Raw genomic sequence first — 72,089 nt, forward strand, 5'->3', positions numbered from 1 at the left:
CTGGCTATTTTGGAGCTTCAGTTCTTTAGGGGCAGGATCCTTAAACTCCCATCTCTCAAAGCTCAGGATCCTGTCCTCAGGCACCACCTCACAGTAAACTATACCTCTGGTCTTATAGCTAAGTCTGGTCATTTATCTTTTGTTTCCAAGAGCTTCCAAAATGTTGGTCCTTGATACTCTCATTGCCAGCATCTTAAAGTCGCTGGACACCAGCTGCCTGACATACCCATTTATGTCAGCCTCCTGCGCTCTCGGCTGGATCAACATCCTGGGTCTCTGGCTCCACTTCAACCTTGGCTGGGCTTCCTACGCCTCTAAGCCCTTCCCCTCAAACTGCTATCCAACTCTCAAACCTATGAACTAAGCCACCATAGGGCACTTGAGGACAAGTGATTGGATGTAATACAGGAGGAGACAAGGTTTGAAGGGACTCATAGGCCAGCTAAGGAGTCTGAACTTTATTTTGAGCACAATGAAGAATCGTTGATTTTCTTCTCTGTTGAGAGAAGTTCAAAGGTAAGATTGACAGCCACCCTGAGGGTACATTTTAAGGGAACAACAGTAGAGGTGTCTTCTGCAGGAAAGCAGGACAGACAACCCAAGTCTCGGCTGGGGGTGATGGCTAATGGGATAGCAAGAGGGAAGCCAGTGGGATCACCTTCTCCCTATATCTACTCTGGGCCTATCTAATCCATTCTCTAATTATAGCCAGAGCTATTTCCATAGGTAGGTAAGTAGGTAGGTAGGTAGGTAGATGATAGATGGAGATTTCTGTCATCCCTCAACCACCCTCCAAATAAAGGAGTTGGAACCTTGGGAATGATAAGATCCTTCAGAGAAGCAATAGATTGAGAAAAAAGGAGGGCTGGGGCAGACTCCTGAAGAACAATAATAAGAAATGTGGGGAAATAAAGAAACTTATGATTCCTGATAGTAAGCAAGCAAAGCAGTATGAGCCCCCTATGTTAAAGTCCCTTGTAGATCCCTTGGCCAAAACTAGCACCCCAACTGACTACAGCCCCCTTCCTGTGCAAATGAAGTGTCTTAGTAAAGAAAAGAAATTTCCTTGGAGGTACTCAAGTGGGAGACCGGCCCCTTGAGTCACATGAAATGTGTGGAAAAACAGAAATGAATCACCCTCCTCTGTGGACAAATGCTGGTCTTAACAGAATGATTCTGCCCAGTTCTGAGGAGAGGAGTCTGTTAATAGGAACATAGCCTACTCTTTCCTGACAGTTCACTGCAGGAGTTTACAGGTCTCTCTAGTCCAAGTGATAGACTTCTGAACTCATCACCATGAATTCCATCCCTTAGCAAATGTCAGCAAAGGTTAAAACAACAAGCTCTCAGTTTCAGATTCTTAAATATACAGGTTCTAAAATGGAAGCACACACATCTGTCTGTACAGGGCACATTATTAAGATGTTTACAGCTTTATTTCAAATATGATTCTCCCACTCTCCCACTCTCCTGGTGATATCACTCTTCTTGACATTTCAAGTGACTTAACAAAGGTGCTGTCTCCTTTAAAGATGAGGTGGGCACATGATCTATTTCTGTTAGAAGGACAACATAGAAATTCATCAGAATCTGTGGAAACCCACAGGAATGATACTCAGTCACTGTTCACTGAAATATAAACAGAAGGCATTTCTGTGGGTTCTCCCATGAGCTGGGGCTCCTTCTTTCACAGGACTCTGTCTGTGGAGTCTCCCATCCACCTTGGCTGGTGTCCAGATAGAAACTCCTCTGGGAGGAAGGGCAGGTGTTTGTGACTCTCCAGGCTGGGGAAAGTGCTTGTTTGGTCCCCACTGTTGGTGGAACCGTGGGCAGAAGAGGGTCCCCTCTACCTCTTCCATCAGAGAGGACAGCTATAAGGCAAGTCCATTCACTGCACTAGCTAATGAAGGCACTCTCCCAGCAGTTGTTGGATTGTTAAGTGGTCCTTCAGCATTAAATCCAAAATTGCACATATAACGTGTCCTCAACTGTGTTAATAAGAATCCAACACTCAGAAATTAATGGTAGTTATCTAAATAATGGTGTTATAGATGACTTTTAAAACCCTCTTTTCTAAAGTTTAAAATTCTTTCTCTAGATTTTCTTGTGATTTCTAACTTTCTTTAATGAGATTATCACCAATTTTATAATAAAAAACTTTTTGAGTATGTGCTACCTGTCACAATATCAGTTTTCTACAGGATTGGCTAAGCCGACACTTAGCCTCTGCCTGAAAAATCCAGGTGGGCTCGAGGACCATCCCGCTCTGATCAAGTTTGCCATCAGGGAAGTCTTCCTGTAATACACATTTCGCATGGTCCTACCCACCTCTTTTGGTAAAACAACGATTGGGTCCTACCCTCCTTCTGCCATTGTTACCAAAAATTAGCTGCTCAGTCAAGGGACAGGTACATAACCAAAGCTGCCTGATGAGACTGTCTTCTGGGAATCCGCTCTTCCAACAGTGACTGAGGATGGTTGGAGCTGGCTTATGCTGACAGTGGACCCTGAAGAGACTATACCTTCGTTACTGCCCTATTCAATCATTTCCAGTTGGTTTTTCAACTTTCCTCCATGTCTGAACACTCTATATATTTCCAATACATTCTTGCTTCTTTTCAGTTATCCAATCAGTTTCAGTTATTTGTAAGTAAAAAACACAACTGATATGACAGTTTGTGCCACTGGCCAAGCCCTCCAGAGTTTGTGGGTCAGCTGTTGCTCCAGCAGACATTGGCCTGCTCTAGTCCAGTCCTCCCTCTTACTGCAGAACTTGCTGATCAGGGCACATTCCTGAAGGCCCTGTGGCTACTGAACAACCATAGTGATTCCAGCTAGAGAAAGTATCTGGAAATACAGAGGAAGCAGCTCTGAACCTGGGGCAAGAGAGGCTTCACTGGGGTCAGAATCTCAGAAGTTCAGCTTTGGAAAACCAGGGAACCCCGACCAGCTTAATACTCAGTATGGAATCTCTGTTCAAGCACCCTTGGGCAGATGAGACTGGAAGCACCAGGAGCTTGTACATGGGACAGGGCGCCCCCTTATTCATTTAGGGTGACCAGCACTCCTACAACCCACGATATTGGTTCATATAATTTTATCTCCCTCCCTCTCCCCTCTGCCCAGGCCCACAAAATCTTTAACAAATATCTTCCTGCTAAATAAGATGAGGGATAAGGAGCAGCAGGAGGAGGGTAAATTGCTCTCGCAGCTTCATTCAACAGGAGTGAACTTGGGGTCCACATCACTGCAGTTAGAGCATTTGCTCTCGGATGACTAGGTCTGAAAAAGAATCTCAGGAGGTATTTTCCTCTTTCTTTCAGCAAATGTAATCATTTAGGGGTTACTGGGAGGGAATTATGGGACTGTTATATCCAAGTAAACACGAGAGTTAAATTTCCTCATTCAGGTCTGGTATGCCTGGGACTGAAGGCTGTCCCGGGACATGGGACTTAGCGCAGAAACTGGGGCAGGAGATGTGGGCTGGAAAGGAAGGTGGGCGTACAGAGTGCAGGGAGTCCATCCAGACTCGGCCAGGTTTAAATGATGGAGCTGACTTCAGTGATGCATCCTCTGTGTTCATCCTCTATAAAGTTGCATGTGTAATGAGTGCTGTGCCAGGATAATCCTCACAACTGCCCCAATTTAAAAATAAGGAAACTGAGGCACGGAGTGTTCACCAGCAGGTGGCAGAGCTGGGGGTCCCTCCTCATCCCCCACTAGTCAGCCTCCAGCCTCCTTGTCTTCAAAGATAAGATCAGTGACCCTTGAAAGAAAATCTCTTTACACTCACCTTAAAGATGAAAGAAAAATTAGATTTGAACATTAGGACTTTGGGATTTCCTGCTTCTTTCATTATACTCACAACTGGAGCATGATTTGCTGTTCAAATGGAGGAGCAGCGGGCTTTTCTGCTGGGCAGAACCCCAGGGCCCCCCCTGCAGTCAACTCATGATGGGTGGGGGGCTGCCTAGAGCTTCTGCAGTGGTTGAAGCCCCATCTCTCCTCTCAGCAGTGGACGTTTTCCTCTCTCCCAGAGGAACACTTCTTACCAAGAATTATTTTCCTCATATAGCGTGGTTGGTTTATTTCTTAGAGAAGCAAGAACTGTCTTTGTTAATTCACACCAAAGAAGATGCCTTCAGAACAAATCATTCCCACAGGGGCGATGCCAAGCACTTCTATCAGGTCCTCTGCACAGAGAGGATTCTCTAGCTGCAGCTGGGTTTGCATTTAGTCAGAGAATGTGAAATATGAAAACCTTTTTACCTAATCCAATTCTGTCTGACTCAACTTCCCAGGGAAAGCCCCAGGAGCCGAGACAGATCTATATCCTTGACTCCTTCTCAACGCCCTGCAGGTCCAGCAGAGAGGGTGAGTCAGGCAGGACCCTCAATGCCAGGAGCTGGAGAGAAGCCCAGGCCAAGGGTCCCTGTGAACTGTGGGGTAGAGAGAGAACAGAAAGAGGAAGGGGAAGAAGGCGGCTTCGTCTTCTTACTCTCAAACTTCTGGTCTCAAGACCATTGTGCACTCTTAATTGTTGGGGACCCCAAAGATCTCTTGGTTACATGGGTTTATCTCTCAATATTTATACTAGAAATTAAAGCTAAGAAATTTACAAAATGTTATTTAAAATAATAGTAGCAAACCCATTATATGCAAACTTAAGTAACTTTTTTATGGGAGTTATGTCTTCCAAAAAAAGAAAACGGTGGCAATGTTTTACGTTTTTGCAAATCTTTCTAATGTGTTACCTCAGACTGGAAAGCTGAACTCTCTGCCTTCAGCTGGTTTTTCATGTTATCTTCCAGTGCAATGCTACCTTCTTTTGTGATGTTTGCTTTAAGTATAAAAGGAAATCTAGCCTCACAGACATGTGAGGCTTACGCCCCTGAGGGTGATGGGGATCTCTTGTTGAGAATCACTGCTTTAACTCCTGGTTCTGGCAGTTACATGGTACGAGAACACCTCAAAACCTCGATAACTAAAAACTAAATTGTCCTAAAACACTAAATTCACCACAAAGCTCTCACACCACAGAGCTTTGTTGTAGAACTTTTAGGGAATCTGCCTACCCACTGCTCCCCTGCACTAAGAAATGAGCCCTACTCCCACCCAACAGGGAGAAGACTTGGGGGGCTCTGGCAGAAATCCTTCTAAGACATGAGTCACCTGAGAATTTGAATTCAAAAATAGAAGCTGCTGGTGTGAGGCAACCCCTTAGCTGTGGAGGCCTTGTTTCTTTTTTTTTTTTTTTTTTTTAGATTTATTTATTTTTATTTATACAAGCACTGGGTACAGTCAGAAGCACAGGAGGGTGAGAGAATTCACCAGAGTCAGAGCGGGGAGCAGAACAGGCAGACTGACGAAGTACACTGCTGAGGGGAGCAGCGGGCGGCAGGAGAGGTCTGGCGCCAAGGCCTTGGTTCTTCATGACTTTTAGGACCTGATTCGAGTCTCTCAAACAAGATGTCTTCTAACACATTGCTAGTTTATTATCCCAGTCGTTTGTTCTGTAAGCTGACATCCAAATGTCACTGGCAACTGTGGCTCTCAAAAGAATAGGAAGAGGAAGAGTTCAAAATGCCATTGTGAACACTGTGTGTGTGTGTGTGTGTGTGTGTGTGTGTGAGTATGTAAAAGAAAGAAAGGAGTTTATTCATGATAAGTGAAATTTTTAAAATGTATACGACAAGGTCATGACTTGAGCCAAGTTTTGACCCCTTTAGGGATTTATTTGGGTCTAGCTCCTCTTAGGGTCCATTTGCTTCTCAAGAATGTGCTCCCCTAAAGGAAGAGGGAGTATAAAGCACAGATTGGAGAGCTGGGCTCTGCGGGCAGTGTGTGGTATGATGCCTGATTTTATCCTCAGCCTTCCACTCTGCCCATCCGCCTCTGTACAGATTCATTTTACAGTCTTAAGGACAAAACAAAATGGCCAGGTGTATGTCAGCGAACATGGAACAAACTCAGAGTTCTTTTGGTTAGGTATGCTGTGTGCTGAGGGATTCAAAGCAGCTGTGCTGGTCACACATCCCCACCAACATTCCAGGTGTGGTCACGAGTTTGCGCCTGAACCTCACAGCCAGGCCCGGGAGTGGGTGCTGCTCGCTGGTGCTGGCGCTGTTTACACAGGAGGAATTTGCAGCCCAGAGGAGCAAAGTCACTTCTCCATGGCTGCCCAGAAGCAGAGGAGCAAGGTCCCTGCAACCCCATAGTGTGCCCAGGGCTGTGCCCTGCCTGAGCCCTCCTAACACATCTTATAGGGGAGAAATTGTATCCTCGGCAGCTGACCCAAGAATTTCCCTTAGGAAGAGAACTCTCTTTTTTCAAAAAACGGAGGAGAGGGGAAGAACAGGAGTCAGGGATATCAAACAGCTACTTCCTGTGCCTCCACACCCAACAAAGGAGCCTCAGGCTCCAGGAGGTGAGTGGGAAGGGGGAGGAGAAGAAAGGCAAACCCAGCCCGTGGAAAATTCCTCAGTGGCGGGAAGGCTCTCTTATTTCACGTACATTGAGTGGAAAACTAACATACCCACAGGAAAGCGACAGATCATAAGCAAACAGCTTTGTGAATTTTCACATAGTGATCATTCCCATGTCACCAGCACCTACGTCAAGAAAAACAATATTCGGAGCACCGGATCATGCCTGCCTCCTGGCAGGAGCCTCCCCTCCTACTTCTAGAGCCAAAATCTTGCTGTGCCTGGTTTTGAACTTTATGTATGTGGAAATATACAAACATCTACTCTCTCGTGTCCCATTTCTCTCGGTCAACATCGTTTCGAGTCCCATCTGTGAGGTTGCCTGTAGTTGTATTTCGTCCCTTTTTGTCACAGAATGGCATCCCATTATATAAATATTCCACACTATGCGCTCTGTGTGGATGAACTTTTGTGAATGGACATTTTAGCATTTTCCATTTGGATGCTGTTAGGACTGGAGCTGTGTGATCATTCTCATCCATGTCTTGGAATGGAATTGCTGGGTCATAGGGGGGCATGTATTCAACTCTACTAGACATGGATACAGGTTTCCCCCACTGTTTGAAAGTTGAAGGTTCCTATTTGGTATGATTTGATAGGTTATTTTTGGGGTCTGGGAATGCTAAAAAATTTTCCGTATAAATTAACGGTGATAGTGTAACAGGGTGGTCCCCAGGAAAGGGGCAGGTTCCAGGTTCACTGCCACACCCAAGGGAGGGTAGAGCTGAGCAGGGAGAGAAGCTGCTGCAGAGGAGACTGAGGAAGGAAGGAAGCAGGATGGAGCCAGAAGGAGACCTGGAGGAGGCGCATGGAGCAGAGAGACATGTGAAGAAACTGCGCTTGCCTTTTGGTCGTGGACTGGGTGACACAGATGTGGGTGAGAGACCCGTGGGAAGGTGACATGGTGGTTTTTGTCTTGATTTTGATTTCGCTCTTTTCCTTCCAGACTTGTCTGGTTGTTTCTGATCCTTTTCTGTGGGTCCCCACTGGAAGATCCTTTAGACTTGTGGCAGGCTTTGGGGCCTTGCTCTGGGCCAATCCTGCTTGGGTGGACTTTTAACCCACGAGGGGACGGGTAACTTTGGGTGCCTGATTTAAAAACTATATTCTTTGTCTTTCCTGTATTGTTTCCTAATTGTATTAAAGTTCCTTCCCATTAAAGTCTCATATTTTTTGTGTTGATGTGGCGGATGGCAGAACCTATTTAGAGCAGACAGGTTTGGGGGGAGTCTGTGGTGCCCCTCTCCCTGCCCTGTAACAATAGCATTCCTATTCCCTAAAAATTAATCTACCAAGTCATACCAAATAGGAACATTCTACTTTTGGGTAGTGGGGGACTCCTGTAAAGTTTCCCAAAGTGTGTATACCCATATAAAATCAGCAGTGGGCTATTTTTAAGACTAAGGAATGTCCAATCTCTTTTTGAATCTGCACTGCTAGGATACAATCTTCCATGTCTTCCTAAATCTTCAATAATGTCTGGCATATCTCTCAGATCACTTAGATGACAGGAGTTTTCTTTGACAAAAATCAAAGAATGAGCTGCAGTTCACGGCAAGATCAAGTGGGCGTGGAACAGAAAATACCACTTGGGAGACAGCAAGGGAACCCGAAGCTGAACTAACCTCAGGTCCCCAGCTCAGGCCCTGAGGTGACTGGAAAGCCAGGCCTCTTTGGAGAGTGCCATAGTGCTTTGGGCAGCACAGAGGGCAACAGTTCTAAGTCTCCAGGCCCAGAAGGACCCCAGCTGACTTTTGAATACCACAATAAAAGGGGGGCACAGTCTCCTCATTTTGCATAAAGCAGGGGATGGTTTTGGGACATGGAAGCCTCCAGACAACAGAACAAATCTCTGTCACCTCCTGCCCTTCAGCACATTAGTGGCTTCTGTCGTGCCTGGAGCTGACCTGCAGGAGGCCCCTGTGTTCAGCCGGAGGCATCCTGGTGCAGTGCTGTTCCCCACAAGCTGCTACAGGCAGCATCAGTGCTGGAAGCCCCAGAAGATGGCAGCCTTGGCAAAGATGTCAGCGTCCTCCAGACAGAAAAAGACCAGAAAGCCATAGGAGACTTCTAGACTGGAGGGGACCTTCGGGGTGGGCTGGGGCAGGAGACAGGCAGAGTGGTACTGGAGGGAGCTGCTGTGAGCTTCTAGGGTCACTCTCTCTGAGCTTCCAGAAATAACTGGGGAAGACCCAGTGGAAGGTTGGGGATACTCAGCCATGGGTGGATGCCACCCAAATCAATATGGTTTGTTACTGTTTGTTACGGCTCCCCTGGGGTGCCTCTGGGTCACTAGGAAACTAGGGTACAGTCAGAATATTACTAATGACTGAGTTTGTGTTTCTCTTTTAATATCATTTACTCCTAGTTTTGCAAGTAAATGTTTACCTCTTACATGAATAAAACCATAGTGTTTTCCTGACATTTCTCAGAGTTCTATCTGCAAACCCCAGCCTAGTCTATGGAAAGCTCACCAGTGAACATGGAAGTAGGGGATGGGGAGCCTAAGCTGAGGAAAGGGGTCCAGAGACCCTAAATGTCTCCCATAGAACCTTCCCACACCCTCAAGTACAATGGCAGGACCCCTGTGGTCTTGGACAAGGTCTTTTTTTTTTTTTTTTAATTGAGGTACCATAGGTTCCCAATACTCTGTTTCAGAAGCACAGCTTGACAGTTCAATAAATGTATACACCACAAGATGCCTGACCCCCAAAGGTCCAGTTGCTGTCCACCACCATCCAGTCCAGCCCCGCTACCTGTCCCTGCCACCTTTCCAGTTAGACATGGTCTCTCATCCAGCCCTTCTACCCGCTCTTCAGTCACGTCTTCCCACCCCCACCACCCACATCCGTCCCCCCTCTCCTGCCAACTTCCAGGATGGCCTCTCTCTAGGTTCTTAGTGTCTAATGACTCACCTTCAGTGACCTTCACCTCTGCACGCACCGGTGGTCCTTTCACATCCACCATCTCCTGGAACTGCTTCACCTCTCAAATCTTCACTTTGCAAACTATTCTCTGACCCCAGGTTCCTACTCTCCAGCTTCCTCATGCTCTTAATAACACATTATTTTAGAAATAATGTTATTTTAGAAATTTATGGAGGATGTTAGTCTCTCAACCATTCCCCAGCTCCCCCTCCTTCTCCTAGCTTGTGAGGGATTCCTTCTCCTCACCACCCACCAAGCCAGACTGGGAGCAGGTTTTGGCAGGACAGGTTCCTGCCACTGAATGCAGGTGGCAGGACACATCCGGCTCCCCCCAACTCAGTGCCTTTGCAAAGCTGCTTGCTTTGCAGCCCCTGAGCTCACCCACTCTTTATCTTAGTGAACCCTAATCATGTCCAGATCTCAGCTCAAATACCACATCCCTGGGGTTGGCCCACTCTGTCCTGTGACATGCTTCACCTAGAGCTCACGGTTGCCATGGTTTGTTTACAACTTACCTCTGGCCGGGGACTGGACCTGCTGCGCACATGCCTACTTCCACAACACCTAACACAGTGGACACCAGGATGTCACAAAATGGACACCAGGATGGATTAGATGATGGGGTGGATGGATAACAGGCAGCTGATAAGAAGCCCCACAGGGTGAGGCAGAGCCCGGGGAGGTAGGGGGATCCTTCACGTTCAGAAAGATATCTCATTCTCCCAGCCCTCTGGCCAGAGGCAATGCAAGGGTCGCCTGAGATAGAGGCACCTGCTCCTGCCCCTTCCTGGCTAGCTCCTTGGCCTTTTGCTGTTGGCTGCTGCGTCTAATCTAGAGCTGTCAAAACTCTGCCACAGAATGAGACCAGCTTCTCCCCCATGCCTCAATATGAAGACATATCCCTTTGGAGTTTCTAAGAGCTCTCGTGAAGCCCCTGCCTTCCAGGAGCCCCTCCTCCATTCTGTTGCCCCAGCCCCTCCCAGCAGGACTTCCCTGCTCTCCCCACCCACTCCACTTCTCTATTCCTGCTGACATGTCAGCTGTTACTTGGTCCAGATAGGGACAGTCAATTGTTTGAAAAATGTATGATAATGATGCGAAACATTGATCTCATGCATGTATAGGTCACATGGGCTAGCCCCCATCCCACCCCTCACAGAACACTCTTATCAGCCCTAAGACTATTTTTATTTTAAGTAATAGAAAACCAAGTGAAAACTGGATTAGACAATAAAAGGAATTTTTTTTAACTTTGATCAAATTTTATTGATTTACCATTTGTTTGCAAAACTAATTTCAGGGGCACAGCTTCATACCTCAACCCGTGCACATGCTCCACTCACCATCCACTGAAGCTCCTGTGCCACTATCCCATCACATTATCCCACGAGCTCCTCCTCACCCTCCTCAGGTAATGCCGTAGTTTTCAATCTAAGAGTTCCTTTTGTTGTATTTTGTCGGTTTGCTTTGGTTATCTGTATTCCACAAACGATTAAATCATCCAGTAGTTACTTTTCATTTTCTGACTTATTTCATTTAGCACATTCACATGAATGTCCACCCATATTGTCCCAAAGGACACTATTTCATCTTTTAAAGTAGCTAAATAGTATTCCAGTGAGCACACAGACCATAATTTCTTTATCCAGTTATGTGCTGATGGGCATTTAAGTTGATCCCATGTCTTGGCTTTTGTGAATAATGCTGCTATGGACAAGGGGGTTCATAAATCTTTTCATATTGGTGTTTCTATATTCTTTTAAATACCTAGGAGTAATATTCCTAGATGGTGTGTTATTTCCAACTTTATTTTTTTAAAAAATCTTAGAGGCTGGTACTAAATTGCATTCCCGCCAATGCCTTTTCTCCACACCCTTGTCAACACTTGTTTGCATCTTTTTGACATGGGCCATTCTGACAGTTGTGAGGTGATATCTCATGTGGCTTTGATTTGCATTTCACTTAGAATTGATGTCAAGCATTTTTTCACGTGCCTGTGGGCCATCTCTATGTCTGTTATTGTGTTGCTGTCAATGCCTTGCTTTCTATGTAGCTGCATCTGTGTTGGGTGTGCAAATATTAATGACAGTTATATCTTCCTGACAGATTGTCCCCTTTGATCCTTATATAGTGCCCATCTTTGTTACTTGTTACCTAAAATGAATTTATTAATATGCATAGTTAACATACATAATCTGCATGTGTGCACCTAAGGCTGCAGGCATGGTTTGATCTAGCTCCATTCTTGACCAATTCACTTTCTGTCCTTTTCGGAGTATTGGCTTCATGTTCAGGCTTGCTTAACCTCATGCTCACAGATGGCTAAAAGTTATAACCAAGGTTATATGTTTCTTGAGTAACACCTGGAAGAGTAGCACCTGCAATTATCAGCAAGAGTCTTCAGCTTCATTCTGATTACATCAACTGTTATTACATGCCAATTCCTAATTGCTGAAAGGTTATTATTATTATTATGCTCAGTAGATCCTGACTAAATATATATATTGAAAATTTCAAAGTGTGTTTCCCCATAGTTCCATCTTTGAGAACAAGGTTGATGTTTTCTGTCTCTCTTATTCTCACTTATTTTCACAAAGTTGTGCATGATGCAGGATCTAGCACCAAGGCTTTCCAGGGCTCTCTGAGAGAAAACAACTATTTCCTAACAGAAACTGCCAGATTGGAGTTTCCTTTGTTCTATGGAATAATGACAACTTCCCATGTTCCATCATGCTGGATTTAGGGGGTGGGGGCAGGGAGCATGTGTGTTGAAGTATCTACACCTATACTATCATGGAAATAAAATGTGTCCTCCTTAAGTACTTATCGCATCATGTTATATACTAAATTATATCCCCATAAAACTCATAAATTGAAGTCCTAGCCCCCAACATGACTGTATTTAGACAGTGGACCTTTAAAGAGGTAATTAATGCAAAGCGAGGCTATATGAGTGGGCCATAATTCAGAATGACGGTTGTCCTTATAAGAAGTGGAAGAGAAACCAAAGATGTGTGCACACAGAAAAAAATGCCATATGAGGACTCAGAAGAGAGCCTTCTGCAAGTCAAGGATAGAGAATTCAACCTTGCCAACATCTTGACATTGAACTTCTAGTTTCCAGAAATGTAAGAAAATACATTTCCGTTTCAGTCACCAATCTATGGTAATCTATGGTATTTTGTTATGACAGCTAGAGCAGGCTAATACACAAGCTATGATCCAATCTCTCAATAGGACGACTAGCCAGCAGTGGCATGATAGTAGATCTGTAACAACCAGTTCTCCAAGGACAAACAATCTGTAGGATTTGCCAATTACTGTGGTGTAAAGACACCTATAGCTGCTGATTTCAAACTAGCAGTGTGATATTACCGAATATCAAGTTGAGAAGAGATGTACATCATTGGTTTCCACCAGCCAGAGCCAATTTGTCCCAGCACACCATTGTCAGCCATTCCCAGGTATTAGTGTATGTATAGTAGCTCACTGTATGGCAGGATCACACTTGCACATTTTTTAATAAAATGGTATTTTACTTGGCTTTTCTTTGCTCCCATCCCAAATACACACATACACACAAGGGTACCCACAGACTCTGGGTTCTCAGAACAGAAAATGACTTGAAAATAAGGTGGTCGATGACTTCTGCTGTCCTTCTGTTCTTTACCTTTCGCGCCTAAGATACTCTATGCATTCACAGGATGTAGGAACAGAGTAGAGTTGTACACAGTTGGCTGGCTTTTGTTTCAGAGCCAACCAGCTCTCCCCATGAGACAAGAGGGGAAAGGTATTTCCTGTCAAACTTGAGGTGTGCATTTTCATTTCTTAATTGTTTCTTCACTCTTGCAAATGAACTAATTCCCAGAAACCTCTGCTTTCTTTCTCATTATTTACTCAACACATTTTTAAACTACTTGGGAAAATATGTGCTAATTTTTGTTTTAAACAGATTTTTTTTTAACAGTTTGGTGAAGAATTTCATTTCTTTTTTTTTTTTTAAAGATTTATTTTTTCATACAAGAACTGGGGTATGGCCAGAGGTGCAGGAGGTGAGAGGATTCACCAGAGACAAGAGAGGGGAACAGAACAGCCAGATAGACTGAAGTACACTGCTGAGGGGAGCAGCGGGTGAGACAGGAGAGGTCTGCTGCACCATCTGGGTTGCTTCCTGGATGGTCGGGTATCGAACTCCCGCTGCAGAGGCTGAGGAGCCTTTGCAGCGCTGCGCTTAACCCCCTGCACTACCAGGGAGGCCCCTATGTGCTAATTTTATATCCATCATGGGCTTCACATCTCTCCCCAGAGCAGTTTTTGAAAGCATTTGAAATTCATAACTGAGCATCAGGGTTCCTTAGACAGAAATTTGAATGATTAATTGCATATTTTCTATTCCACTCCAATTCAGGTTGTGCAGAGAATGCTACACCAAGCCCTCCCCCCTCTGCCTTTGGCTCTAGTTGATGTGGAAGAATCTGCTTGTCCAGCTCCAGGGCTACAGGTAACCACTCCATTTCCTTTATTGTAAACTCTGTCTTCATTGATTTTTAGCAAAATTTTGAAAACAATCATCACAACACCTCATCCCCTACCTGAAATTTTGTTCTTATTTCCTTACTCTGTCTCCACTTCCTTAGGAAACTGGGCTCTGCCTTAGGCAGGCGGCTGGCTTTTTGTTCTGGGAGTGTCCACTTGGGCTCTGAGCATCAGCTCCTGGCACCAGCCCTCTGGTCTCCACCAACCTGGCAAGAAGCCCCACTGACACCTCAGTGCGCTCTCAGCACAGCTACTCTGCCTGTCCCCATCCCCTGGGGTTCCAGTGTGGCCACATTTTGGTGATGTTATTGCAGATCCTGTTAGATTTTTCCAGAAAGCTCTCCTTTGAATTTGGGGACTATTGGAGCCAGTGGAAAGAGCTGATTGTATCTCTTCCAAATTCACGCTTATCATGTAGCTTGAAATCACCACAGAGGGATAAATACTCCAGGGAAATCAGCAAGCATGACAAATCAAAGTGTATCTCCCTCCCTCCCTCCCTCCTGCCCCCTCACCCCCTGCCCTTCATTCCTTCTCCCAGCACCCGCTGAAGCACACCAATGGAAATAGCCCTTAAAAAAAAAAAAAAAATCCCTCGCAGGAGCCAGCAGCCTGTGCAATTAGAATCTTTTCCATCCCACCCTCCCATTTTCTGGAAGCTCCCAGTGCTAGGGAGCAAAACAAATGTGAATTACACAATTTCTTTTGAAGGGATGTCTTTCTTTCTTTCCAGTCCTTCCCCTTATTAGGACAGCTGGTAGCATCGAAAGGCTGCGGCGGGATCACTCGTTCCCCTGCCATCTGAGGTGTCCTTTCTTTTCTTGACATCGATTTCTCTGTGGGCTTATTTCTAATAACCTCCTGATCCAACAAGCAGTACTGTCTGTTCACAGTGGTTCCAGAACCCCTCAGAAGATGGCAAACAATTACAGGTTTCAGGGCCCAGCCTCCAAGACATTGCATCGGTGCCTCTGGACAGGGCCCAGGAATCTTTATTTTTAATAAGCTCCCCAGGTGGCCCTAGTATAAGCAGCACAGGCCCAGCCCCTGGGTTGGGCTGACATTTGGAAACCACTACAAAAACACCTGCATATATGCTGGGCCCCTCCTGAGCAGCTGCTGAGAGTTGCCAGCCTGCCGGGTGAAGCTGCAGGACTCACTCAGCCTGTTCTGTTTTCCAGGTTGACAGGCAACCTCTGAGGCCCTCTACTCTGTCATCCTTCAGCCTACACGACACAGGGAGTCTCGATGACTTTCCTGATTACCCAGGGACACAAAGAGTGTCTCTGACGTGCAAAAGGGGGTGAACTGATTAAGTGCCTCATGAAAAGCTTAATTGCACATCATTTTCTAATTTGTCATCTTCACATGAAGCACAGAGGCAGCCAGGTGAGCTCAGCTGTGCCCAATCAAAGGTCAGGCTCATCATTCCTGGAGTGACTCATGGTTACACCCCAATCCTGCTCTGATGATGAGTGGGTGTCCCCCCTTTCAGTGGCTCCCAAACTTTAGGATGCAAATGAATCATCCGGGCGCTCATTAAAAAAAAAAACCTATTCCTGAGCTCCTGCCCAGTTTCCTATTTCAGAAGGTTCAGGGTGGGTTCAAGAATCCTTTTTGACAGGGTCCCCAGGTGAATTTAGGAATTTAGTTAGGGTAGCTTATTTTACTTAAACTAAAAAGCTCATGAATGTTTGGTCTGGAGGATATTCTCTTCCCTTAAAGAATTCCTCTAGAGTAACAATGAATCAGCTGTTTCTTTAGCTCTTAAAAAAAAATACTGAGGTTCAAAATCAGACTATGCATTTCAGCAAAGGAAGGTGAGTAATTGGGGGGGGCAGCCGCACTTCCACTCAGAAAACTGGTAGATGGTGAGTGACAAGGGAGCCCCCAGCAGGTGAGCTGTTCCCTCAAAGGAGGGGAGGTGGGGACAAAAAGCCCCTCCAAAACATCTGGATGGCATGTTCCCCCATCAGGGTTAATTCAAGTGGATTCTTTTTGTGAGGGTAATCACCAAATTAAATATTTTAATTACTGAAATTATAAATGCATCTCTTCTGAGAAAAGAGCATCATCTTTGGAACACAGCATCCACTCCCCAGAGGGTAAAGCTGCTTTGCGTGCTGGGAAGGGGGTGTCTGGAGGAGTCCATTTTAATTTCATTATAAAACCGGCTTGAGAAATAAAAGCATAGATTGACACGTATTCCCAGCCAGCTGTGACTTAATGAGCACAATTCAAAGCTTGGAACCTGCTAGCCACATCCATATTAATATGTCTGTGGAAAAAAACAACAACAGAGAAAGTGACAAACTGCTATTCCTAGTATTTGAAATGAATTTTAAATTACTGTTAAAATGGCTAACGCTGGTGAGCATCACTTTGAGGGAGCCCCAGCTGTCCGCCTCCCTGCCTGTCAATACCGCCCCTTGCAGCAGAGGCCTCAGGACTCAGGAAGGGGGAAATGTCTTCACACAGACAAGCAAGCCCTGGGTCCCCGGGACAGGTCAATGGGCCTAGCAGCAGAGTTGCGGCTGCCTGGCTCCTGGTTCTGAGCCAGTTCACCCCCCACCCCCACCCAGGCGCCATGCAGTCCCCCTGTCACCAAGGCTTTTATCTTGAATTTTTTGTTGCATAACCATCCCAGTCATTATGACCGTAAGAGTCTTTGTGATTCTGCTTTCCCCAATTCTGAGCACACAAAAGTAATAAAAATGTCTTATTCGAACATTTTAAGATCCTAAAAATAAAAGGTGCTGGGTAAGCCTGCGGTGTTAATAAGTACAGGCAAGAGGGTGAGTGTGGGTGGGGGAGACAAAGGAAATGCAGCAAGAAACCTCAGTCTGTGTGTTTTGACATTCAATACAAAATAGCCACCTGGTCTGGCAGGGGAAGAGGCCCCTGGGTGATGAGCCATTTCTGTAGCACCAGGTGGGTGGGGGTAAGGCCCCTTCTCAGATCTGGAGAGCAGGCGGGAACACTCTCAAGGTGAAGACACTCTTTGCATTCTCCTAAATTTGAATTCTGCTGAGTGTTTGTCGCTGCTCTGTGTGTGTGTGTGTGTGTGTGTGTGTGTGTAACAGGAGACAGTCATGATTTAGAGCATAGACTTTCAAATCAGACAAATCTCACCTCTCCCACTTACAAGAGAACCAATAGTCCATGGACCTAGATTTTTCATTTGGAAATGGGGCTAAAATAACCAATCTCATTGGTACTTTCTGGTAGTTCAATGAGAAAATGCACATACACTCTTAAACTCTGGACTTGGCGCAGAGTTAGCCCTGGATAATTCTTGGTGCCATCTCTTACATTCATCTCTGGTATGGAGTTTCTAGGGCAGTCTTAAATTAAAAACATTTTTCAGCACATCTTGGAATCTTGGAAATTGGTGCATTAATTCAATGCCTAGTCATATAACTGACAGTTTTTGACCACCTTTGGAGGAAAGGCAAACTATTTTACTTCTGCTTTCATATGATGCTCATAGTTAAATCCTGATAAAGGATGTGACTCAGCAAGTCATTTCTGAATGTAGGAGAGGACACTGAACGTCATCCTCATCATTGACTAGATCACTGAACAGACAAAGCAGGAATGGAAGTGACAAACACACCAACAAAAACAGCAAATTTCATGTTCTCTAGCAGACCTCAGATAGAATCCCAAATTAATCAAGTTCTAGTCCATTGAACTTACCCTCCTCAGCTTCCTCATCTGTAAAATGGACAAAATAACACCTGCATGACAAAGGTTAGCATGGGTTAAACAAGGGGTGTTTGCCTTGTGCTTAAATAGCTCCATGCACTCAACAGCTCAAACCCTCCCATCACCCAGAGGCCCAGCAACCTGGGGTGACTAGCAGCTTGGACAGCCTTCGTTGATATCTATTATGGCTTGGATTATGTCTCCCTGAAAAGATGTCTTGAAATCCTACCCCAGTACTTCAGACTGTGATTTTATATTGCTAGAGGGTCTTTACAGAAGTAATCAAGTTAAAATGAGGTCATTAGGGTGGGCCCTTGTCGAGTATGACTGTACTCATAGCAGGAAATTTGGCACAAAAGATGATGTGAAGACATGCAGGGGAACTCCATGTGAAGACAGAAGACTGAAGTGAGGCATCTACAAACCAAAGAGTGACTGAGATTTGCTGGCAAACCACCAGAAGCTGAGAAGAGTCACAGAAGAATCCCCTTCCACGTTTCAGAGAGAGAGTTCTCTTTTCAAACCTTGATTTTGGACTTCTGCTTTTTATAACTGTGGGAGAGTCATAGTTCGGTTGTTTGATATCATTCAGTTTGTGCTAATTTTTTAGGGCAGGCTTCTGCAACTATTATGTTGACCTTTCTATAGAGGAAACTTAGTTATGAATAGGATGGAAATGAAGATCAGGGAATTAGGTCAAAGTAGGGATATGGAAATCCACCAGAGGTTCCCTGGGATAAACAGAGTGACCAAGCAAAAGAGAAGGTTGTTTTCCTTACACACACACACACACACACACACACACACACACACACACACTCATGTTCTCTTGAACCACAGTTTTTCAAACTACATTTCCTGAAACCTAGGGTTCCTCAGAGAATTCTGTAAACATGTGCTTAGAATTCTTATGGACATTTTAATTATTTTACTGACTTTAAATAGGAAACCTTTATCAAGTTCTTAACATAACTAGCTCATTTAATCCTCATAACTACTCTATGAAGTAGGGATTTTAGTGTTCACATTTTACAGAGAAAACTAAGGCATGGGGAAGTTTAACAGTCTTCTAAGACCATGTAGGTAGTAAATAGTTGAGCTGGGATTCCAACACAGGAAATGTGTTGTGACCATAGAGACTTCCTTTATAACTACGTCCCTATATTGTCTACCAAAACTATAACAAACACACAAATGTAAGTGCATACAGTTATAGTCCACATCAGATCACCCCAGCACAAGCTTGTCTGTCAGACTAATCCTTTTGTAGAGAACATCTCATCTTCTCACCCCCTGCACCTCTGGCCTGTACCTCAGCTCTTGTATGCATAAATATATCTGGGGTACAGGCCAGAGGTGTGGGGAGTGGGGGGTTGAGAGGATTCACTAGAGACAGAGCAGGGAACAGAACAGGCAGATTGATTGAAATACACTGCTGAGGGGAGCAGCGGGCGAGTCAGGAGAGGTCTGCTGCACCATGTGGGTTGCTCCCTGGCTGCCCAGGAATCGAACTCATGCTATAGAGGTTGCAGACAGCTTCATAGGTTGTGTCTTAACCCCTGCGGCCACCAGAGAGGCCCTTCTTTCAATCTTTTAGATCAGTTTAATTGAAGGGTTTCCAATGGTTACAAAGCAAGGGGTTAAAAAATGTTACTATTTGCAATCACATACATGTGGGGATTAGGATTTTATGTTTGGCATGCAACAGAAACAAAATACAGCAGGAAAAAAGTTGCTGAGACCAATGCAAGCCTAATTAAAATTTTTAACTTCTTAATAAATGAAATTTCATTCCCCTTGTATTTAGATATTATAAAGTTGTAAATACTGCCATCAGAAATTATAAAATAAATGTACACAGATAAAATAATGGATTTACATATACTGGAATTCAGTGTAAAGTTTCATTTAAAAACAGATAAAAGGTTTGCCAAGCACCATGCCAGATGACTATTGGCACAGACCATTACTGGGTAAAATGTTCAGAGCTCATTTTTCATCCTCTGTCAGCTGCTCCATCTCCTCAGTCAGGATCATGGATCTGTCTTGGGTTAGTTACCTCCAATTAAAGGTGCAGTCTGCTATGGAGCACTTTCAAATGGCAGGATGCTGAGGCTGTGACTGGAGGTCACCCCACAGACCACGCATTCTCCTTCTCTCCATGAGGCTGAGCTGGGTTTCTGAAAAGTCTCATTTAACCTTGTAGCAGATGAAAGTGTCCTGGAAATTCTCTCCTCTGATGTAATTCTCAGCAAAACACAGGGTTTGTTTTCACAGAAGTCCCCCGTTTTAATGCATTTGCCACTATGATGAGGAAGGCAATGAATTCCATGGAAATAAGTCTGCCTACCCAGAAGAAGGGAGCAGAATACTTTTGGTAGTGACACATTTGTCAGCTTGATAGAAGAAAGCTTCTGCTTGTAGAACTGATTTTACAGGTCGCATATTTTATTACATAGTGGATACATATTCATTGATGACAAATGAGAAAATAGAAATAGAGAAAATAGAAAGAATAAAAAGTAAGTAAAAATATTCATAATCTAAATACCCAGGGAAAAAAAACACTGTTAACATTTTGGTGTACATTCAAGGTCAACAAACCTTTTCTGTTAAGGGCTAGACAGTACATATTATAGACTTTGTAAACCAGGAAGTAAAATTAAGGCTATCTGTAGGCACTTATACAACAAGAAAGAATATGAATTATCGGGCCTCCCTGGTGGTGCAGCGGTTGAGCGCTGGGTTGCGAAGCTGCCCGCGGCCTCTGCAGCGCCGGTTCGATCCCCGGCTGCTCCCCGGCCACCGGAGGAGGGTTCCACATGGCGCGCAGACCTCTCCTACCGCCCGCTGCTCCCCTCAGCAGTGTACTTCGGTCCTTCTGCCTGCTCTGTTCCCCGCTCTGGCTCTGGTGAATTCTCTCACCCTCCCGCGCTTCTGACTGTACCCAGTGCATGTATAAACAAAACAAACAAACAAATAAATAAATAAAACATGCCTCTATAAATAAAAAAAATAAATAAATAAAAAAATTAAAAAAAAAAAAAGAATATGAATTATCACAAAATTCTCACTGACAAATTTAAAAATATATTAATGCAACATAACAATAATGAGTGCAATTTTTGGGAAACAATGGAATTTTTTTGGGGAGAGGATAACATTTTGCTTAATTGGGGTTTAAAGATGGGTTCACACTAGTGTTCATGAAAATCTATTGCAAATTTCATCTGTGAATATTGATCTATAATGAAACTTTATGTATTTCATCTTTGTCTTTTCACACAGCTAGATGCTAACAAGTACTGATACAAGTCCACAAATACACAATTTTAATTGAGCAAATTCATTGTTTGAAAGGCACTTTTAGAATTCTACTAGATTCTCTTCTAATTTGCCTTTTGGCATGTCCTTATAATGCATGCTAATCACTTCCAGTTGATGATTATGTAGAAGTTCCTCAATTGCAGTTAAATGGATTTTGAAATATGGAAATTCCCTTTTACTTGCATGGAGCTTCAAAAAATGCTGTTGGAATTATAGTTTGAGCTCTGAAAATATATCAACTAGAAATCTGCATGGGAACGGAGGTCTCACTCCTCATTTTAATTTTTAAAAGCACAGAAAGTGTATAAAGCAGCTTACTTGTGAGTCAAACATTAGTTATCATTAACATGACTTTATTGTAGCATATGTTTTGAATATAAAGTTTTGTCTTTTAATTTTAACTTGAGGATATCATTAAGAAGCATTATCAAATCTGCAGAAGTTAATTTTCAAAGCTATTCAGTATTGAGTAATAACGATTGCTTGATAAATAGATTTAAAAAAAAAAAGGAAAGTTCTTCTCATTCAGGAAATTTTCAATCTCGGGCCTAAGTTTAAAGCTGCATTAAAGTTTACTGCTGTTAAGCCACACAACTGCAGGGTAGAAGTGCAAGTCAAGGTATTTGACTTCAATTTGTGACAAAATTCACAGAACTGGTTAAGTTCACAGCAACAAACGACACCATTGGTTCAATAACACGAGATAAATTCAAGTGTTTACTGCGATGTGTCTGCTGATGAATAATAAAATTTATAATTATGGGTTTTAAGTCTACATTTTTACAAACTTGAAAAATTTTTCCAACTAACACTCTTTTTCTGCTCCACACACGTTTTTGACCACCATCAGTTGCAACACATCTTAGCACATTTCACTTTGGTTTGTTCCTAATAACCATCCAACTTCTTTGAAAATATTCTCAGCTGTTGTTCCACATAGACCATCCACAGAGGCTAATACTCCCTCCTCTTCAAACTTGGCAGTGACTTCTCAAACAAGTGAGCAGTACCAGTAATACCAACTCATCAGTGCTAAAGAAAACCACTGAAATAATCTGCTGTTTCTTTAATTGACTATTGATATGTTCCCAGATCCCTCAATTCTTCAAGTAATGAAGAAAATCTAATAGTCTTGAACATGTTTAATGTCATGAATATGTCATATAAACATATAATACATAATATATAAGTTACAGATAACAAACATATGTGTCTGTGAATATATCTCCCTTTTCCACGCATCATTTAGCTACCTGGGGTCCAAATAAAATCGGTTGTATCTTCTGGTTCACGTTTGTGGCGAATACAATACCCTGCTCAGGATTTATCCAGATTCTCAGGGGCTCGCCGTTGCCTTTGCAATCTCACTTTTAGCGGGCGTAGCAGGCCTTTTCCCCTTCACTCCCAAATCAGAGGTGGGATTCAGCCACACTCCCGGATTTTTACAAAATAACTTGCATGAGGTAAATGTGCATGTCACAGGCTTTCCCCTTAAGGTCCTGGAGACTGTGGCTTGTGGTCAGCATCTCACGACCCTCCTGTCTCTGGCTCTAACTATCGAGGGTGAAAGTGTGGGCGTGAGGCCCCCGAGCATCCACCTGTGAGGTACTGCGTGGCTGTGGGCGCTGAGCTCCCCCCTTTTTCTAGGCTCTCCTCGCTTCAGTTTCAGAGCTCACTCTTTTATCGTGTGCGCTCCACCCAGAGAATATAAATCGAGATTCTTTGATGACTCTGGACAGATTTCAGCCTGGGACAGAAGGGACTCCCCCCAGAGGAAACTGAGCCGTGAGTCCCTCCCACCCCAGCCAGTCCCTGAGAGGATGTAATAGTGGAGGAAGCTGGCCTAGCCCTGCCTAGCTGGCCCAGGTGCCCGGCACTCACCTGCTGTGTGGTTGGGGGCCATGGTTCTTCACGTGCCTCCCTTTCCTCATCTACCTATTAGGACTAACATTTAATAGGGTTACTCAGGCTTAAAGGAGTTAAATGTAGAAGAATATCTTCGGCCTTGGTGGTGGACACAAGTTTCTTAGAGTTAATATGTATGAAGTGCTGGGAATAACATTTGGCACATAATAAATGCTATTAAACATTAGCCATTTTTTTCCTCCACTTAGCAGAGTGGCACAGAGGAAGCTGCTGGGCCCATATTTTTCTCCACAAACAGGAGTTATGCCCTCACCCGCCCTCCCATAACTTGTAGAAGCAGCAAAAGGCAGTTTGGTTTTGAATTACCTATTTGTAGTTCTGTCTAAAATGCCAGAAGAAAATATTTCGCTGTGTTGGAGGTGGGATATGGTGTTTATTTTTCCTGTTATTTTCAAGTTTTCCAAATTTTGTATATTGAGCATTTGTTAGTTTTGCAACTGTGGAAAAATGCATTTTTTTTTCCAAAGTCAAGTTAAACCTGGTGGGACAATAATGGTATGGGTTCGTAAAAAAGCATTTCTCTGCTTGGTGAGTGGATTAAACTCCCAAGACCTGGGCTCCTTGGGAAATGGGTGGACCTTAAAAATTAATGATTCCCTGCTGTTTGAATTTCATCTGTGATTATTTATTGCTATTTAGACTTGCCATTTCAGCATCTTGAAAAGAAACCAAGAGAAATTAAAGTGCCTGACTCCATTTTTCCTACAAAGCAAATGGTTCTGAAATTTTCCCTTTCGATTCCTAGATTTTAAGAGGTTTAGCCTACTTCCTGCCCCTAATTGCTCTATTAATTTAATCTGTGCATAGTCTCCCAAGAGTGTAAATCATTGGTCTTCAGGTCTGGTTCTAGCTGGTTCTGGCTGCTCTAGTGTCTGTCACTGTGTTTCACTGAGCTGTTTTACATGTTACCCTGAATCCTCTTTTGCTGGATTTCTCCTTCCAAGAGCGTTTCTCCTAACCTAGTTTAATGAACTCTGGTATTTGCGTGAAGTTGCACATTTAGTGAAATGATGTGGACTTTCTCTTTTTCTGCAGTTGAGACCGGAAGCTACTCATTTGTCCTAATTTTCTGGTTTTAGTTCTGGATCATTTCTCTTAGGGGCACCTAGAAGATCATGTTTATCTAGTACAAATCAGTTCTCTGCATAAAAAGCAGACCCTAAGCAAGTTAGTTCACTGTCATTTCCTCATCTGTAAAGTGGGATTAAAAGCATTATTTATTAGTTTCTGGCGCCTCTGAAACACATCACCCACAAACTTGGTAGAAGCAAGCAGTAGAAATCTCCCTGTTGGCAGTCATGCCCTGTTTTACAGACAAACAGAGGCTTTGGAAGTTTAAAGGGACTGGTAGGAGAAGCAGAGTTGAGGCTCAAACCCAGGTTTTTGTGCCTCCAGAGACTTTCCATTTTCCAGTGGACTTGGTTACCTCAGTATGGGGTTTCTTTTTTTCTTCTCTGCTGTGACCCAGCACCTCCCCTCACCCCTACCACACTTTGTGCTTTGATCCAGAATTATGTTTGGTGTGAAGATTTAGCAGTGGAGAAAGAGAGGAGACAAATCTGAGTTTCCACCCCTACTTGAGTGTCCCTGTGACATGACCGCTGGCTGCCCAGGAGGGCCTGAGGAGAGGAAGTCATAATTCCTTTTATGTGCGCACCTGGGAAGCCATGCCACTTCCTCCACCTACACCACACTTGATTCATTGAAGGCGTCGCTACTTTTAGCCACACTAAGGGGAGGAAAACTAGGTACCACCTTTTGAAAATGATATATTAGAGACCCTGAGGACCTGTTTAGAGACTACCACACTACCCCCTGGGAGGCAGATGGCTTTTGTCTAAGAACTTAATCTGACTATTAAGTCAGGTCTTTAGCTATATAAAGGGGGATTTAGGGGCAAGGGGCTCAGGAGTGCTAAATTGTTCCACATAAACAATTGGGAAGAATGTGAATTTTAGCTCAAAAGAAGGGACATGAGGAGGGGAGAGCGGGAGCATGTGCCTGGCAGCTTGTACTCATTCTACTAGTGAGAACAGGTCTCACTAGGATGATATTTGCTGTGTGTGCCTCAAGTATAAGACCACCATTTTACCAAATCTCAACCCCTCCCCCTGTATTCTCCCCACACACACACCTGTGTGAGAGGCTTTTCATGTGATTGTGGAAAGGGATGGATTTCAAGTCTGACATGATAGCTTCTTAGCAGACTATACTTGATGCCAGCAAGCTGATCCTCAAATTGACCCTAAATTATAGACTCAGATGCTGGGGGCCATGAGACCCCAGAGAAAGTTCAGAAATCTTGGAAGGAAGGGTCATTTTGATGAGCCTGGAAAGGAGTGCAATCTCAGAAAGCAGAGTGGCCCAGGCCAGGGTGCCAGCCATGGGGCTGTTAATGCACCAGGCACAGGAGAGTAAGGATGCTGCACCTAGAGAGGCAGAGCCCCTCCTCATATCCAAAAGCAGCCTTCGGGCAAAAGGAAGTCCTCATCATCTTCTCTGCCAACATAGAGGAGAGGTATTAGCTCTTTGGGGTTAATTTTGCTATTAAACTGTGTTTGGAGAATTCAATGTTTTTCTGATTAAAATCCCAAGATTTTTTTGCAATTATTTTCAGTATTTCATTGCTTTCCTCTTCAACAATAAATGGCAATTTGGGGATGGGAGTATTTGTGAACTTCAGACTTAATTAAGCCTAAAAAATAAATTTAATGTCACCCCACTTCAGGCTTGCCCTCAGCTTTGTTGTGCTACATGTGCTACTGGATTTGTACATCTTTTGAAAAACTTAGCTTCCTATAGAAAAATCTCCTCAAAGGAAGACTTTCCATGATATTTTATTTATTTACTTTTTTAAAGATTTATTTATTTATACAAGCACTGGGTACAGTCAGAAACACGGGAGGATGAGAGAATTCATCAGAGCCAGAGAGGGGAACAGAACAGGCAGACTGATGAAATACACTGCTGAGGGGAGCAGTGGTCGTGGCAGGAGAGGTCTGTGGCGCCATGTGGGACCCTCACCAGTGGCCGGTGATCAAACCGGCACTGTAGAGGCTGTGGGCAGCTTCGCAGCCCAGTGCTCAATCGCTGTGCCACCAGGGGAGGCCCTGCTCAGCTATTTTAAAAGGATGAGATTGTGCCTTTTGGGATAAAATGAACCCATCTTAAGGTGATTATGCTAAGTGAAATAAGTCAGAAAATGAAAGACAGTTACCAGGTGGTTTCACACATTTGCAGAATATAAATAATCAAAGAAAACAAACAGGCACAAGAATAAGAATAATGTATAGACTGTGAAAAATATACTGGTCACCAGAGAAAGAAGGCGAGAGGGAGGAAATGAAGTGTATACTCACCCTGGAGTTTTGGTGGATGGTGAGGCAGGAACACATATGGAAGTCTTGAATTTCCTGGTACCTTATTCATTTTGATCAGGGTTCAAGAGGGGAGCGGTGGCAGTTCCCAGGATAGAATTTGGGGGAAACTTGGGGAAGATGGCTGGTGCATTTCTCCAACCTCTGTACACACATTTAGGCTCGTGTTTTATTCCTAGTTTGCTGTATAAATCCTTTTTCCTCTCACTGTTTTCTTTTGTAATTTGATTGTGTTTTAAGTAGTGTTGTTTGATTTCTTTCTCCTCTTAAATTTTTTTAAAATTTTGATATAGTTCACATATGACATTAGTTTCAAGTATAATACATAGTGAGTCAATATTTGTATACATTGCAAAATGATCACCACAATAAGTCAAATTAACATCTGTTGCCATATAGTTAGAAAAAAATCTTTGTCTTGTGATAACTTTGTTTATGCATATACACATATTAAGGCTAGTATATTTTAAAAACATTTATTTATTTATGCACACAAGAACTGGGGTAAGGGCCTCCCTGGTGGTGCAAGGGGTTAAGACACAACCTATGAAGATGTCCGCAGTCACTGAAGCACAAGTTCGATCCCCAGCAGGCCAGGGAGCAACCCACATGACACAGCAGACCTCTCCTGTCTCACCCGCTGCTCCCCTCAGCAGTGTACTTCCGGTCAGTCTACCTGTTCTGTTCCCCACTCAGTCTCTGGTGAATGCTCTCACCCCCAACACCTCTGACCCGTACCCCAGCTCTTGTATGCATAAATAAATAAATTTAAAAAAAAAGAACTGGGGTATAGGCCAGAGGTGCAGGAAGGATGAGAGTATTCACCAGAGACAGCGTGGTGAGCAGACTGACTGAAATACACTGCTGAGGGGAGCAGCGGGTGAGTCAGGAGAGGTCTGCTGCGCCATGTGGGCCACCTTCCTGCCTGGGGATCAAAGTCATGCTGCAGAGGCTGCTGATAGCTTCGTGGAGCTGTGCTCAACCCCTTGTGCCACCAGGGAGGCCCCAAGGCTAGTATTTTTAAAGGGATCCTTCCCTGTGACACTGAATTAGATAGTATTCTAAACCCCTTCTCTTTTCTGTACATTTTGATTCCCCACATAGGTGTTGAATTCCATGAGAGCAGTTGTAGATTTTCTTTCTCAAGCCGGTGCGACAGTCCAGCTTGGTCTGACCCTCCTGCCACACCTCACTGCTAACCCTTCCCCAAATTCAGCTCACATCTCCTACCTCCAGACTTAGTACATTTGCCCAGTTCCTTGGAGGTGTCAGCTGTTTACTGGGGAGCATGTTTACTGGGTAAGATCTAGAGAAACTTATTGCAAATATCCCATTCCACAGGCCTTGGAAAGCCCAGTGTCCTCTTTAAGACTTCTGCAAATTCCCAGAGGACTTAAGTTCCGAGTTCTTTTTCTGACCTGTATTTGTGAATTAATTCAGCTTAGGACTCATCCTGCTAAACCCAAATGTGAGACTCAGCCCTTACCTTATTTCCTGTAAATCCACTCTGTCACATCATTGTGTATATAGCAGACTTATTTTTACTAAAAATTCAGGAAGACGGAAGGACTTGTATTGCAGAAAATTAAACAAATAAACATTAGTCATCCTTTATTGCCTATTCGGTTATGTTATTACAAACATCCCTCAGCCATTTCTGCTGCCTTCTGCCAGGTTATATAATCTGCTCTCCATCTTCATTCCTCTTTCTTGCTTCTTTTCCTTTCTCCTAGGAAAAAACAAAACACAAAACTCATCACCACCACTACACACACACACACATACACACACACAAACACGTACACACACACAAATTCCTTCCATCTTTCAGGCCTCCCGTACATATTCAAGGGACTCACCAAAGTTTTGAAATTACCCCTCTAGGAAGGTATCTTCTTAAGTTCTTAAATTCTAAGACAAATGAACCCTAATTTTTTTCTGGCTATTTGTAGAGGATTGTGGTGATGGATTAGTTTTCCAGTTACTGTGAATCTCAGTTTTCCCATCCAAAAAAATGAGGATATGAAAGCACTAGCTTCCTGGATCCTATGTGTAAGTAAATGCGTAAGGCACTTAACACTGTGCTTGGCACATAATCCACAGATAAATATTGCCTTGTTCCCTTTCTTCCTGTCCACCGAGGTCATGCTCAGACTTTCTGTCCCAAGTTAGATGCCAGCACCCCTATAGAGACTTTTGTGCTTTCCCAGCTAAAGCTAATCATTCCCTCCAATCTTTGCTCTGGAGTTCTTGTGGCACTGGGTTTGCACTTCCCATCAGGCAAAGAGGAATGCAGAGATGAATAAAACAAGACCCTAAATGAGCTTACAATCTGGAGGTAAAGATAGACATGGGTGTATAGAGAGGGAATGCTCCGAAGGAGCTAGGAAGGAAGAACAAAGAGGTAAATTAGACAGGTCCAAGATTTTAAATTAAAAAGCAGAAATTCTATCCTGTTGCGGGAACTGTCAGCCCAAATACCAGTCAATTTTTCATCTGTTGCAGATTTTCCCACAGTGCAATTGTCGGGCTGGCCACCACTATATTGTGTTGATTATTTCAACATGTGTTTATCAGTCTGGGTTTGATCAGGGAAGCAGAGCCACTGTGGCTTATGGGATAAGGACTTATTAAAGGAGCTGGACCTACACAATTTTGGGAAGATCTGGGGAAGATAAAGTCTGGAAAGAGGAGTTGAAGAATCAGAGAAAATTGCTGACCAGCACTGGATAACTGGGAAATCTGGAGCCCAGTCATGTCCAATTGCTGGAGTAGGATTGGGAGGGAGGCTGGAGTAAAGTCTAGGGGAAACTGTTGGCTGTTCTGTGTGCTATTCACAGCGCAGCGTTGCTGGCAGGCCTGGGGTTGCTGCTACTGGCAGAATAGGCAGACAGGAAGGAGAGCCAGCCGGACGCAGCGTGGGGAAGAGTGAGGGCAAAATGGAACCTACTGGCACTTCTGAGTCTACCTTGTGCCACATTTCACTAATGATAATCTTTGGACTATAATGAGGCCTGCTTCATTTCTGTATCTGAAATTTCACATAATCTCTCTTTTAGCTAATTCAACCCAGTATCACACAGAGAAAGGAATTCTAGGAAATACAATTCCCAGTAGAACAATTCAGCACAACATTCATGATGAGTCTCAGTATTTTCAAATTGGATAAATAACAGATCACTAATATCTATTTCTTGGAACAAAAATAAAAAAATATTAGGAGGAAAAAGTTACAGGATATGGGTAAACTACAGGGTCAAAATTTTAGAACAGACAGTCCACAATGAGACATATACATATGTGGATATATAATAGATGAAGCTTCTGCAGAACAATGGGGAAAGGACAATCTTTTCAAATAGATGGTGCTGAGCCACCTAGATATCCAAAAGTAATATACCTGCCTTACCGCATATATAAACATCAAGCCCAAGCACATTATAGAACTAAATCTGATAGGCAAGTCAGATAAAATGCAGACTATGTCTATGACTTTGAAGTTGGGTAAGATTTCATGGATTACTGATCTTCTTGGAGAAGATGCAGAACAGTTGTAAAATACAGTTTTTGGTTAGAGTGTAAATTAAGTCAACCTCTTTGTAAAACTGGTAGGGTTTACAGAAGTTGAATGTATTCATACCTTATATCCTAGCATTTCACTTCTAAATTGTACCCAATATTAATGTATGCTGATATACCAAAAGACTTATATAAGAAGGTTCTTGACTGCTTTGTTAATAGTTAAAATCAGAATGCAAGCTACATGTCCATCAACGGTAGAGCAAATAAACAAATTTGGTACATTCATACTATGGAATACTATGCAGTAGTGAAAATGAACGAATTGCTGTTACATGCAATAGTACTGATTAACGTCATAGACATACTTTTGAGCAAAGCCAGGCATGATTGAATATACAGTGTATGATTATATATAAACCTCAAAATGGGCAAAAACTAATGATATTAGAAATCAGGATAGTGGTTTTCTTTCCATGTGACAGTTAATGACAGAGGTTTATTAACAGGCTTTAAATATGCTGGAAATCATCAAATTAAAGAGCTTCAGTACAGCAAAAGAGACAGTAACCAAAACAAAGAGACACCCCACTGACTAGGAGAAAATTTTTGCACACAACACTAATGATAAAGGACTGATCACAAAAATCTACAAAGAGCTGACGAGACTCAACAAAAACAAAGTAAATAACTCAGTCAAAAAATGGGCAGAAGAGCTAAAAAGAAACTTCTCCAAAGAGGAAATGCAAATGGCCAACAGGCATATGAAAAATGTTCAACATCACTTGTAATCAGGGAAATTCAAATCAAAACTACAATGAGATACCATCTTACACCATTGAGAATGGCACATATTAAAAAAACTAGCAACAACAAATGTTGGCGAGGGTGTGGAGAAAAAGGAACTCTCCTGCACTGTTGGTGGGAGTGCAAACTGGTCCAACCACTATGGAGAGCTGTGTGGAGATTTCTGGACCTACTAAACATAGAGCTTCCATATGATCCAGCAATTCCACTCCTAGGTATTTACCCAAAGGACACAGAAACATCAATTCCAAAGAGCACCCGCACCCCTATGTTTATAGCAGCACTATTTATAATAGCTAAGCTTTGGAAACAACCCAAATGCCCAAAAATAGATGACTGGATCAAGAAGATGTGGTACATATACACCATGGAATATTACTCAGCATTCAAAAAAGATAAACACATGCAATTTGCAGCAACATGGATGGAGCTGGAAGGGATCATGCTCAGCGAAATAAGCCAGAAAGAAAAAGAAAAATACCGGATGGTCTCACTCATAGCAGGAATCTAGAAAACTTAAATAAGGGACCAGGAAAAATACTAATTATAATAAAGTAAAAATCAAAATCAACAAGCAACTGTAAACCAGAGACACACTACAGGGGTGGGGAGAGGAAGGAATAGGATCAAAAAAAGGGGGGTGGGAATTGTATAGGGACTATAACCAAGATGAAAATGCATACATTGTGCAAAAATGAAAAATGATGTAAAAAATATATAAAATGAAAAAAAAAGTAAAAATGTAAAAAAAAAAAAAAAAAGATAACCTAAATAAAGAAATGCTTTGGGGAAAAAAATTTAAATTAAAAAAAATATGCTGGAAATATTCTGGGTTTTTATCTGGAAGGTGGTTATAATCTGTGATAATTTATTAAGCTATGCATGTATAACATATTTCATTTATTCTGTACTTCAATATTTTAAAAACTTATTTTATCCATCATCAGTTGTCACACATCTGCCGGTCTTTTTATTACTTCTCAACCTGTATTATTGCTCTTATTTTATTTCCTACTCTCTTACTCTAAAAATGTTTTCCTTTCATAAGCCTTACTTACGTTGGACCCCTAACTTCATTACTCAACAAATACCTTCTTGAGTATCAATGCTAGTCACTGAGCGAGGCCCAGAGATTGCGACGGTGAATGAGCTCTCAAGGCCCCTGCTCTCATAGAGGTCTAGCTTCCTTTGGACAGAGGCTTCTAAATAGGTCATTCCATCATAAAAACTCCTTCCTGCCTCCCAAAATTTAGGTCTTCCCCCAAATTATAGATTAAAGTCAGCTTCTCCAAATCTGCTATTAGTTCATGAAGGACCCCATCCCTCCCCACATCATAGCTGTGTAAGATCTCAGTATCCATATTGACAGTTTTTTCCATCCCACATCTTGTAGATCTACCTCAGCCTGCCCATTTCTACTTTTGAAATGTGCACACCCGCTCCCCCTTCTTTCCAGCCCTTACCCATCAGGTCAGTCGAAATGAAACCATCCAAGTTTGGAGTCTCTCCTCTTTCTATTGCTGCACCAGTGAGGGTTCATTTTCAGAAATAAAAGCCACTCAAGCTAGTTGGAGCGGGACTCTGCTTAGTGGTTAGCACACTGTGGAAAGATCTGGGGAAGACATTTGAAGCAGAGCTTCTAGCCACAATACCCCTCTTGCAACCCTACCTCTGTCAAAAATTGGAAAGCCACACTGCCATGGTAGAATTCCCTGAGGCAGGAAGCAAGAGACCCCAGCACCATGTGTGTTAGTTTCCGGCCAGCCTTGGTTGGAATGGATGTTGCATAAGCCAGACTTCAGTGCCCCCTCACCTCCCAGCTATTTTCCCAGCTTCCCTGCTCTTTTTCACAATCCCCTTTTCTTTATTGCTGCCATCTCCGATCACATCACTGCACAGCTCAAAAGCTGCCAGTGACTCATGGTCTCCCCTGAATTGGATTAAAATGCCCTTGCCTGTCCTTGTTTTCCTCCTTTCTGTCCTAATCCATTCCCGCGGTGGCTTCTACTCTGGCATTCACGTTCCCCAAACATATTCTGTTTCTTCCCACTCATGCCTTTGTGTATCTACTACTCTTCCCACTATCATTTCCCATTAAAATATGAAACAGGCTGCTAGGCCCATCCCAAATATCACTTCCTTTCGACATTTTTCTCCAATCTCCTTAAGCTGTGACTCTGCCTGCGGCTCCACAGAGGGCCCCCATACCTCATTGTTTAGAAATTGCATCTGGAGACAAAAAAAATTCGGGATGGAATCCCAGCTTTGCCTAGACAAGTGAGGTCCTCTTGTACTCAAAGTCTCAGTGTCTTGCTCTGTACAACAGAGATAATAATAGTACCTATTTCCTGGGCACATTGGAAGGACTGATAAGAACCTGAACTTCTAGTGCATATGCTCCTTTATCTTATTTAGTTTTGAACCCTTCGCCCAGACACTCAGTAAGTACTGGTGTGATGAGTAGAGAAGCTAAACCAGCAACACCTTGACCTTAAGTAACCTAAGGTCAAACCAATGTGATATCTGGTTTTTCTGTGCTCAGGGGTCTGGGTGGGGTCAGCTTAGGACACAGATGAGAACAGGTGAAGAGTTTCCACCTATTTTATCAGGTCAGTAAAAATGAAATAAGAGTCTTTTAAAAAAAATATGATGCCTGTTTTTTTTTTTTTTAAAGATTTATTTATTTATGCACACAAGAACTGGGGTACAGGCCAGAGGTGCGGGGAGTGAGAGAATTCACCAGAGACAGAGTGGGGAGCAGAACAGGTGGACTGACTGAAATACACTGCTGAGGGGAGCAGCAGGCAAGATAGGAGAGGTCTGCTGCGCCATGTGGATAGCTCCCTGGCTGGCTGAGGATCAAACTTGTGCTGCAGAGGCTGCGGAAAGCTTCACAGTGCTGTGCTTAACCCCTTACGCCATCAGGGAGGCCTGAAACAAAGTCTTAACAAATGGGCACAACCCCTTGATGTAGGCATTGCCAGTCACCAGTACCTTATGGATCAAAACTGGAAAGATTCCTCCCAAAGCCTTTATCTGGGGCTGTCACCCCCATGCTCAAAGAAGACCTGCCTGGACATAGAAAGGTGGAAAAAGGCAGGACATCTCAGGGCAGGTATATTCCCCTCAGAGCCCCAGTGAAAAATATCTGTGCAAACTCAGATGCTGCTGGAGGAGTGAAAATTGATACACTCCACTGCAGAGAGCATTTGGCAGTATTTATTAGATATGAAGAGGCAGTTGCACTTCAGGCCCCCACCCCAGAAAGAGGCTCTTGATAAGAAAACTCATTCATTTTGCTACATTGCTGCTGAATTGCTTGTAAGATCAGGGAATTAAAAACAACCTCAGTATCCATCAGTGATGAATGAATAAAATGTGGTACATTTGAATATTATAATACAATATAGCAAGTGCTGAGGCTACTATATATTTGTATTGCAGTATGGATTACTTTCAAAATATAATTTTGAGTGAAGACAGCAAGTTGCACGTGATGCCTTTAGGATGATACCAGTTGAGATATAAAAGTCAACTTTGCAGACATAGTGCGATATGAAGCAGAACTATATTGTTCAGGGCTACCTATTTATACATCTATGTCTGTATCTATAGATATATATTTGTGTCACATCTATAGCTATATCTATACAAGTTTTAGTGGGCAAAGAGATACATGCTAAATTCATCATTGTAGTTACTTTTGGAAAGAAGGGTTTGACCAGGAATTTAAAGAGGACTTAAATTTTAACTGTAGTGTTTTTGTGTCTTTAAATTAAAAAACTTAAAGCCTTCAGGGACAATTGTTATTTGAATTTAGGATAATGTTCAGGATATAAGAACACTGTTCTACATTTAAAACAGCCTTTTTTCTGAGAAAACAAAAATATGGCTTATGAGTCTGAGTTTGGATACATGTATGTGTGCTGGGTTGTGCTGGGTAAGGAGGCCTTGGTGAATAACCTTGATTGTGGTCCTTCAGGAATATCCACTTGCAGGCAACAGAAAGCAATCAATGGCATGGCATTTACATTTGCACAACTTGCTGAGTTTCTTAAATACCTGAGGACTTCTTTGACCCTCTGTCAAAAGCTATGTCCTCTCGATGGGATGGTGCACGTATACACATATGATCTCAGAGGGGTTGTAGCCCTCAGATTTAAAGTCTGCATTACTGCAGATTATCCAGAAGTTGACTTTTTTTGATCTTCAGAAAGCTGAGTTAGAAAAATGCACGACAGAAAGACGTGTTATATAATATATAAATACAATGCTGTCTTTGCAGAAAGACTTGGGGGGAGGAGGGAGAGGCAGAGAAGGAGAGAGAGTTGCTGAAACCCTCAAAAAATCAGCCCAGCTTCTCCAGAGCTCTCAGTTTGCATCCTGAAGTGTAATGTCAATAAGTTGGATCATTCTGGGAAACTTGAGATTTAGGAAGCCCAGCTTCTGCCAGTGTAAATGCCAGTGGCTTAGTCATCAGAATCAACTTCTGGAGCCTGGAGCAGGAAGTCTAGAGAAACCTGTTTGGTGTTGCAGGGCTGCAGTTCTCTCTGCAGGGCCCTGGAGGTGTCCTGTTTGCTGCATGGCCATCCTCTGTCGCCCCTTGCTGGAAGGCCCTAGGGTTTCACCCAGTGATCCCCCTGATAGGACAGGGCCCATGCAACCTATTTTGCCCCTGTCCTCAAGCTGGGACTGAGATGGTATTTTAAACGAACCATATTTTTAAATAAGCATTTTGGTATTTGGACTTTTGGAATGTAACTTCTAGCAAAGGAAGAGAAGCAGAATATAGTTGAAAAGTAATTCAGAAAATTTTAGGTCTGCTGCATGTTTTTCAATTGGGGGTGCGGGGGGGCGAGGGCCTGCCAGCACCGTCAGTGTGGAACTCCTCTCTGTAGGCATCCCCACTGGCAGCACTGTGGCCAGAACCCTAGAGAATGCATTAGACATTTAGAGGAAACTCAATCTCTTCCAAAGACCTAAAGTCAGATGTAGCCTTAAATATTTTATAGGAAAATATTTGCACAAAATGTGACTTGGCAATAAATCACAAGATGGTACTCATTAAGGTTACTTGCTGACAGAGACAGCTGAAATAATAATCCAGACCCAGAATTACTTTGGAATCATGAAAAATCTATCAAAATTATATATATGTGTGTATGTGAGACATAACATATGTGTATATACTTAAATACATATATACATGTATGTATATATATGTGAGACACACGTGTATAAATATATATAATCCTTAATGTTGCAAAGCTGAATTGTTTTTGGATTCAGTGAAAGGCCAGTTAACTCTGAAGTCCAGAGACGCACAGTGACATGGGGGAGCTCAGCAGAGCCCTCGCTCTGTTTATGTGGAGATAAGTATTAGCCTCCCAGACATGCAGGTGGCCAATAGATATGAAAAAATGCTCATTATCACTTATCATCAGGGAAATGCAAATCAGAACCACAATGAAGTACCACCTCACACCTGTGAGAAGGGCTCCCATCAAAACCACAAGTAACAAGTGCTGGCAAAGATGTACAGAAAAAAGAACATTCTTACACTACTGGTGGGAATGTGGACTGGTCCAGCCACTGGGGAAAGAAGTGTGCTGTTTCCTCAAAAGACTAAAAATGGATTTACCATGTGACCCAGCAATTCCACTTTTCGTTATCTAACCAAAGAGCACAAAAACCCCAATTAGAAAGGAAACCTGCGCTCCTATGTTATTGCAGCACTATTTACAATAGCCCAGATATGGAAACAACCCAAATACCCCAGAACAAATGAGTGGATCAAGGATGGATATATATATATATGAGGTATATATATCTCATGTATATATAAGTTTATGTTTTTTTGATTACTGAGTGTGTGTATATATATATATATATACTGAGTATATATGTATATGTGTGTCTATCTGTCTGTATGTGTATATATGTGTGTGTGTGTGTATATATATATAAAGATAAACTCATGCACCCTGGATGGAAGTGGATGGAATTATTCTAAGTGCAGTGAGCCAGAAGAAGAAAGCTAAATACCAAATGGTTCCACTTATGTGTGGAATCCAGAGAAACCAAACAAAGGATCAGACAAAGACAAACTATATGACCAACCCTTGAAAGCTGACCATAAATCTGAGACACTGGGGGAAGGAGAGGGGGAGAGGAGGAAACAGGGAGCGGGAGAGCACAATGGACTGTGGTGGAGGACTGTAGGCACTTTGGTGGTGGGAAAACTATGATGACCATGGGGAGATGGTTTTAAAAAAAGATATTTTTAAAAAACAAAAACAATTAGCCTCTCTGTCTCTACAGCAGTGCAATTCTACTTAAAACTGCCTCTCAACAAGTAGGGCTGGAGCTTTTAAAATTCCTGCCTATAGACAAGCCATTGTTCCCAGGCCTCCCCAGGAACCCCCTGCCGAGAGGATTTTTTTCAGTCTCCTGTCAGGGACATGCACACAGCATTCTGGTGCCACCTCTCTGGGGAAAATATTTATTCCCCACAGACACTCAACTGCAGTTTTAGGGTCCAGACAGCAGTTGTACACTCTGGGGTTTCCCTCCAGAGAGAATGTCCTGAGCACCCCAACTGCCCATGGTGACTTCTTTTTGCTTAAGGGCTCCCTTCTGTAACTTCGCTGCATGGCGATGTAAGCAGCTCCTGTGAGAGCAGTGGTTCTCAAACCTTAGCTTCAGAATCACCTGGAGGGTTTATTAAAACACTGTTAGGGGGCCTCCCTGGTGGCGCAAGGGTTAAGACGCAACCTATGAAGCAATCCGCAGCCACTGTAGCTTGAGTTAGATTCCCGGCCAGCCAGAGAGCAACCCACTTGGTGCAGCAGACCTCTCCTGTCTCGCCCACTGCTCCCCTCAGCAGTGTACTTCGGTCAACCTGCCTGTTCTGTTCCCCACTCTGTCTCTGGTGAATCCTCTCACCCCCCACACATCTGGCCTGTACCCCAGCTCTTGTATGCATAAATAACTCAATCTTAAAAAAATAATAAAATAAAACACTGTTAGGGCCCACCCCAGAGTTCCTGATTCAGTAGGTCTGGGGTGGGGCTCCAGAAGTTGCATTTCTAATATGTTCTCCGGTGATGCTGGTGCTACTGGTCCTAGAACCACACTTTTGAGGACCACTGGACTGTCCTTTTCATAAAAAGTGTCCGTAATTCCTCAGCTTGGACCAAAACCACAGCCCTCAATACAAACTCTCCTCTATAAAAACATCTCGGGCAGGGTTAGTAGAGATACAATCAGCCAGGGACAGCATCCATGTGTGTGAAATAACCCTTTCATTGTACGTTCAGCAAAACATTCCAGTCTATTCTGGAGACCACAGAGGGGCCACGGAGTCTGGAGTCCTTCCTCTGACCCCTCTCACCACCTTGCCCTTCTGGGGGTCCTCTCCCCAAAAGGGGGCCTCATTATGACCCTCAGATACCTCCCTTTGGCAGCTACCTCCCTTTGGAGAAAGAAAGACCCCCTCCTGACCCTCTCTCCTTCCCCACAACCCCTTCTTTTGGTCAGTTTCTTTTGCTGGGCCATGCATTATTCTTTTTCCATTTTGAGATTAGAAGGCTTTAAGGAAGTGGGGTATGGCACAGGGGAAAAGAGACTTTACTTCTTGTCTGCCCTCAGGATGTGTTGTGTACAAGACCAGAATGCTCACGTGGCCTGATTAACAATGCTGTGGCTAGTTCTGTAGTAGTTTGCTTAGAGTCTCCCTCTGTGATCCAGGCCTGAACTGTGTCCATTATGGGGTGGGGGGTTGGGCGTCTTGTCTTTGCACAATAATGGGCCAGTGTGCTCTCATCTCCCTGGCAACTGCCCTACTCCTCAGAGGGCAAGATTCATGCTGTGAATCTCTACTTCTAGTGCTGAGGTGGATTTCACACAGGGATTCTTGTCACCCTCAGGCCACTCCTGAGAGGCAGCAGTTACCTGCCTTCTGATGGGAGGTTACCTGCACATGAGGCGTCTTAACCCTGATTAATACTCTCTCACAGTGGTTTCCCAACCTGGCTGTCATCAGGCTCACCAGAGAAACATCTTAAAAATAATTACTCTGAAAAAATATGTATGATACAAAGCAAGGGTGCATTTCTTTTCTTTTCTTTTTTTTTTAAGATTTATTTATTTATGCATACAAGAGCAGGGGTATAGGTCATGTATGTGGGGGATGAGAGGATTTACCAGAGACAGAGTGGATGGACTGAAATACTGAGGGGAGTAGCGGGTGAGAAAGGAGAGGTCTGCTGTGTCATTTGGGTAGCTCCCTGGCTAGGGATCAAACTCGTGCTGCAGTGGCTGTGGATAGCTTCATAGGTTGCATTTTAGTTACCCTTGTGCCACCAGGGAGGTCCCATTTGTTTTCTAAATATACAACTCTTACAAATCAGCAAGAAAAATACTCATAACTCAATAGAAAGGAAAGGACAAAGGTGGCAGTTCTTACACAGAAGGAATTCTAAACACATAAATTTGTGAAAAAGCAATTGCTATCACTCATGATTAAAGTCATGAACATTTGAACACTAAATTACCATTTTCCCCTTATCAGGGAAAAACAAAGAAGTTCGACCATGTACTTCATTGTCAAGAATGTTCCACCCACATGGTTGGCAGGAGTACCTCCCCTCGAGGAATTGGATGACTGGGCATATGTTCTGAGAAATACATTGTGAAGCAATATTGTGGTCATGCGAATGTCATAAAGTGTAATTATGTAAACCCAGGTGATACATACCTAGTCTATATGGCGTAACCTATTGGGAACACAGTCATATGTGTGATCCATTTTTGGTGGAAATACCATTAAGCTATGCATGAATGTGTATGTGTTATCACCTTTTGGGATGGCACCTTGTCAATATGCATCACAACATTTCAGGCACACGCTCTTTGACCTATGCTATGGGGCCAGCTTAGTGGACTCCTAACACATGTACCAAAATGTATGAGCAGAACATTCACAGCATTGTTTGTAATGCCAAAACCCAGACACAACCTCAGTGCTTATTAATAAGCAGTTGGTTGAAAATTTATGACATGCCTACCCACTGAATCTCTCTACCACTATCAAAAAGGATGATGTTGACCTGTGATCAGAAAACAGTCTCCAAGTGTGTTGTTGGGTAAAAACAGCAAGGAGCAATAGAGGGTTCTAGTGCATTGTCATTTCTGTGAAAACAAGGGTGATAGATACATATATACATACGTGCATATTCATAAATGTGTATAGATAATTTCTGAAAGGGCTAACAAGACACAGGTAATAGGTTGCCTTTGGGCAGGAAGATTGATAGACCCACTTTAAATATATATATTTCCTTTGCATTGTCTAAATTTATTTTAACTATGAGCATGTTCTAATTTCATTTAAAATTTTTATTGGTGGGTTCCCTCCCTAAAACAACTGGATCTGAGTCTCTGATGGTAGTAGGCAGAAATTTATGTTTTTACAAAGACCTCAGAAATTTATGTTTTTACAAAGACCTCTGTTGAGAGAAATAGCTGATTCTAGGGCTAAGGTAGGGAATACATTATGGATCAGTGCAGTGTCTAAAATAATGAAGTACTCAGGAAAAAGAATAGAGGCATTTCAGGGGACACCAGTCAATCTGGAAAAGCTTCTAATGGCCAAAGTTGGAAAATTTGACCAATAAAATAAACATAATATTGGATTGTAAAACCCAGAGTATAAAATAAATATCCATGAACCCATATTGGTATCCATAAATTATTATATAGGTAAGTAAGTAAATAATAGGAAGAAACACATCTCCCTTACAAAAGAATTCCAAATAATTTTTGTGAATACTATCAATTCCATGAAGTGAAACTTAATTCCCACCTTCCCCTTGACTGGATTGTGTGTTACGATAGGCTTCCAAAGAGTATCTCATTGGAGTGAAGGAATAACTCACAGAGCAGAAGCTTAGCACACACTCCCTTAGCCAGGTGATCAAAGTGATGCCAGCAGTGATAAGTCCTGCTGACAGTCTGTGCCCTTGATATGTCATAAGAATGTACTTCACCTCTGTGATATTCCTCCCCCAAACCCATAGCCCCCGTCTCACCATGGGCAAAATATTAGATAAATCCAAATTGAGGAACATTGTGGAAAATACCTTCAAAGCTATTACAGACCATAAAAACAAACAAACAAACAAACAAAAACAAGGAAACTAAGAAACTCTCATGGTAAGGAGACTAACGAGATATGAGGAATACAAATGTAGGATCCTGAATAGGATCCCAGGACAGGAAAAGGATCTCAGTGTAAAAAGAAATGAAATCCAAATACATGATAGAGCAGTTAATAATGAAAAACAAGTACAACTCCGGGGACATTTTTATGTAGCCAGCTTGGCTCCAGGCTGCCATTAAGCACTTTAGAATCACTTCAGTAAAGTGGAGGTTCTCAAACATTGGTGTGCAGTAGAATCACACCAGTTTGTTTGCCCTGGAGATATGCCACCGTGAAAATTCTCATTAAGCGGATCCTTGGAAGGCTTTGGGACGTGCATTTAAAAAGAGGCTAGTTTATTATTATTATTGTTATTTTGCAATTGAAGTACTCTTACATGACATCCTTGTGATTCTTTTCCGTAGTCCTTTAATACCACACAATTTCATCCATCCACTCTACAGGATTCCTTCCCCTCTCCTCTGTCAGTTTTACAGAGATTACTCATTACCCTAGGTTTTTAAAAAATCATTGTTGTTATGAAACTTAAGTTGATTTGGTGTTCAGCACAAAGTTCCTTCCTCAACTGGACCTGTCTAAACTCATCACAGTTGCATGCAAGTGTACACACATGGGTTTAGCACCAAGACTTTGTCAACTTCACAAATTCCATATGCAAAAAAACACCTTTCATAAATACAGTATTAACATCCATTATATTTCCGGCAGCAGTGCCACGGAGGTAGGTGATGAGTGGAGCAAATCTTGAATGCCACCAAGCCTCTGCCTTTACAGCCTGCCACTGGCAGAGAAAGCGGGAATAGACGTTTTTAATAAGCACAAAGGGCTCAGAAATGCCACATTTTGGACACCCTGCAAAATCTGATATTCTACTCATAATTACTATGTCCATCAATAAGACGTGAATTCAACTGGAACAAGAATTTTCTAAAGATAGAAAAAAGATCATGAACTTCCATTCATTATATAATATCTCCTGCCTATTTGGAGCACTCAATAAGTTTCTTAATAGAATTCTTACCACCACTTGATATGTGATAAGTGTGAAATGAGCAAATACTGAAAATAGGGAATTAATAGGAAACCTCCTGACACTTCATCCCTTCTGATCATCCTGACCTAGTATAACCAAAACAGTCTACTTCCTATGCATCCTTACTTCCCAATTAGGTCACACTCTTTTATTTTCAATACAAGCACAATGTCAACCAAGAACTCATTTGCAGATTTAGAACCATATCAGGGCAGAGTGCAGTTCTTCCAGAGCCATCCTGTGCGTTCTCTCTTTAGCTTCTCCCTGTCCATAGTTCCCTGGGGCTGTATTTCCGGCCACCTTCCCACCAAACACACACTCCTCCTTAATGCATTCTCAGGTCTTAGCTTACTGGTCCTTTCCTCATCCAGCCTCCCTCACCAGTGAGGACCCTCCAGCGAGCCCCCACAGCACAGTCTTTCCAGTGACCCCCCTCCCTTACTTAAACCCAGAATGCCTTTCTTTGTGTTTTGTTATTATTTTTTTTTAATCCATGGTTTGTGTTTTCAAACACGCCAGTGCTATCCAAAAGAACTTTCTATGGTTTTAATCCAGCAAGTCTGTTGCCTAAGTCTCTGCTCTAATACATGGAAAACTGCTTCCTGATACCAAACATCAACAATTCATCACCTCCTTTGTAACCTTCCTTTGTAACCTATCTATTGAGTTGTGTTATTTCTCCCTATATTTATCCATTCAGCTGAGGTAGCAGGAAAGGTTAGAGGGAACTCACAGGAGAGGTGACCCTGGAAACAGCAGAGAGCAGCAGAGGGTATTTTCCTGCAGAACAGCAGAGAAAGGTCTTGTCAGCACATGGAACATGATGGACAAAGGTTCAGACGTGCGAAACAGCAAGTCAAAGTACAGGGGGCCTCCCGGTCCAGGACACTTAATGCCTAAGGAAGGTAGAGGAAGCCCAATACATAAATTTCATGGAAGGTATGGGGGAAATGGATTGGAATTTTATGTTGGAAAGCGAAAAGAAAAATTACAAAAATAATATATTGTTGTATACATTTAACAAAAGTTAGGTAATAATTGTAAGTGTGCTCTAATTTTTAGGGAAAAATGAATTTAGTGTTGACTTTGAATGTAAAATTCTACTTTTTAAAAAAGAACATGTCTTGTAGCACATTTGACAATATGTTAAAGCCCATTTTTCTCAGCTGTCTCTCTTAATCTATGGTTTTCAAATGTTTCTCTTTTGAAGATGCTGTTATTGAGGATCCAGTTTTCTCCTCATTATTAACTGATCTCTCTCTGCAAGACTAGTTATCAGTGTTTACCCATGATTCTAGCATTTCTCCAATGTCCTGTTCATCAATTTCATGAAACCCTATAATTTTTTTTTTGTGTGTTCAAAGCCAAAGATGTTTGAATAATAATTACCAGTTGAAGAAGTTCAGTATGGCTGACAGTTCAGTATGGCTGGAGTATTGGTTATGATGCAAGGAGCAATGGGAAAACCCTCATCTTTAACAGCCGGAGGCCTCAGTAAATCACTCTAGCTTGCTGACCTTCAGATTTTTCATCTGCCTTGAGGAAGCTGTTGCAAGAGTTAAGTAGAAATACATCAATGAAACACCTAATATCGTGCCAGGAATATGACTGTCCCTCAGCAATCACTCCTGTTCTTCCTCTGCCATGCTTCGTAAATGTCCTCTGTTGCATTTGATTGATTGATTTGTGCATTAATGAGATTTTTGTCTTATCACTCTGTTAAATAAGCACACAGCCTAATAGATGGACTTCTGTGCTGCAGAGAAACAAAGCAAGGAAGTATTTGTTGATTTTTAAGGCGGGGATTCTAAGAAACTAGTTTCCCATTGAATAAAGCGATAAAAGCAGTACAAGAATGCAAGATATTACATGTGCGGAGGATGATATCGCTGAGACTAAACAGAGCTGGCATCTGCAAGACATGCAAGGATTTTTTTATTTTTTTCCAGGGCCAAGGGATTCTGGAATTCAGCCCTTCATGTCATTCATTCTAGAGGAATAAATAAATTAGACGGTGAAGCAGGAGAATCAGGATGCCTCATTGCAGACTTAAAATTGAATTTATAAATAAAAATAAGAAAATGGAGCACATCCTGAGCTCTTCTGAGGAATTATTGATAAATGTGGGACTCTACTGACAGCTAATCTGAAATGCAATTTTTCTATCTATTGTTCTCTAAAATAATTTTTGAATTCATATTTTAATGCCTTTGTTTTCAGAATGTTTTATTTCCCTCAAGAACAAAGGAATTCTTTGAAAATAATTATACACAAAAATTAGCTGAGTGGTTTGCAAACCAGCTACATGGAAATTTATATGCAGTGGCAGTAGTTTAAAGTATAACATTTATCTTATCATACAATTCCCATTACTTCAGAGATACCTCGGAGACTAAATCTCATGAGCAAGCTAAGGAGTACGGTCCTGATTTTCCAATGAGAAACTGAAAATAATGAGATTTGTTATCAGATTAGAATCATGAAATCATGAACAGAGGAAGGAACAAATTTGAGATTTTTATCTTAGTCTTCCATGTTCCAACCATATAATCATAGAATCTCATGATAAATTTCTTATCATTTCTGTGATATTTGCAGCTGTTTTTCTGATGTGGATTAATTTCATGGAAATAAATTCCAAGGATGAATGATCATGTCTAAAGGAGAAAAGTGTTGATTGATTGTCCCTTAATCATGCACAAGTTCCTTGAGGGATATTTTAAACCATGAGTATTAAAAGAATATTTAAAGAAACTATTGATTTGAGAAAATTTGTTTAGGACAAGCAAGACTAGATATTAACAGGACACAGTGAAAATCAAAGCTTCTCAATATGCCAGGAAAGATTCACTTCTCCTTTGTTACTCATTATTTCCAATTCCTCCACTAAACTTTTTGAGGTTAATTTTCTCAATATATAAAGAAACTTTTCTAAATGACTAAGAAAAAGCTCAACAACCCGGTAGAGATCATGAATAGGCAGTTCACAGAGAAAGAGACAAGATTTTAGATATTAAAAAAGCTTTAATTGAGTAATTATTTACTGAAAGATAAAATAGAAAGTTGTATGAGAAATCCAGTCTTGGTTCACAGGCTGGCTGGGCAACAAATAATATGTATAAAGAAATAATAACCCAAGTGATAAAGTTAATACGCCTTTAAGTAGCTTGTTGAACAAGATGGCCTTGGAAAGTTTCCAGTGGCAAATCTCTCTGTTGTCTCACTTTTTTCAGCCCTTTGGTGAACTATCAGACAATTTATGTAACTTTTCCAAGTAAATTTTTAAAGATTTATTTATTTATGCAAGAACTGGGGTATAGGTCAGAGGCGCGGGAGGGTGAGAGGATCCACCAGAGACAGAGTGGGGAACAGAACAGGCAGACTGACGAAATACACTGCTGAGGGGAGCAGTGGGCGAGACAGGAGAGGTCTGCTGCACCATGTGGATTTCTCCCTGGCCGGCTGGGAATCGAACCCGTGCTGCCGAGGCTGCAGACAGCTTCACAGTGCAGTGCTTAACCCCTTATTACACCACGGAGGCCCTTTCCAAGTAATTTTAGGTTATTAATGAATAGTCAAAAATTTTCAGATTCACTGTAGTTTAATATCAGACTACCACGCTCTTATCCAGTTTCTGCTTCTCACTGTGGGCTTGATACAAGCTTGAAATTTGCAGTGGGCAAGAAATTAAGTATAAAACTCCCAGCTAAATGTAAATTCCAGAAAGTAGCAAATTCCACTTTTAGTAGAATTCTGTCCCAAATATTGCATAGGATACTAAAACCAACAACAAACACAGTATTCATTGTTTATCTAAAATTCAGTTTAAACTGGGCATCCTCTAGTTTCAGTTGCTGAATTTGGAGACTCTAGGTGGAGAAGGTCAATGTCATCTTATTTCCTCTTCTTCACTGTGTTGCCTCTGTTTCCTCGGGTGAGGAGCAGACCTAGAAAGGGTAGAAACAAGGGGGACAAGAGCTCCTGGACAGCAGAGTTGACCTCTACCATGGGTGCCCTCTTCATGTGCCTCATGTCCAAGGCTGATTCATGTGCACACTGCCACCACAGGGATGTTTTCACTGTGTGTTCCTTGACCTCGAAGTCTTCTCACTAGACTGCCCATTGACACTTACCCACTCAGCATCTGACTTCTTTGTTGGGGTCATTTTTCTATCCTTCCAGGTGGTTCTGTGGGGTGTGGAACTTTTGAAAGCCCTATTGGCAGCTGGCTTCCACAGAATCTAGTCTGGCCCACAGGAAAACACACCCTGTCCCACCCAACCTGGAAACACTACTGACCATCCTCAACTTTTTGTCTCTTTATCTCGCAGGATGCTGCAGCCAGCTTCTGGCTTTTGGGCTTTTCTCAGGTGTCAGATAGTCACCAAGTGTGGCTCTCCCCTCAAACTTTAGGTCGCACCCATCAGTTTCCCTGAGCATCCTCTTGAAGTCCCCCTCACTCAGTTTAGATGAGAAGGGGGAGCCCTCTCATCCAGTACTTGAGGATGGGGTGGCAAACACGGCACCCTACTACTAACATCCAAAGCAGTGCCCAACAAAGTCTGCTTCACCCCCCTTGCTACTTGAGATGCGGGGTAGTTAGTTTTAAGGCTGGAAGACTCACTTTGGGGTCACCCACAGGGATTGTCTCAAATCTCTATTTATAATGTGCGGCCTCTTTGTACCTCAGTTGAATTTCAGAGACTTAAAAAATTGTTCTTAACAATCTCTTACATAACTGAAAATGATTATATAATTATGTTGTAAAGATGAGAGGGGAAGAGTGTGTTTTTATGTTTTAGGCTTGTCATGAATCAAAATCCTTACTTATCACAAAAGGAAGGCAAAAGAGAGAGTCTCAAATTGATAATCAAGCAGTAAACAGTATGCACACATTTTTTGAAAATGTGGAGCTAAGCACCAGAAGGAAGCTCCAAGAATTTGAAAATGCTTGCCTTTGAGAAATAAGTCTGGGAGTTTGGAGATGAGTAGAGAAAAAACACTGCTATTTTTTTCATTATAAATCTCTTTAGTTCTGTTTTTAAACAATGTGTTGCTTTGATTAAAAAAAATGTTTAATTATAAATTTTGCCAGATCTGTGTAATCCTGGTAGCTGACATTTGCATGGTTGTTGATTAGTAGCAGGTTTAGTCTAATTTCCAGGCATATATCAACTCATTTATTCCATGTCATTTGCTCCAGCTGCCATAACAAAGTATAACAAACTAAGTGACTTAGCATAACAGAAATTTATTGCCTCACAGAAATTGAGGTGTTAGCTGTGTCACACTCCCTCTGAAACATATAAGAGAGGGTTCTTCTTCATCTCTTCTAGCTTCTGGCATCCCCAGACAGCCCTTGGCTTGTGGTAACATCCCTCCCATCTTCACATGGCATTCTCTCTACCTGCATGTCTGTGTCTGTGTCCAAATTCCTCCCTTTTATAACAAAACCTGTTAACTTGGATTAGGACCCACACTAATTACCTCATTTTAATTTTATCTCTGCAAACACCCTATTTCCAAATAAGTCACATTCTTTGATACTGTGGGTTAGGGCTTCCACATACTCTCTTTGGGGGAACACTTCAACTTGTAAACCATGCAAGGACCCAATGAAGTAGGTACCATTATTGGTACCATTTTTTGTAGAAAAGGCCATTTGCTCGAGAATACATGCAATTCATAGTGTGGAAATTTGAACTCAGGAAGTTTAGCTCCCAAATCCTATGCTCTGAATCTCTAGCCCACACTCTTTCCACATCAAGTGTATATAGCAAGGTGATAGCAGTGAGTAAGAATGCTATCATTTGTGTGGAAAAAAAAATTGGGGACAATTATTACCTACACACTCACACATTTGCAGTTCTTCTTGGAAGAGTACCCAAGAAACAGACAGCAGTGTGACCTCTGGGAAGGAGAATTTGGGTATGGTGGTGAGCCTTTTCTTTAATATATATTCTTTTAACACTTAGAATTTTGGGGGGGTTGTTTGTTTACTTGTTGAACCATGTGCAGGGACTGATTTTAAATAGTTATATTAAAACTGAAGATAAGAGGAATGTCCAGTTAGTAATGCCATCCGCACAGACTATAGAGGCTACTTGGACAGTATTTTACAGAAGTGTATAAGGAATCTGTGAGTGCAAATCATCTAAATATTGATTCCCAGACAACCTCTTTAAGAAAGATAGTTGTGGCGCTCCCTGGTGTTGCAAGGGGTTAAGACGCAACCTATGAAGCTGTCCACAGCCTCTGCAGCACAAGTTCGATTCCCTGGCCGGCCAGAGAGAAACCCACATGGCGCAGCAGACCTCTCCTGACTCGCCCACTGCTCCCCTCAGCAGTGTACTTTGGTCAATCTGCCTGTTCTGGTCCCCTCTCTGTCTCTGGTGAATCCTCTCAACTCCTGCACCTCTGGCCTGTGCCCCAGCTCTTGAATGCATAAATAAAATAATTTTTTTTTTAAAAAAAAGATAGTTACTTTAAAGTACTTTGCGGCTATAGAAGTTCAGATAGAACTTTGTATCCCTAGAGTGTTATGCAGTCATTAAACTGTACATTGATGTAGAATTTTTAATGATATTGGGAAGTATAAATTAATAAATGAACTTGTACAGATGGAATTTAACTCTCTTTAAAAGCAAATGTTGAATAGAAAAAACTGAAAGGAAATATTCCGTCTAAATATTAAGTGTGGTTACTTTGGGTGAGGGCGAGAGAACTCTGGGTGATGTCTCTTTTCTTTTTTGGTTATTTTCCCTTGTTTCATTTGCATCTGAAGATAGCATTTAAAGCATTTCTAAAATGTGCCAGAAGTGTTTCTGGTGAGCTGGAACCATTCCAAAATCAACCAACACTGACTGCCTTGAATGATTGTAATGACAAGATGAGTGTGTGTCTCAGAGATTTCTCTCTTTCGGGAGCAAGCCCAGGAATCCATTTTACAATGTTATCTACTCTTAAACTACCTTTTTACGGAGAAGCAATTCCTCAACAAGATTTTTTTTCTAAGGAGAACCAGAGGTACAAGGATGTTCTTGGACTCTTTTAGGATTATTCTCTTCCCAGTGGCCACAGGATAGAACTTAGCCTTGCAGACCCAATGAGAGCTGACCAACACTGGGGCCGTCACTCAGGCTTCTCATATGGTGGACTGTACAAAGGGAGGGTGTTATTCCTGAACCTGCTCTGCATAGGGTCTCCCAGTGAGGTGTGTAGGAGTTGCCCTCTTCATTAAACAGATCTGATTTCCTGGAGAGGTTGGATTTCCTCTCTCACTTGCCCATCGCGTGTCGCTGTGCTGCTAAAATAACATGACCCACTGGCAGCTCCCAGCTCAGCTTCACCACCAAGGGTGTGTGTCTGCAGGTTGGGCTTCCCCGGGGTTAGCTGACACAGGACTCAGACATCATGATTTCATTCTCAGCCCAGAGACTGGCTAATTCTCTGGAGAGGTGGGGGTCAGGCCCTCAGATGCAAGTCACTGACTGGCAGCATTCCTTAGCTAGCATTCCAGAAAAGATTTTTGTGAAGTTCTCAGGGGTGGTTGCAGTAAACATCAGGCTAAAATCAAACCTGTTTTGAAGTCAGGAAGTTGTCCTTCAGGGAAATACCCTGATCTTAAGTTCTCTTGTCTGACTGGGCTGGGCGGCTCCCCTCAGCCCTCGTCATTCTAACAACCAGAAAAATGTACATAGCACTTACATGTCATAAAGGACTGCTTGCGTCAGGCTCATACGATAGCTGAAAAAAAGTAAACCACAGAAATGCATTAGTGCTTGATCTCATTAATGTTATGGTCATAATGATAAGTTAGTGTGATCCTAAATATGTAAAGAGATATTTGAAGGAAGTTCACTTAAATATTATCAGTGGTTATCTTTGGGTGGTAGATTTGGTGCAGTTTTTGGTTAACTTTTAAAATTGTAATTCTCTCCGCACTCCCACTGCCCACCTGTGACTATGCAGGTGCCTCTTTTCACCAGTCCTCTCCCTCTGCCAGGCCGCAGCCTCCTGCCTGCCCGTGACCTGTCGAGGTCACCCTCCTGCAACCATGCAGACCTCTATTAGCAGCTCTTCCTGCCTGCTTGTGTCTATGCAAGTGTCTTTCACTGTTTAATCCCTTCCCCAATAAACCTGCCCTTTAAATATATATATAAAAAATTGTAATTCTTAGTCTTAGAACTCTTTTCTAAAATACAAGCACTATTTTTATAGACTAAGAATTCAGAAAAATTATTTTTCGAAAGTGCCATTACATACATCTCAGAAAAGTTAATGAACCTCTGAGTGCCTTAGTTTTTGCCATGATAAAATGAAGATAATAATAGTTCCTGCTTCATGAGTCTGCAAGGATGAAACATACTGATATATGTGAAGTCCTTGGAGAGTTCTCAACACACTGAAATGCTCAATGACATTCCTATTTGGGTGGTGGTGCTTGGTGTCAGATTGATCCTTATGAACCCACATTCCATATGCAATGAAGCTCGTAGGATAGTAATTGCCCAGAGCGAGAAAAGTCAGATTATTTTTGCAAGGCCATAAGGTGGATTAATGATAGTTGAAAAGAAATAAACGTGTTGACATCATTCCACTGAGATCCAGTCTTATTCGTGCAACTGACAGTTTGCTACTGAAACTAAATATCAAGGAGTAAAATACTTCAGTGAAGAAACTTCCTAGGAGTTAACTCTCCAGGAAAAATGTAATGATTTTTAGATTAATTTACTCCAAAGACATGGACTGCAGTCATACAATACAGGACCTTCTAGATGAAATGCCTTTGCATATCAGTCACTTACCACAATTCAGTCTGTTTCATCATCAATACAGACCCTCAAATAAGAATCCTGGAAGCTTGCTGGGGTGTTGTGTCTGTTACCTTCTTGGGATTTTGTTTGTAGTGGGATGGGGTCTCTGGATGTTGCCGAAGACCACCAAAGCTAAGGGCTGTAAATGTGGGCAGTTCAGGCCACCAGGCTGTCCACATAGTTGTACCCCTGGAGTTTAGAAATACCCACTCTGAAGCCATCCCTGATTTGGTTCTGGCTCCTGCCTTCTGGTGATGTGAGGGCCTAGACTTGTATCTCTGGTCCAGGTTCTTTTATCTGATGACAACTGATAGACAATGCAGGAGCCACGGTGGGTCATCATTAGGCCTGATGTAAAGCAGAGACCCAGGTGAAGCAACCAGGGTGTGTCCTTATCAGCACCAATAATAAACTCTTAAACAAGACTACTTGCTCCATGAGGATGTACAGCAACAGAGATCCATTATCATTCCACTTAGAGGAATTCTGTGTTTAAAGTTCCAGAGTAAATGTAAGCACTTTTCAAGGCAGTGTTGTTGCTGGAAAGCGGAAGTATTGTCAGCAGCACAGACAGATAATGTTTATGAATCCAGCCATGAGGAGCATTCATACTTCTTACTGGCAGATGAATTGCCTTGTCACCCCATAAAAAAGTAAGACATTAGAACCACTGGTAGAAAATAGACAAATACAGATTCTTCAAAAGAGTGGGAAATCTATTTTTGTTTTGTTTTTATTTGCTTTTAATGGTCTTATCTCCAAATGCAAAATAAAAATACAGGCTAGGGCTTAACTCTGTGAATTTGAAAGGGGTTGTGGATACAATTCAGTCCATAGCATTTCCCATCAGCAGCCACTCCTGTTCACTCTTCTCAGCACGTAGTTTTTTGAATGCATATATCATTTCTTGTATATAAATATGTATCTCTAAATATAAATGTTTTGAAGTAATATCTAGCTTAGTGACCTGCATGGACAGGCTCAGTGGTATGTTATTTTGTTTAATTATACCCCACTAAGGGTAGAAGAATTACTTAAAAAATGACTTGGGGCCTGATATAATATAGACCATGGAAAAAAGTTCCAAGCCTCCTCTGGCATAATAATATAGGGATTATTTTGACCTTGAAGAGTTTTACAGAAGTTATACCAATAACCACCAGGGTCAATAAAAGAAAAATCTTTATAAATTGCAGCCATGGCTTCTTAGGGTGGTTTCCAAGATAAAAAAGTTTCAAACTATTTGTTTGTCAATATTTGTAGGTTACTGAGCTGTATTCCAAGAGCTGGGAATAACATGTCCTCTGAGAGCTAAACTCTAAAATCAAAATATAATGGGCTGCAGTAGAAATAGTCAAAATCACCTTAAAGAAAGAACCCAGCCAAGGCTTGGCTGCTTTAAATCATGACTTTTTTTTTCTGGAAGCACCATTTCCCATTTGAGGCTAGAAGCCAGAGATTGTTACCAATGGTCATATTCCTAGATAAGAACCTCCCTAATGTGAGCTGGATATGTGTGTGATGCCATTAAATACTCAGTTAATCCTGCTCCTCTTGTTCTCCTTCCATGTGAATAGGCAATCTCTTGATTACTCTACTCCCCATGTCATTGTTCCCACAGAGAAATTTTGTTGGAGGATGTGGACATCCTGTATTCCCATCATTGCAATTATCTTTGATGTTGTAAATGAATTTGTTGTTCGTTTTAGGATTGGGCATCCCATACAACTTGATTCCAGGAAGAAAATGGGCTTCCTGTGCCCTCGTAGGTATTGCAGTCCACAGTCTCCATTATATTTTCATTTTTTACCTTAAGCCTGAGTGGGCACTCCCATTTCCTAGTCCCTGGACAGTATCTCTTCACAGCCTCAAAGCATTCATGAAGATACACATGGAACACGTCTCTCACTAAATTCATGCATTGGTGTTTTGGTTTTAAATCTAATCTCATAGGCCTGCTTAAGGTGAGTGTGATGCCAGCACTAGATTTCAAAGCCCATGAGACCAAAGGTCACCCAGCAGACCCTGGAAAGTGCCATCGGTAGCAGGTAACTGAGGCCTCCTGGAAAATAGTCTGATTACCCTCCCTGGCAAAGCACAGCCCCTATCTCTATGTAGTTGGGCAGAATATGCCCTGCTTCCCTTTCTATATAAATCTTCAACCACAAATGAATTTCTGATCTTCTGGGATTATTTGAGAAAAACCAATAAAAAAGTTGAGGGATATCTATTCAAAACAGTAACTTGGGCTTTTGAATAATTGACCTGTGGCTGTTCTGACAATAATTAGCAATTAGAACCTAATGCCTAAGGCCACTCCCTAGATCATAATAACAAATCCACATGGAAAGCCTGCATTTAAGAGAATGTTTGTCTTTCTGTTCTCCATGGCAAGAAGTTATATAGCCAGCTGACCCAAAAGTAGTGTTGTTATGATTAAGTGTAAAGGAGGAGAGACCCAAACAAATTCCAGTTGCATCCCACTGGAGATTATTAATTTATCTGTCAAGAGACTTTCCTCCTCTGACTCAAGGTGGTTTATGGTGTTGGTTCTTATGAACATCACTAGGTCAAGAGTCATGCAATTTATCTAGACTATTGAGGTGAGGTCCATACAGTTGCAGCCCAAGGAAAAGCCTATAAGGATCACCATTTATGTTAGTATGCACAGATTTTTCTTTGAAGCAGCAGGAATCTAACAGTGGCTTATTATGGACTAGCTCACCTAAGACCCTTGCCTCCTTTTGTTAGGGACTGGTATGAAAAACCCAGGTTTACATTTTATAAAGTAAAAACTGGATACCGTTGGCATGGAACATAGAATGAATTAATAAATCTTTAACTAGAGAAAAGAGTTTTCAGTTTTTAAAACTAAACCTTGTTGGGCCTCCCCGGTGGCGCAGCCGTTGAGCACTGGGTTGCGAAGCTGCCCGCGGCCTCTGCGGCGCCAGTTCGATCCCCGGCTGCTCTGCGGCCACCGGAGGAGGGTCCCACATGGCGCACAGACCTCTCCTGCCGCCCGCTGCCTCCCTCAGCAGTGTACTTCGGTCCTTCTGCCTGCTCTGCTCCCCGCTCTGGCTCTGGTGGATTCTCTCACCCTCCCGCGCTTCTGACTGTACCCAGTGCTTGTATAAATAAATAAATAAATAAATAAATAAATAAATAAATAAATAAATAAATAAATAAAAAGAGTTCTTTAAAAAAAAAAAAAAAACTAAACCTTGTTTTGAGGTAACTATAAATTCATATGCAATTGTAAAAATATAGTACAGAAAGATTCTGTCCCTTTACTCAGGTCCCACAGTGGGAACATACTATAGAGTATAAGATCATGACATTGATGTCAAGATACAAAACATTTCCATCACCACAAAGGAGTATCATGAAGAACCTTCATAGTCACATCTGCTTTCTTCCCACTCTTGTCACTCCTTTGCCCTTGGCAACCACTAATCTATTCACCATTTCTACAATTTTGTCATTGCCAAATGGCATTATGTAAATGGAATCACATAGTATGCAGTCTTTGGGGAATGACTTTTTTCATTCAGCATCACCCTCTGCAGGGTCAGATAGGCAGTTGCATCTATCAGTAGTTAGTTCTATTTTATGGTGGATATTTCATGGTGTAGCTGCATCTCAGTGTGCTTAAGTATTCACCTGTTAAAGGACAATGGATTGTTTCCAATTTTGGGCTTATGAAAAATAAAGCTGCTATCAATATTTGAATACGGGTTTCTGTGTGAACATAAGTTTCCATTTCTTCGGGGTAGATACCCAAGAGTGCAATTGCTGGGTCATGTAAGAGTTGCATGTTTGGTTTTTTTTAAGAAACTGACAAACTGTTTTCTAGAGCGACTGTACCATTTTGCATTTCCACCAGCAATATGTGAGAGGCCCAGTTTCTCCATATCCTTGCCAGCACCTAGTATGGTCATTATTTTTTTTTTTTATTTCTTTTTTTGTGGGACCCTCGCCGGTGGCCGGGGAATGAACCAACGCTGCAGAGGCTGCGGGCAGCTGCGCAGATCAGCGCTCAACCACTGTGCCACCAGGGGAGGCCCTGGTCATTATTTTTTATTAGACATTTCTGTAGGTGTATTAGTGATGTCTCATTGAGGTTTCAGTTTGCATTTCTCTAGTGGATAATGATGTTAAACATCTTTTCAGGTAATTATCTGCCATTTGTATATCTTATTTGGTGAAATGTCTCATTTCTCTAGTCCATGCTTTAATTGGACTTCGCTGTTAAGTTTTGAGAACTTTCTTAAAATATATAATATAGATATCAGTTCTCTGTCAAATATGTGGCTTGCAAAATCAAGTCTGTAGCTTGTCTTTTCATCCTCTTAATAGGGTATTTCACAGGGCAAAATGGTTAATTTTGATGAAGTTCAATTTATTGATTTTTCCTTTTGTAATCACACAGTTGGTGTAATTGTATTTTTTTTTTTTAATAGAGGCATGGTTATTTATTTTTTTGTTTTGTTTATACATGCACTGGGTACAGTCAGAGGCGCGGGAGGGTGAGAGAATTCACCAGAACCAGAGCGGGGAGCAGAGCAGGCAGAAGGACCGAAGTACACTGCTGAGGGGAGCGGTGGGCGGCAGGAGAGGTCTGCGCGCCATGTGGGACCCTCCTCCGGTGGCCGGGGAGCAGCCGGGGATCGAACCGGCGCCGCAGAGGCCACCGGCGGCTTCCCAACCCAGCGCTCAACCACTGCGCCACCGGGGAGGCCCCTGGTGTAACTGTATTTTTATCTAACTTTGGACTCTCAAGATTTGTATTGTTTTTTATTCTAAAAGTTTTATAGTTTAACATTATTTATATCTGTGAGTGATTTTTTTTGGTATAAGGTGTGATATTTAGGTAGATACTTGTTTTTTCTATGCTGTCAAATCACCTCAGCACCATTTGTTTTACAATATATCTTTCTTCCATTGAATTCTGCCCCATTATTGTTAAATTGGTTGTGAGTCTGTTTGTTCTCTAATCTATTCCAGTGATGCAAATCTAGTCTTCCCAGTTTTGATTATTTTATTATATAGTAAGTCTTGAAAATGGGTAGACTGATTTTTCCCACTTTATTTTTCTTTATCAAAATTGCTTAAGCTATTTCAGTTCCTCTGCTTGTCCATATATGTTTTAGAACAATCTAGTAGAGTTTACAAATTTTTTCTGGGATTTTGATGGGAATTGCATTAAACCAATGTCTCAATTTGCTGAGAATGGACTTCTTTAGTAAGTTGAGTCTTCTAACCCATGAATATCATATGTCTCCACTTAATAGCTGCTCTTTGATTTCTTTTATTAGCATTTATAGTTTTCAGAACTCAAGGTCTGTATGTATTTTGTTAGATTTATACCTAGGTATTTCTTTTTTTGCCTGATTTTCAATGGTATTTTATTTCTAATTGTTGGTGTTCACAAGTTCATTGTTGGTATATACAAATACAATTGATTTTTATGTTGATCTGGCATCCTTGGTAAACTCACTTATTTCTAGGTGTTTTTTTCTTTTTACTTGGGGTTGGGTGGGAATAGATTCCTTGGGAATCAACCTAGTGCCTGCCTGCTTTGCATACCCCACAAAACCTCATCCACCTGGCCTTTGATAAGTTAGAGCCTTGTGGTTATGAGACCCCAAACTGCTGCTGGCCTTTAGGGTTATTCTGAGTACTGGCCTTTAGGGTTTCTGACCCGGAGACTCCCCACCTAGGCAGTGGCATCACCCAGACACATAAGCCCCTTTTCTGGTCCCCCCTTTCTTCTGGAAGTTCCCTTGTCTTTATCCCATTTTGGGTAGTGGTCTTCTTGCTATAAGCCTCTTAAAGGTCTCCTACTGTGAGAGACTTCCCTTTATTTGCAACCCTCTTAAAGCACAGCCCAATAAAGCTTGTGTGTTACTTCCTTTGTGTTTATATTTTTTCTCTTGATTGTCCTCCAAATCCCTCCAATCCAGGCATCAGAGTAATTCTAACTTCATAAAGTGAGTTGGAGAGACTATACAGAATCGATGTTTATTTTTCCTTAACTTAAAAACGCTTTTCTTTAATTGTTTAGTAGAATTTTCCAGCGAAACGGTGTGTTCCTGGAGATTCCTTTTTAACATCTTTTAATTAAAAATACAATTATCTTAATAGTTATAAGGCTATTCAAATGATCTGCTTCAATTACATATGGTGAGGGTGTTTTTGTTTTTCTGAAATTCAGTACTTTTTCAGATTTGTCCTCTTCTCTCCTTCTAGGGATCCAGTAATATAAATGATAGATCATTTGTTACAATATATTTTCTCTCTTTTGTTCAGACTGGATCATTTCTTTTGCTCTATCTTCAAGTTCACTGATTTGTTCCTTTATCCCCTCCATTTTGATGTTGAGCACATCCACTGAGTTTTAAATCATTGTTACTATATTTTTTGATTCTGAGGTTTCTGATTGGTTCTTCTTTACATCTTCTGTTTCTTTGCTGAGATTTTGTATTCCTTGTAGAGTCTGTTTTTTTTTTTTTTTAAAAAAAACAGTGTTTTGTTTTAAATTTATTTATTTATTTATACAAGCACTGGGTACAGTCAGAAGCGCAGGAGGGTGAGAGAATTCACCAGACCCAGAGAGGAGAGCAGAGCACAACAGGCGAGTGATGAAGTACACTGCTGAGGGGAGCAGCGGGCGGCAGGAGAGGTCTGCTCGCCATGTGGGACCCTCCTCCGGTGGCTGGGGAGCAGCTGGGGATTGAACTGGAGCTGCCAGAGGCTGCAGGCAGCTTTGCAACCCAGCGCTCAACTACTGCACCACTGGGGAGGCCCTGTAGAGCCTGTTTTGTTTTGTTTGAAGCTTTTTGAAGCATTTTTATAATGCTACTTTAAAATCTCTGTCCAGTGATTCTAAGGTCACTGTCATCTTGATGTTGACAACTATTGATTGTTTTCCCCTTTCGTTTGTGATCTTCCTGCATTTAGGTCTGTTGTGTTTTTTTGTTTTTTTTTTTAAACTACAACTTGGAATTTGGAGGTATTATGAGATTTCAGATATTATCAAAGCTTTGTTTTAGCTGCCTTTCTCTGACATTGTGCTGGAAGGTGTAGTGCCAAGTAGAGGTAGAAATCCAGATTTCTAGCTCAGTTCTGGTGATTAGGGGATGCTCTCCATTACTTCTAGGTGGGAGTGGCAGTTCCAGCTTTCCATAGGCCTGCATGAAACTTTCTGACTGAGAGAGGCAATATGTGGCTCTGCTGACACCCCAGGGTGGGGAGTGGCCTTGCTCCTGCGAGGCAGTGGTGAAAGTCCTGACTCTCAAATCGACCTCCCCTGACATCCCTCCAGTGGGAAGGAGAGAGTTGCTGCATTATTGTGGGTAGAAGGTATAAGTATGGACTCCCAACAGCACCCCTGTTGATTCCCAGAAGGGGTTCAGAATTGTTACTTCTTGTTGTTATGAAATTCTAAGCCCTCTCTTCTGACCTCCTTCACACCACACTGGCAGTGGGGTTTGCAATTTACATTTCACACCAACAGTTTGTATTCCAGCCTCCTGAGGGTGGCCCACTCAGCCTTCGCTAACATCGGTCAGGGTGGATCACTTTGTTTTCCTGTGGTGTTTGGCCACAGTAGAGAGGTTTTCACTAAAATGTTTCTGTTCTTGCCAGCCTGTCCTTTATCTGTTTTTTTTCCCCCCCACTGGAAAGAGCAGGCTTTTGTGGGGACTTCTGTTGTTGTTAGCTTGTTGGCATTTCTAGGTTGTTGGCTTCTTTAGCTTCAAGTCTGAGATATACAAGGCAAACAGGGAACCCCAGGGAACTCATCTCTGTGCTGTTCTCAGGTCTCAAGGTCTCCAGCTGGTCGGCCTGGTCTTCGCCTCTCAGAGTTGTGTTCTTCATGTCCTCCTCTTCCTCTTCCCCTCCCTCTTTTAATGCAAATCTGTTTATTGGAATGGCTTCCCATTCATCTTGCCTCAGGGTGTTTTTAATGCTGCCCTTGTCTGAAGGCACATCTTTCTGTGATCCTGGCTCTTCTTGTAGGCTGGTAAAGGGCGGTAGAGCAACCAACACAGAATTGCTGTTTGTGTATGACTAAAGAGAGGGGCGATTTCCTAGCATCATGGACATTTCCGATCCATGAAGTAGGAATTTGAGCTCTGTGCCAGGAGCTGATTCTTGTGTTTCCTTCTCTCTTCTGTTAGGGAGGGATGAAGGAAACCCTTCGTGAGAGGCGTGTTCTCATGGAGGGAGGTCATTACCCCTGGAAAGGTTAGTCTTCATGTTTGTTTCATATATAATGTTCAGGGTTTCTCATTGTACTTAGAGGGATGAATAGGGAAAAGTGCCTCTACTCCATCTTCCCAGAGGCAGAAGTCCCTGGTTGCCAATTTGAAAAGTAGACAAAACCCTCATTCTGAGTCAAACCAGGGAGAAGTGCCCCTGAAATTCAGGAAGATGACAGGTGGTTCTCCAAGTCACCTCCAAGTGACTTTGGGGGCTAGGCATCTCCTCTTGACATTGATGGAGCTTGAAGTTTTTGATTAACTCTTTCAAAATGAGGCACAATGATCATGTTCCATTCAGAAAACGGTTCCAGCAGAAAACGGTATGACCTTGTTTCAAAAATCAAAGTGAGTCAACCACACCCCAAGTGGGAACTTCGTCTCCACAACCTGAATCACCAAGTTTATGTCTTCTCTAACTGTCCCCAGAATCCACCCTTATCTTCGTTTCTGACAGCCAGACTCACTGCCTCTCACTGGGATTTAGAATTCCTGTTTTACTGTAGGTGATGAAAAATGTAATAAGCTTCAAATCTGATGATATTTTAATCATATGTATATCCTCAATCATTTTGTGTTTGCTGGGACACTCCAGTAAGGAACTCAAGTAGAACTCATTTTTGATTATCAATTATTCATTGGTAACAGGTGCGAGAAGAAATTGTTTCCTCAAAGACAAAAGTTTTAAATAAATCTCTGTCACTAGTAGATCACCAACTGCATTGGAAGGCCTTGGGTCTACCCTCCCATTCTAATCTCATGTGCATCAGTCTCTGCAGTAGAGAGAAAAGATCACCCTCTGTCTGATCCAAAATATTTATTCTAAAGATGAAGATTTATCTGTTAAAATTAGCTCAGCTGTAAGTGACTGAGAACTCACAGTGAAAGTGGCTTAACAAGAGTGGAATTTACTTCTGTCTTATGTAAAAGTCTAGAAGGACTGTCCTGAACTGGTATAGCAGCTCTGCACTCAGCAGCAACCCAGGATTATTGAATCTTCTTGCTTTTCCATCCTCGACATACGGCTTTCCCACCGTGGCTTAGAGAAGTAAGGCAAACCGTTTCTCTACAGTGAGACTTTCTCAAAATCATGACTACCCCTTTTCACTGACTAAGCTAAGAGCTGCTGTTTGTTACAAGGGAGACTGGGAAAGGTAGCATTTATTCTGAGTGACCATGTGTCCATGTAACCATTTGTCCGATTACTGAGAAAGAAGTAATGTGAATATTAGGGGCAAAAAATGTTCCTGTCACTGGGACTAACGACAATAAAAGTTCATAGTGCTAACTGTGAGTAACCACGCCAACTCCTGATTTACCTTCACATGCTGTGATTCCTAAATATTTGAGGATTTTTCCATTTGATGACTATATCTCTCTTTAATAGGCCTTTAAGTAGAGTCCATAAGGAAGCAGCCGTCTTCCCTTGAAGCTCTGAATGAGTGTGATCTGACTCACCAGCAGGCTTAACATTCAGGCTCCAAGAATGATTAATTCTGCCATGAAGTCTGTGGAGTAATACGGAATAAATATTATGGCAAAAAGATCATAAGTTGAAGCAAATAGCATGCCTTTGGCAGGGGAAAAATAAATGTTAAAAACAAATCATATCCTATTTGTTAGAAAGCCAGATCAAAACTGTAGGATACTCTAGTCTCCCTGAAGGTAACAGAGATTCAATTGACCAATCTGGCCTTCTCTTACACCCCTTACCCCCCAAATATGGAAAGATAAACCAATGAATATGAGGAGAGTCATTCTAAAGAATGACTCAGTTGTAAGCATATAATGTAAAAACCCACCTGGAAAGCCAATGTTGAAAAGTTTATAATTTTAGGGTACCTACTGGCCGTGTGACACAAGAGGAACTAAATAACTGTGTCTGAAATTTTTTTTGTGTGAATTTGTCTGAATTTTTTTCATAAAAATTTTTTTTCTGAAATTTTTGTGTCAGCAAAAAAATATTTGCTGAGGTTGCTCTACTTTAAAATAAAAACAGTTACCTACTTAACATCTTTGCTAAAGCGCAATAATTTCCCACCTTTTTAGGAACACAGCTAACAGATACAACAGATGTTAGAAGAACTCATGTATTTTTTCCCTATGCAATTCAAGACCATCCTTTGGGTCCTGACTCACAACTCACATACAATTTTAATAAGCAAGTTACCTGGCTTCCAACTTCCAAGTATATCAGAGCTATGGAAGCAGGAAGAGATTATACAGACCAACACATGAACAGCAACAGGAAATGATGATTGTTAATCTGCCAGCAAGAAAGGAGACAGCGTTATACAAAAGATAGAAAGGAACTCTAGGGCCTCCCTGATGGCGCAAGGGGTTAGGATGCAACCTATGAAGCTATCTGCAGCCACTGAAGCATGAGTTCAATCCCCAGCCAGGGAGTTACCCACATGGCACAGCAGACCTCTCCTGCCTTGCCCACTGCTGCCCTCAGCAGTGTGTTTCAGTCAGTCTGCCTGTTCTGGTCCCCACTCTGTCTCTGGTGAATCCACTCACCCCCCACACCTCTGGCCTATATCCCACTTGTTGTATGCATATATAAATAAATCTTTTACCAAAAAAAAAAAAAGGAAAAAGAAAGGAACTCTAATAAGTGTGGTTTCCACAGACATTTACTGGGAGGACAAAGGACTTTACACCTTAGCAGGCACTGGTTAAAGTATCATGACTTCACTCAACAAACATTTATGGAATACTTGCCCTGTTACCTTTGCATTGGGCCCAAGAATGAATTCTGGCCAGTGAAATGCAGACGAAAGTACTATAGGCTGAATTCAAGTATTACCTTCAAAGTTTCTTGTAAAATACTTCAAACTTTCTCTTTTATGTCCCCAGTGGCAGAAGACTCTGATGTATGAGTCTAAGGCTCATGTTGGAACCTCAAATAGAGCCTGGTCCTTGAATGACCAAATAGTACAAAGCACTGCTGCTGACCCACATTAGGCTGCGATATTAGCAAGAAATATTTTCCCTGAGGTAAGCCACTCAGTTTTTGAGGTTGCTTTTTGCAGCAGCAGGAATTTCTCATCCCAACTAACATAGAAATTAGTACTGAAAATACTGTTTAAAAAGAAATCACCATAACCGTGTCATCATGAAGTAGGTAGCAAGAAAACAGAGACAGCAGGCTAATGGCTAAAAGTTCATATTATTCAGTGGTGAAAATTTGGTAAATTTGTCATCTGTGATATCTTGGAGGCCAACCATGTGCACAATAAACTTACAGTTCTCTTGGAAGAAATTAGAAAACCACTCATCTGTAGTGCCTTCATTGTTATTGGCCACATTTGACAGGCTGTTACGGAAATAGGTGAGCACAGGAAAACATTGGCCAACTTGAAGCAGACGTGAAAGGGAATAGAGAAAGTTCAGAAATTCAGGATTTTATTGAGTTGGAAAACCCATCCTTTTTAGACTCCGTACTAGAGGATATGAGAACAAACAAGGTTTTGGGCAACAAATTCCAAAGATAATGTCACAGTTGAGGTAATAACTCAGCCTTACATCAAAGCTCAGATTGAGATGTGGATCTTCCATCACAGGTCTCAACCTTCTCATTGAAGGTTGCCACTATTGAGATGAATGTCTGTGGTGGGAACAAAAAGAAAAAAAAAATGAGCAAAAGTTTCTAGGAAGAAACTTTGGATAAAGGTACTAGCCCATGGAATTGACTAAAAGCAAAAAGAGAAAAAACCTACAAAGCTTTTAAATGCAGGAATCCAGATTAAAAACCTTTGGACTAGTCAGTCTTTAAGCCTCTAATTTGGCTTCTAAGGAGGACATTCTCCTAAATCTGTGCTTGTGTTGTGGCCAAAAAGAATGATGTTCAATGAAGACTGTGCCAGAGCATGGTTCCAGGAGCCACAGAAAACAACAGAATGTTCCTTCCAGAGAGCAGATGTAGAGACTAATCAAGGGTATGAACACCTAAAAGATCTCAAATTTCTATTGACCAGGGACTGCTATGTGTTTTCTATGTTGTTTTCCAAATGTGAGTAATTAATGCAGCAATTCTGTGTTCCATCATTTTATATCAGTATGTGCAAAAAATGGAACCAGGACCAGGGTGAGGTAAGTGACAGCCCTACGGTGCAAAATGGAAGGAGGTCATGCTCTCAGGGAGGTGCAGTGTAGGCTTTGCACACAGGGGCCCTGACAGACTTCATGGTGAGGACTGCACATGAATGCACTATTACCTGAAGTCCCTGCTTTTTGAGATGAATGTAGCAATTGGCTCAGACTTTGGATTATTCCTCTCAGAGGCAAAGGGCCAGGGTTTTATGTGTAGAAGGAGAAATGGAACAAATGTTTGGTTACCAGAAGCAAATACTTTGGAAAGGCATACTAGTAGGCCACATTTTTTTGTCCCTTTAGATCCAGGTGGGTCACGTGACTATGTGCTGCCCTATAAAATAGCATGTAATTATCATGTGCCACCAGACACATGCAGAGGAGGGCTCCCTGACAGAGACCCTGACGGTGGCAGAACCACAAAACAGAAGGAACCTTAAAATCTACCTTTTTAGCAGAATATACATTTTTCTTAAGCTTACCTGAAACATTTGCTAAGATAGACCAATTTTGGGCCCATAAAACACACCTAACACATTTGAATGTTTAAAATCATCTAGTGCCTGCTCTCAAATTGCTAAGGAATTAAATGAGAAATCAATAACAGAAAATTGGAAAATACCCAAATACCCAAATATATGGAGATTAAACCGCATACGTCAAAGTAACACATCTGTCAAAGAAATTTTAAAGTAGTTTAAACTAAATGAAAACATGAAAATTTGTGGGAGATAGCAAAAGCAGTACATAGAGGGAAATTTATAGCTTTGAACACTTATTTTAGAAAAGAAGAAAGATCCAAAATCAATAATCTAAGTTATTACCTTAGGAAGCTAGAAAATGAAGAGTAAATTAAATCCAAACTAGACAGATAAAAAGAGTAACTAGAACAGAAGGTAATGAAATTGAAAAAAAGGAAATCTATAGAGAAACTCAATGTAACTAAAAGCTAGTTATTTGTAAACACCAATAAAATCAATAAGCTTCAAGCCAGGCTAACTGGCTTAAGAGAAAAAGAGCAAGTATAGATTGCTAATATCACAAATGAAAGGACATCATTCTAGATCTTATGGAAATAAAAGAATAATAAAATAATACTCTTTGCCAACTCTTTGAGCAATTCTTGCTTACAAATTTGATAACCTAGATGAAACATACCAACTCTTTGAAAGATACAATCTGCCAAAATTCACACAAGGAGAAAATGGATGATCTAAACAGACCTATTCAAGAAGTTAAATCAACAAAACTAAGTAAATCAATAACCTTTCAAAAAACAGAAAGCACCAGACCCAGATAGGGTTAACTGGTATAGTCTATCAAATATTTTAAAAATTATACCAACTCCTAGTGGTCTCTTTCAGAATATAGAAGCAGAGAGGAATACTTACTAATTAATTGTATGAGGTTAGCATTACCGTAATACCAAAACCACACATTACATGATAGGAAAAGTACCAACCAATATATCTCATTATAGATTCAAGAATTCTCAATAAAATATTAGCAAATTGAATATGAGAGGTATAAAAAAATTATATACTGTGACCAAGTTAGATATAGTCTAGTTATACAAGACTGGTTCAACATTTGAAAATCAATTAATGTGATTCATCACATCAACAAACTAAAAAAGAAAAATCACATCATCATATTAATAGATGCAGAAAAACATGACAAAATCCAACACTCATTCATGACAAAGGTTTTTTAGTAAATTAGGAGTAGAGGGGAATTGTCTCAGCTTGATAAGGACTATCTACAAAAAAAACCTACAGTTAACATCATACCTAATGGTGAGACACTTGAAGCTTTTCCAGTAAGATCAGGTACAAGAAAAAGGACGTCTCCTTTTACCACTTCTTTTCAACATCATATTCAAAGTACTTGTTAATACAGTAGGGTAAGAAAAACCTGGTTTAGTTTGTAGATAACATGATTATCTTTTTTTTAAAGATTTACTTATTTATGCATACAAGAACTGGGATGCAGACCAGAGGTGTGGAGGATGAGAGGATCCATCGAAGACAGAGTGTGGAGCAGAATAGGCAGATCCACTGAAATACACTGCTGAGGGAAGAAGCGGGTGAGAAAGGAAAGGTCTGCTGTGCCGTGTGGGTAGCTCCCTGGCTGGCTGTGCTGTAGTGGCTGCCAGTAGCTTGATAGCACTGTCTTTAACCCCTGCACCACCAGGGAGGCCCCAGATAACATGATTATCTATATAGAAAATCTGAAAGAACGACAACAAAACCCTCACAACCCTGGAATTAATAGATTATAGCAAGGTTGTAGGGTGAAAAGTTAATATACATAAGTCAGCTACTTTATTTTAAACCAATAATGAGCAAGTGTAATTTGAAATTAAAAACATATCTTTTATATTAGCATAACCCAACTTACGTTTCAATCTTAAAAACTATGTTTAAGATCTTTCTGAGGAAAAATACAAAATTCTGATTAAGTCAAAACTAAGTAAATAGAGAGATATTCCATGTTCATAGTTAGGGAAAACTCAATATTGTCAAGATATCAGTTATCCCCAACTTGATCCATGATTCAGTACAATCCCAATCAAGATCCCAACAAGTTATTTCATGGGTATTGAAAGATTGATTCTAAAGTGTATATGGAGAGGCTAAAGACCCAGAATAGCTAATATGATAATGAAGGAGAAAAACAAAAAACAAAGATTAAGAAAGACAAAGAAGAAATAACCCAACTTACTATAAAGCTACAGTAATCAATACAGTGTGCCACTGAAAAAGAATAGACAAATAGGGCCTTCCTGATGGTGCAGGGGGTTAAGTCTCAGCACTATGAAGCTATTCTCAGCCACAGAAGCTAGATCTTCAGCAAGGGAGCTGACCCACATGGCATAGCAGACCTCTCCTGACTCACCCGCTGCTTCCCTCAACAGTGTATTTTGGTAGATCTGCCTGTTCTGCTCACCACTCTGTCTCTGGTGAATCCTCTCACCCCCAGCACCTCTGGCCTGTACCCCAGTTCTTGTATGCATAAATAATTAAATATTTTTCAAAAATAAGAATAGACAAATAGATCAATGAAACAGGATAGAGAAACCAGAAATTATCACCTGCAAATATAGTCAAGTGACCCTTGACAAAGAAATAAAAGCAGTACAGTGGTGCTGGAACAACTGGATAACTACATTTAAAAAAAAAATAGACACAGACCTTATACCTCCCACAAGAATTAACTAAAAATGGATCATAACCTAAATATAAAATGCAAAACTATAAAACATCTAGAAGATAACATCAGAAAAATCCTGGGTTATTCTGGGTATGACAAGGACTGTTTAGATACAGCAACAAATGCACCATCCATGACAGAGCTGATATGCTGGGCTTCATTAAAGTTTAAAACTGTTGTACAAAAGTCACTGCCTAGAGGATGAAAAGACAAGCCACAGACTGCAAAAAAAAAAATATTTGCAAAAGACTTATCAGAGAAAGCATTGTTATCCAAAATATACAGAGAACTTTTTAAAAATTGAATAAGAAAACAAACCGCCCAATTAAAAAATGGACCAGGACCATAACAGACACCTCACCAAAGAGGATACACAGTTGGCAAATAAGCATATGAAAAGATGCTGCAGATCCTCATGTCATGGGGAAAATGAAAATTGAAACAATGAGATACCACTATATAATTATTCAGATGGCCAACATCTGAAACCCTGACAACACCAAATGCTGGTGAGGATATGGCACAATAAGACTCCCCCATTGTTGGAGGGAATGCAAAATGGTATGGTAATTTTTGGAAGACAGTTTGGTGGTTTCTTACAAAGTAAACATGCTCTTAACATATGATCCAGCAGTCATTCTCCTTTGTATTTACCCAAAGGAGTTGTTTTTATTTTTTTGAAGATTATTTATGCATACAAGAACTGGGGTATAGGCCGGAAGTGTGGGGGGTGAGAGGATTAACCAGAAACAGAGTGGGGAACAGTACAGGCAGATTGACTGAAATACAATGCTGAGCGGAGCAGCAGATGAGACAGGAGAGGTCTGCCATGACATGTGGGTATCTCTGGCCAGCTGGGGATCAGACTTGTGCTGCAGTGGCTGCTGATAGCTTCATAGGTTGCGTCTTAACACCTGCGCCAACAGGGAGGCCCCCTACCCAAAGGAGTTGTAAAGTTATATACACAGAAAGCTGCACAAGGATGTCTTGTAGCAGTTTTATTCTTAATTATCAAAACCTAGAAGTAATCAAGATGTCCTTTAACATATGATTGGATAAGTTCTAGTACATCCCAACAATGGGATATTATTCGGCCCTAAAAAAATATGAGCTATCAGGCCATGAAAAAACATGGAAGAAACTTAAATGCATATTATTAAGTGAAAAAAGCCAATTCAAAAAGATTACATACCATGATTCCAACATTTTGACATTACAGAAAAGGCAAAACTATGGGGACAAAAAAAGATCAGTGGTTGCCAGGAGAGGGGGAGGGATGAATAGGCAGATTGCAGAAGATTTTTCATGCAGTGAAATTACTCTGAGTGATAACTACAATAATGCATATATGTCATTATAAATTTGTCCAAACCCATAGAACAACACCAAGAGAGAACCCTAAGGTAAACCATGGACTCTGGGTGACAATATGTGTTCATGTGTGTTCGTCTTTGGTAACAAATGGGACATTCTGGTGAGTGATGTTGATAATGGAGAAGTTACGCATATGTGGAAAGAGGTTTATGAAATATCATTGTACCTTCTTCTCAATTTATTTGTGAACCATAAATTCCTCTTTAAAAACTATATTAAGGGCCTACCCCGTGGCGCAGCGGTTGAGCGCTAGGTTGCGAAGCTGCCCGCAGCCTCTACAGCGCTGGTTCGATCCCCGGCTGCTCCCCGGCCACCGGAGGAGGGTCCCACATGGCGTGCAGACCTCTCCTGCCACCTGCTGCTCCCCTCAGCAGTGTACTTCGTCAGTCTGCCTGCTCTGCTCTCCCCTCTGGGTGGTGAATTCTCTCACCTTCCTGTGCTTCTGACTGTACCCAGTGCTTGTATAAATAAATAAATAAATAAATAAATAAATAAATAAATAAATAAATAAATAAATAAATCCAAATTTAAAAAAAAAAAGAAAAGAAAGGAAACAACCAAACATACTAAAATCTAGTTGTTAGGACGGGTAATGAACAAGGTTTAAGTTGGGGTTTAAGTAGACATGTTTGTTGCACATGGGGAAGTTCCCACTCAAAGAATTGAAAAGCATCAAATTTGATTCTTTCTTTGATTCTGAAAACTGAGATGACTTCTAGTTTTGTCTATAGTTCAAAACTTTTTTTGAGTCATGGACCATTCTGAGAATCTAATGAGAGCTGTGTCTGTCGCTCCCAGAAGAATGCACGTATACATAAAACTTTGCATATAGTAACTTTATTATCTTGGAAATGCTTTTCCTTCTTTTAAAGAATTACAAAAAGTTTCATTTCTCTAGTTTACTTTTTCAAGCAGAAACTAATGATCATTTCTTGAAAAAAATTGTACACATAGAACAAAGAAGTTAATTCTCCTTGAAAGTGATTTAATAAAAAATGGCCTTTTTATTATTATTATTTTTTAGCAGCATCTCCTTACTAATTCAAGGTTTCTGTCAGTCAGAAGTCAGGCATTATAATGCTGAGAAATCATCTAAGACTAGGGCACTCTTCAAGACCTATTCAGCTTATTGGCAGAACTCCAGTTAGAGGACTGAAGTCCCCAGTTCCTTGCTAGCTGTGGACTAAGAAATAGTTTCAGCTCCTAGATGCCACCAGAAGTTCCTTGTTACATGGCTTCCCTACCCCGTTTCTGCTGTGGATATTTACCTGCTTCCAGGTCAACAGGAATGTGTCTCTGACTCACAAAGGACCCAGTCCCTTTTCAAGACTCACCTGATTAGTTCTAATCCATTTAGATCATCTCCCTTTCAGTTAACTCCCTTTCAAAGACAACTGATTTGAAACTTAATCACGGAGGTGATATCTCATCACGACCCTCAAGGGGAGGAAATTATATAAATTGGGGTGGGATACTTGGAGTCATCTTAAAATTATGTCTACCACAACCTCCAGGGAGTCTCCTTTGTCTTAATAAGAGATGGTGTGATTTTAGGAAAGATAAACAGGAACATTATTATATAATGGACTTTGCTTTTGCTTTGATGGAAATGAGGGTTGGATTCTGGTTCACTGAGGTCTGTGGTACAAATGGAATCAGTGACCAATTAAGGATGGGCTTGGATCAAGAATACCATGACTCTCTACAACTCTTCAGGTTGAATTCATGTTACTTCATTTCCTTTGTTCTCAAGTCAATGAAGTCATCTTTGGCAAGATTGGCCTGTATCTGTCTATGTCAACAAGGAAAGGATTACAGATTCATTTTCCACTTGGAGATTGTTTGAGCAGAAGTAACACTCAAAAGCATTCTAAGAGCTTTCAGGTCACTCCCGTTTTCTGCCTGCAAAGAAATCCAGAAAGCTGTTGCTTTGTCACTCTCAGCATCAGCCTGTAGCAGTGTTAGCTTCAGCAGTGGACAATTTGAAACTTCATCCTTCTAAGTTATTCTTCCAAATATATAGGCTTGGCAAAACATAAACTTGGAATTCAGTTTTGTTTTCAGCAGAAGTGCATTGGTGACTCCAGGCCTTGAACTGAAAGATTGACAACATTCCACCACTATATCCTGACAAAATCTGAAGAGACAATGAGTCAAGTCCCTTGCTGGGAGGAAAATGAAGATGCCCACACCTTAGAAAAGGTGGAGTGATGGGCTGCTAAGCTTCCAGGCTGCCTCCTTGAACCCGAGCCAACCATTTTCTTCCCATCAAAGTTTGTTTGGCAAAGATTTTTCACAGTTTTGAAGAAGTTGGGTTATTCATCTTTTAAAAAATAGGCTCAAAAAGCATGTTTTCTTCTCTGATGGCATTGGACAGTATGCAAATAATGAATAAAATCCGGAAGGACACAGAGAAATGTTTGTGGTTTTGTGCTTATCCATACAAAGAGAAATAGTGCCACTCTCAATTATTTGTAGATCTGCTTCAAAGTATAAGACAGGAATATTACACATTTTGAAGTGGGCGACCTCAGAACATGAGGAATGTTACATGCTTTTTCATCTTGTCTTGAGTGATGAAGGTAATCTGTTAGCAATGGCTTTACCACAGAAATCAGTATTTACTCTTAAGTTACTGTGTTTTCAAATGTATTTCAACTTTGGCAGAATATGAATATGAAGTGAAAGGACTATTGATTCTATTTGGATTAGATAGAGTTCTAAAGGTTGCCCTCTGGATTCTAGTCTTCTCCTTCCTCCCTCCCTACTTCCTGCCCCCCCCCCAAAAAAAAAAAAACGCTAAGCTTGGTATTGCTTTAAAGGGACTTTGCAGATGAAGTTAAGGTTATTAATCAGCTGAACTTACAAAAGGAAGTGTAGCCAGGGTTTTCCACATGGTTCAAAGTAATAACATGAGCTCTTAAAAGCAGAAGAGGAAGGCAGGAAAGCTGAGGCAGAAGGGGAGAAGAGGAAATCGGGTAGAAGAGAGAGAAGACTCACCCCTCCATTGCTGGCTTGGCAGACTGAGAGCGCACTCCAAACCCAGGATGTGAACAGCCTGCAGGAGGTGCGTGACCCCAGCCAGCTGCCTGCAAGGAAACAGGAACCTCAATTCTACAACCTCTGTGGACTAAATTCTGCCAACAAGTCATGATTCTAGAAACAATCCTCACCCAAGAGTTCCCAATAGGAATGAAGCTCACCAACGTCTCAGCTTCAGTCGAGCCCAACCAACTTCTGCTCTATGGACCTATGAGATAGTAAGTTGGTGTTGTTTTAAGCTGAACCAAAGCTAAGAGCACCATGCTTTGGCTCAGCACCAGTAAGACACTAATACACTATGACACCATTTCTTTGAAAAGATTCGATGAGTTGCTGGAAAAAAGTTGCTTTTGAATTCTATGTGAACATGACAGTTACAAACTATTAGAGAGAAGATTGTAAACATTTTGCAGAAAAATACATTCCTTTTGCTTCACCCTCAAGGATTTTCAACAACACCCAAAGTGGAAGTTGAGGGCAATACATTTATGGGTTTGGCTTACACAGGTGAGACAACCCACAAGCCATTAGTCCACCTGAAAGAACTTAACTTTACATCTAAACTCATGTTTATATACTTTGTGTCATTTTTTAAAAGATGCCATGCTCTAAGCCAGTTTTTAATGAAAAACTATTAGTCCTGATTGTCCCTGAAAGGAGTATCTCCTGTAAAGTTGTGAATCTCAGCGTATATTTGAAAATTCGGTGCTCCTCTCATTACTAATTATTTTGGCCCTCTCTGGGCGCATGCACATAGCTTTCTGGGCTGACCCAAGGCACTTCGTCTGCAACTCCATATTGTAAATGTGGGAAGGTTCCATTGGATGCCACAAATTTTCAGTTTCCAAGTTAGGGAGGATCTGAAGTAGTCTCCCCATGGCATACAACTCCCAGAATTGCTAACCTGATACATTCCTGGCTCCAGCATTTTCCGGTTTTTAGTTTCTAGGGGCTGCACAACGTGAGTAAGGTTTTAGGGATGAGGCAGCTTGAACCTGGATGAGAAAAGTATGAGAATGGGAGCAGCGGGGCTGGGGTGAATTATAAGGGGGGGTGATGCAGTGACAAACGGGAGTGCCTGCCAAAAACAGAACAAAGCTGCTCGTGACTGCAGGCACTAATTTCATGCCCACTATTGGCTGCGTGTTAGATACCATTTTTTAATTTTTGTTTTTTAGTGGCCCCTCTACCTGACAAAAATATATATACAATGTATGAATGACTAGAAAGTTATTTACTTTAGGCAACTAATTATACGTAGTTGCCTGAAGTAAATTTTTATTTTGTAATACAGTAAAACTTTTCTTTCCCATGTTGCAGTGAATTATGGCTACGTCAGTTTGGCATTACATTGCATTATCACACAATGAGAAAGATTCAGAAGGTCTGAAGGACACATAAACTTTATGTAGAAAGTTGAG

General features: G+C 41.6%; 1 long non-coding RNA gene across 1 annotated transcript; it reads right to left on the reverse strand.

Annotated features, from left to right (window-relative positions):
* Positions 1-27,895: 27,895 nt before the first annotated feature.
* On the reverse strand, positions 27,896-38,397 carry LOC119237626 (uncharacterized). Its single transcript, XR_005123373.2, has 3 exons — positions 38,294-38,397; positions 32,076-32,224; positions 27,896-28,015 (listed from the first exon to the last, which is right to left on the reverse strand). It is a non-coding gene; the product is annotated as an uncharacterized LOC119237626 (long non-coding RNA).
* Between the last annotated feature and the right edge of the window lie 33,692 nt (positions 38,398-72,089).

This window comes from Talpa occidentalis, unplaced genomic scaffold (assembly GCF_014898055.3).
Source record: "Talpa occidentalis isolate TD23 unplaced genomic scaffold, MPIMG_talOcc4v2.1, whole genome shotgun sequence".
Classification (NCBI taxonomy): domain Eukaryota; kingdom Metazoa; phylum Chordata; class Mammalia; order Eulipotyphla; family Talpidae; genus Talpa; species Talpa occidentalis.